The following is a 70,650-nucleotide window of genomic DNA, read 5'->3' on the forward strand; positions in this document are numbered from 1 at the left end:
TATTTGAGTGACTGTCAGGCAAAACTCTGTTGCTGGATAGAAAGAGGTATCTGGCTGGTCCCACTGTGAGAGCTTCTCCTTTCTTGAATTATTTGCCTGCCTTCAAATGCCTTGTGCACACATAATTTTATTTGTATTCTATGCCAAGGCAGATTACAACCTGAAAAACCAAGCATAACATAACAGCAACATAACAAAAGGAGTCACAAACAATAAATAAAACATTTTAAAGTACTGAACTATTTCCACAATATTTAATATATTTAAATATTTAAAATAAAGAAACAATATTTAATATTTAAAATAATATTTAAAATAAAGAAACAAAGGGGAAGAAAAATTAAAAATAGCAACAACAAAAGACCCCAGCCAAAAAGTCTTCAGCAACCTCAGCTTCTGCAGCGGGAGTCAGTCAGGGTCCTGTCCTTCAAGGCAGAGTGGAAAAAGGCTTGCAGGGCAGGGAGCAGGTCTTCTCAGACAAGAGGAATGGGGGCCTGCCTCTCAGTTTAAGAACCACAGCTCTAGAGATAAAGTCACCATGGAGCAGCTGGGAGTAAGAGGATATGTGAGCAGTGGGTAGATCTGGCTCAGATGGCCTAGTTTTTCAAAGCAGCACATCTCCCACATTCTAGTACACAATGTGTCCTAGGCATGTGATAATATTATTTTCTTAAAAATAAAAACAGGACAGCACCTGCTATTGTTCTGCACGTAACAGTTTTGACTTTGTTGGTAGCATTCAAATGGTGTGAAATAATAATAATAATAATAATACCAACAATATCCCTTGTTGCTAGCTTGTAATAGCAAGAGTTTCTGGCATGAAATTAACACTTTCCCATGCCCTCTACTCTAATTTATTTTAAAGCGTAATTTCTCTGCTCTGTTTAGCAGAGTGAGAGGGCACTGACTGGGCACAATAAGGGAACTCTATTCCACAGGGCCCTGTGCCAAGGGGAGGTCCTACGGCAGCAGCACCAAAAAGGAGCCAGTCACGGAGTGGGGTTTGAGTAGTTATTAAATGCAAAGGATGCAGAGATTTAATTGGTCTTAAAGCCTCTTTCTTTGTACCCGTGCAATCTATGCATGTTACGATGCTGGGTTTGGAATTTTAACTTGCCCATTAAAAACTGACTGAGTCAAGGGAGAAATAATGGGGACACTTCACAGGCATGAAATGTTCTAAGGGGAATAGTTCCTGCTAGGTTTTTTTCCACAGCATGTAGTATCTATAGGCGGGGTTCAATCTCGCACTATGACAAACGTTTTGTCTGCATGAGCATTTCAACTTGCCAGATGGAAAATCCCCCTCCCCTCTCCTCCACCCCCACATCCCACCCCCCCACATCCTGTTCTCGGGATTCACCTAACACATCCATCCCCATTTGTAGGGAGGGGGGTTAGACATGAAGGGGGAAGAAAGGGGGGAAAGCATTGCTGTCCAAGTGGAAGTGCTTGCCCAGGACTTCCACTGATGGGTCTTGTTAGCTGCATCCTGCCGTAATTGTTATAAGATGGTAATAGCCAACTTCAATCTGACCACAAGTCTCTCTTCATCGACACAGCCTGGACGTTAACAGAATTAGCACCTGGCCAAACCCTTGTGCCTCAAGAAAAGCTGCACAGCAGGCAGAAATGCCACATCTTAATGGAATTGCAATGATAGAGGATACTGCATCTGTTGGATTTCTACCTGTCACCCAGCTGTTAAACACACAGGGGCTGTGCCGCCAACAAATGTGAGAATGGCAGTAGCCGTCCCACCCACCCACAAATAAGCACACACAGGCTCAGGTATGGTAAATCGAACCCTTAATGTGCAGCCCTAATTTCAGCTGATGAGCACAAAGGTGCCACAATCAATGCAACTCCAGTCTAGCATCTTATCTGGATGCTGTGATCATAGCAGCATATTCTACTTTTCAAACAAGGACTGTTACTAACTCAGAAGAAGGCCACTTCACCAGGATGCAGCCTCCTTAGTATAACATGCCCAAACATGTTCCTTGTTAAAGCACTTCGCTCTGAAAGCTGCTTATCCAGGCACTTTTACTATGAAGGCTCACTTTTTATCCCTGGAAGCCAATTTTCAAAATCTGGCTACCAGCTGATTTAATTGATTTTCCTTGTATTCTGAAATAGAAGATAATGGGGTTCTTTAGCCATGAACCAATGTTGCATTAGATATGGAAAAAGCAGTCTAGATAATAGTTCTGCTGCTTACCTCATCCCAATCCACAGTGGAGAATAGAGTCCTACGCAGTTATAAATTCTGCCCCAACTCCAATGCTGTCTTTAAAAAAATAATAACCCAGAGGCTGCTAGACAAAAAGTATTTAAGGTGACCTTGTGTCATACTTTGCAGAAGGCTGTCTTCTGTTTGAAGGGCTGCCTGACCAAGTCTATTTTAAAGATAAAGAGCAGCTAATAAGGGTCAGCAACGATGATGTTTGTTAGCAGCTGGACAGCAGACTGAGCAGTCACACAGGTCAACACTATGGTGAGATGCGTTTCTATTTAAATTACAGTAATTCTTTCTAAAATTGCATCTCTTCATAGAAATTAGCATATACACTTTATGCAAACCTCTGTCCCCCCAACCCCTGTTTTTTTTCTTTTTGGGCCACTCTGGAAATGATACAATTAACCGTGCCTGGGTTTTCTCAGTGAGGTGAGGGCCTAGCTGCATGGCATGCAGATTTTCAATAAGTGTCTTTTCTACCAGTGCATAGTAGCAGCGAGGAAAGCTCTGCCTGGTAGATTTCTGCCTGTTACACAGCTGATAAAGGTGCAGAAGCCCAGCTCTAAAAGGTGGCAACCTACTAAGTAGACAGCTAAGACTTTTGAAGCAGGTGGCTAACAATGTTGCCTAGCAATGCCCTGCCATGTTAAATATTGATATATGGAGGGGGGGGGAGATGCATGGTTCCCTTTGTTAAAGGTCCTGATTTGGCTCCAGACAGGTTGATAGCAACCTTAGAGTTGTAGCTCAACAGCCCTGAAGTGGAGCGTCTTCACATGTCACTGAAAGTTCATATGACCAAGGTGTAATTTGTGAATGATGATCTCAATACTTTATTATGAAGTTAAAAGAACAGTCCAGTAAGAATAATGAAATAAAATAAACAAAAAGAAGAGAACAAAACAGTACCTTACAAAAAGAATCAAGGGTCACAGCCTTGTATCAAATACAGTGGTACCTCGAGTTAAGAACTTAATTTGTTCCAGGGGTCCATTCTTAACCTGAAACTGTTCTTAACCTGAAGCACCACTTTAGCTAATGGGGCTTCCTGCTGCTGCCGCGCTGCTGGAGCACAATTTCTGTTCTCATCCTGAAGCAAAGTTCTTAACCTGAAGCACTATTTCTGGGTTAGCGGAGTCTGTAACCTGAAGCGTATGAAACCTGAAGCGTATGTAACCCGAGGTACCACTGTAAAGTACATTCTCCAGACAATTAGATGTTACAACAAAAATTGACCTGATACAGGAGAAAATATAAAACAAATGCTACGAATACCAAATGATTGGGACTTTCCATCCTCATGCCTATTATGGCAGGTTTGAATGACTTTCATGGATTTGAATTCAGGAAACTAGATTTTAACTTGGTTTGAGGGTATTGCCATATGTCCCCTTTTTCCAGGGCATGTCCTCTTTTTCATGGGTAGAGTCGTCATAGCGATCCATAGTTAAAAGTAGAAGTCGGCAAATGTGTCCTCTTTTTTGGGCTTCAAAATATGGCAACCCTTGGTAGGCCCAGTGTGACGCCGGGTTCACATTCCAACTCAGTGAAGGTCACTGGGTGACCTTGGGCCTGTCATTCTCTTTCAGCTCAGCCTTCCTCGCATGGTTGTTGTGGGGGATAAAATGGAGGCAGCAGGGGGTGCGTTGATGTTGCCATGGTTTCCTTTGAGAAAAGGCAGGATATAAACCTAAAAACAACTAAGCTAAGCTCCTGCAACAATTTGGTGATGCACAAAGAGAAAAGTGGGTGGATCTACTGTCGCTTTTCAGCCTTCATGCGACTTTGGGGACACCTAGGAATAGAGCTGTTCCACTTCCAGCTGAAGCTAATCTCAAGGCCTCTACCCAACATGAGTAGCTTGTGTGCATGACAGAAAGAGGGAACTTTGAAGCAACAGCGAATTATTTTATTTATTTATTTTGCTTTATTTTTTATTTAACAACAGGAAATTATAAAAGAACACCAAACTGCGGGGAATCCACCCCCCCAGGAGAAATCTGGAATAAAGTGGGAAGGGGGCTACAGCTGGACTTTGGTGCTGATGATGCCATGCAGGGGAGAACCTGGAGATAGAATGAGGTGAACAGTGCCAGCTGGCCGCACCTGCTGCATTGCTTCAGATTAAACAGTTTTTAATTCGCTAGGAGGAAGGAGGGAGGAAAGGTGTGTGAGTTGGTTGGTTGGTTGGTTGGTTGGTTGGTTGGTTGGTTGGTTGGTTGGTTGGCTGGCTGGCTGGCTGATTGATTGGTTGGTTGGTTGGCTGGTTAGTTGGCTGGTTAGTTGGTTGGTTGGTTGGCTGGTTAGTTGGTTGGTTGGTTGGCTGGTTAGTTGGTTGGTTGGTTAGTTGGTTGGCTGATTAGTTGGTTGGTTGGCTGGTTAGTTAGTTGGTTGGTTGCCAGCCGGCCAGCCTAGGGAGTGTGGATGTTCTAAGTGCTCATATTTGCAGAAATTTTCAAGGCATGTCTAAAAATACTTTTGAGTGCTTTTCCACACAGGACTCGGCAGTCTGTGTTAATACTGGGCAGGGAAAACGTACAAAGAGTCGCTTAAGAAACAAAGCGCAACCGAGCAGACACTCTTCCCGGTGTTTTGCATCAGCGTCAGAGAAGACGCGGTCCGTTTACATCTTGCAGCATATCCCCCTGCGCTCCTCGAGTCGGGGCCGCGGCTCTTTGTGCTCGTAGACGTGGATGCCGGCGTACCTTTGCGGAAGAATTTGTCGGCGGCGCGATTCCTTTTCGGGCGTGTGTGCAAGCGAGGATCCAGGCAGTCAACAACGGAGACCAGGAAGGAGGCGCTCTGGAAATTCCTCGGAGGCGGGGAGGAGAGGCGCGAGGCCCCGCCCCTTCACGAGAGGGGGCGGAGTCTTGGAAAGGCTTTATGTAGTCCTGCCGGGAGCTGCTACGCTCAGAGCTACCGAGAGCAGAGGGCGCCTCCGAGCGAAGGAAGGCAGCGAGAGAGAGAGAGAGAGAGAGAGAGAGAGGTGAGCGCTGCTTTCTCCCGTCTGGGAGCCGGAGGGTCTTGGGCAGCTCTCAATGCTGAGTAGGGGGAGGGCGGCATTGTAACGTGCATGAGAAATATTTAAGGTATCGTAAACAGGAACATTTATCCGTGATTGTGATGGAGAAACTGCGTCGTTGTCTCCCACCCTAGCCCCATTTCGGAGGTGGCAGCCCCCTCGCTTCCTCCCTTGATGTCCTTCGATCTCCGCTCCGCCTGGGATTTTTCCCTCTCATCCTTATTTGCGGAGGTCAGCTATGCTGCGGAGGGAGAGAGCGCATCCCGGTTTCTTACTCCCATCCACCTTGTGTAACGCAGAAGATCTCGTATTTTGTCTCCGGGTGGGGAAATATGAGTGGACCAGCCCTGACCCCGTCGGTGGGGGGGGGGATTCTCTTTCGCTCCCCACCCTGCTCTCGTTTCCCAGCGTCCAGGAGTCGTCGCCTTCTCTCTTCATCCCTTGAGCCACCTGTTCTTTCCATCTCTAGCCACTCCCTTAGACAGCCTGGAGAGCTTCGGCGTGGCTTTTCGACTTCACCTCGGAATTCTCCCACCTGCTGACGAGAGGAGATGGCAAGGGGACCCTTAAAATGGGTTCGGTCGGTTTTGCGGGTACGTGCACCTCCCCGAAGTGCGCGATGGCGGTGCCGTCCATCGCAATCGGAGGAGCCTGGCGACTCCTCCGCTCGCTGTCCAAACCCGACGGCATTGTTTGTTCGGATTTGCGTGTTGCTTATGTATGTCACCCTGTTCCTGAAGACTCGGGGGCTACAACCTGAGCGCTTAACGGGAGGGGAGAGGGGCAGTGATGCGCGCTCACTTGCGCGTAACCAGCACTGATCATGCACACCGAAACCAAAAACGTCTCGGGTAGGTACTACGCCTCCTACTAATCAGTTGTTGACAGATGAGCAGACTGACGCTCCCCAAAAGAAGCGCGGAGCGGCCAGTGCGGGTGAGGAAGCGGTACATTGTTTTGCTGGATGACGAGTTACTTTATCTGTGCGCCTTTGCAGGGAGGTGCCTGTGTTTGTCTGTCTGAGTCAGGTAGCGGCTGGAGAGCTGTCGGGGCAGAAGTCTCGGGCCCCGCTCGGCGCAAGGAGCAGGAGGGCCTTGCAAAGCAACCTTTGGAAGCGAGGGTGAACATTTGGAGAGGGCGCGGGGTGGGGCAGAGAGAAGGGAGAGCACCTTAGGACCATGAAAGGATCTGGGCTTCATCGCACCGCTTGGGTAATGGCGATGCCCCACGCAGCCCTTGGCGGAGGGTTGCGGGCCCTTCCTGCGCCTTGCGAGAGGGGGCGCTGTCGAGCCGGCAGCCGGACGGTGACTTTGCACGGCCAGGAGAGCCTGCCGGGGCATGTCCCGGCTTGCAGGAGGCGGCGACTACCGCTCGGCTTTGCGGGGGGGGGGGGGGAGGTAGTCAGGCGGCGGCTGTGACTCAGTGGCAGTCACTCGCTCGCTCCCCGCCGGGGCTGATGTAAGAGGACCAGGCCAAGCCCTGGAGTGTTCCCGGGGCAGCTGCCCGGCGGGGCTGCCTTTCCTATAGTAGGGGGTAAAAAAAGAGAGGAGGCTGCGGGTTTTCGCTTCGCTCGCCGAGCTTGAAGACAGGAAGAGGCGAGGGGGGGGGAGAAGCCCCGCCTGGGTGGAACTTGCAAGACGCGCACGAGCTGATTTTTGACTCTCCGCCCAGCCCGCCGCGATGTTCTGTTCTCTCGGGCCGGGAACTCCTTGTTCCCAAGCCGAGTTTTATTTTTGTGCTTGTTGTGCTCACAGGAGCGTCACTCAGCCCCATTACGCCGCTTTGAAAGAGGCGCGCGCAAACCAGACGCTGCTTCTGCAGGAGGAGGAGGAAGCGGCTGGAAAGAGACCTCGGTGGGGAGGAGGAGAAAAAGAACAAAAAAACCCCCACATCTTTCTCCACCCCCCCCAAAAAAAAACCACGCTTGGGGAGTTCTTTCGTTTACGCGGCTTGAGCAGCCGAAGCCCGCTTTTGCGAACTGCTGTGTGTTCCCAGTCACTTTTCTCCTCCTAAAAAGGCGTTGGGGGGGACCCCCGAAACAGCTTATTGGGGTGGAATTTCCACCCCCCTCGCCTTTTTGAGCCGAAATCTCCAGTTATGAGCTTTTGCCAACTGCTATGTTTCTCACCCCCCCTCTATTTCTCTTTTTTTGGGGGGGGGGTAGGTGGAAGGAAGCGCCTTGAAACCGGTCCCCAATCCGCCGGATGCTCGTTGGAGGGGGCGGCGAGGCGGGGCCGTAGTAAGTTGTCTGGGGGCCGTGTTTGTTTCCCTGCCTGTGGCAGAACTAGGTCTGTGTGGCAAGCGCGATTTCGCAACTTCCCTCCCCCTCCCTCCCTCCCCCACAGCGCGGCACGTGACGCAGCTGCTGTGGTGCCAGATGACGTAATCCCGGGGCGAGCGCCGCGAGCGTCTCGCACACCTCCTGGGCTCCTCCTATTACGATAAGCAAGTCCTGTTTGCTTTGCTCCAGCCTTGGGGGCCGAAGGAGCCCGAGCTCCCTGAGCTCACCCTGTGCCCGGCAGGCGGAGCAGCTGATCGCCAGCGAGACGGGCCACCAAGCGGTCGGGATTGTTTTGCAACTGCGAGAGACGCTCCTCTGAACTACGCGCAGGGTTTTTAAGCTACTGTTTCAACAACAGTGGTGACCTACATTGTGATTGGCTGGCTCTTAACCGGCAACCACCAAAGCATGTTTGCAGGATAAATAGGAAATACTAGAATGCGGCGCTGTGTTTAGTAAGGTGGCCGACTTATGCGCAAGCCCCTCTGAAAGAGAGTGTGTATTGTCTGCAGAAGGTCCCTGGTTCCCTTCCTGGCACCTCCACCTAAGGCTGGGAAGGACTGCTGTCTGAAAAGCTGCTGTCAGAAAGTGGAGACACTGCTGATTTGGGTGGGCTAAATATGGGCCTTCAGCAGCTGTTAGACAGTGATTTTGTAGCTGCAGCCTCTATCCCAAATGCAGAATCGAGCAAACTGCCTAGTCCTTTCCAGCAGCTGTCTAAGGTAGCGCCTGTGCAGATCTTTCTTATTCAGATTTGAAAATAAGGGATCAGCAGCCACACCTGTCCCGGGGACAGTCTACGGGATATCTAACAATCCGAGATAGCAGCGTGAAGCAGTGGGAAACGGCACTAGAATAAGGGAATTTCCCGCAAAAAAAGGGAAGGTTGACAGCTATGGGGTGTGTGTGTGTGTGTGTGTGTGTGTGTATGCATGAACCAATGTGCATAGCATTCAATTTGACAACCCACTGCAAAAGTTCCTCTTTGAACCTTTTGTGGAGGTTTTATTAGAGACGTGGTGGCACTTTTCCATGATGCGATATGCCTGGACTAACTTTGGAAAGGTGTGAAAAAAATATTGCAAGAGGGTTTTGAGAGCCAAAGTAGCCAATATATATAACACAATGACTAGTTCGATATATATCAAAGGATGTCGAGCTGTGGTTGAGGGAAGTCACAATAGAATGAGATAGACACAGAATGGAAAACGGGAATTTTATCAATGTAGTATCTTATACTGTATATTCTGTATACTTTAGAGCATATATTCCATGTTATAATAATTAAATGAAGATTTAAAACTCAATGTGTTTAAGGCTGCTGCAGTTATTGTGGTCACAGAAATAGCCTTGACTCTTCTCTCTCAGCAAGAGGAAGAAGCAGTTCAGAACTTGCATGGCACCATCTTTTACAGGGTGAGCAGCCGAGGGAACTAAAGGTGCCTTGTGGGCACTCTGCTCCAGTGGCCTGAAGTGGCAACTTAACAAGATATCAAGTTGAGGCCTGCCCTCGGCAGCCACACTACCTGCCAGGACTTGTTCTGGTATGCCTAAACCTCTCAATGATGTCATTCAGCATAGCTGTTTATAAAGAGAGCATGAAGGCTGCTGCTATTTTTAACCTCTTTGCCTCTTCCCAAGCCTGAACACTGGAGGAAAGGCAGCCTTGCAAACACATTGGCCAGTGTAGGTGGTGTTGGTGGTCTGGAAATATACTCTCTACACAAAACACAGTCCACGTAAGCATCCTGGTAACCCAAACCTTATAAACCCAAATGTGTGTATGCACAGTAAACCTTAGAGGTGACTTCACGGAAGACTCTTAAATTGATCTACAGTGTGATGTCAAGATGGGTCATTATTTGGCTGCATTCTGTCTCTCACTAATGCCATTCAGCACTAGAGAAAATGTGTAATGATGGCGTGGGAGGGCCTTGTATTGATGGAAACTCTGTCTCCCTTGATGGCCTTGAGATCAGCTTTGTCTGCAATATGGATGGATGAAAGGGGGGGAGGGCAAAGGTCAAAATGCTAAGATTATGTGGGCCAAAGGCATCAGATTTGATGAAGCCAGGAACCCCAACTCAACTGTACAGATCTGTGTGTATGTGTGTGTGTTGAATCCTGAACAGTCCGTGATGCCCAAGTCCATTAGCAGCTGGTGACTTAACATTTTATTGTAAATTGTAGCTAGTTCTACACTGCATATGCACAGCAGGTGGTGTTTGGCCACATTCAGTGCTAAAAGTACATGAACAGTGCAATCTTTCATGCACGTTAACATGAGAGAAAGTCACACTGCATTCAATACAGCTTGCTCCCCAGCTTTTCAAGGCTGGAGATCTAAAACAATTCTTGGCAACAAAAAACACCCATTTCATAGAAGAACTGGTAATGCTCAGAAGCCTCTCCCAAACAGGCAAAACATCTACACCCTCCCTCTCAAAATAAAGCACAGAAAAAAGGAGGCAACTTTCCCAACCCCACTCAATTAAAAAGACCCCAACACATTTTAGAGTGGGGGTGAGGGCTTGGGTCTGAAGGTGCTGTAGTGCCCAGTGCCATGTTGAGGACCGTAGCCCTAGGAAGTGTCTTTAGGATTGCAGCTTTTGCAATACAGTATACTGTACTGAACTCGAGGTCTTCCGGTGCAGCCACATGCTTTTTAAAAGAGGTACTTGGACATCCTAGGACTGTACCAAGACAACTGAGGGTGTATTTTCTATATAAAGATTGGGTTCTGACTCTGTCCTTCTGAATCGTCCAGATTTGGGCAAATGTGGACTATTCCTTCAGGGTGCTCCTATGCTCCTTTATTAGGTCTCATATCAGTATAGCCGTACCTTGGTTTACGAACTTGATCCATTCCGGAAATCTGTTCTTAAACCAAGGCGTGCTTTCCCATAGCAGCGGGGGACTCAATTTACAAAGGACACATTCAACATGTTCTGCTTGCAAGGCAAAGTTCACAAACCAAAACACCTACTTCTGGGTTTGCAGCGTTCTTTTATCCAAGTTGTTCATAAACTAAGCTGTTCTTAAACCAAGGTACCACTGTATTGAAAAGCATAACTAACAACCAACACAATCAAGATTCTGTACAGAAACTATCATTTCGACTGAGTGTGTACAAACTGACAAAACAGATACTTTTATGCAACGCAGTTCACCTGCATCCAATTGTCTGGAGGGGATCAATAAATAGTGCAAAGATCTGATGTGGAAGATTCTGCTTCACGTTAGGCCAACCATAAAACTGCAAGTGCTGTTCATGGAAAACATGGGACTGCCTCCTTGAGTGTGTTCAATGTGCCCAATGATAACTGCTGTGGCAATGCTTTCCTAATTTAACAAGAGTTGTCTGATGGATGACTGCATGGAAATAATTATGTGGGAGAAAGGGAGTACTAAAAATGGAACACCGCCAACTAGATCTTGGCTTGCAACCCCTTTTTAATCTCCAAGGAGCTCTACTACATGTAGCTATTGGGTAGCTTTCTTCTTGGTTGAAGGCTGTGGTTCAAAGGGTAGGGATGATGAGGCTTGTGTGTACAGTGCAAAGAGCAGCTTTCTTGGTGACGTTGGCAGTTACTCAGAGGAATCCTTAGCAGTTTCAAACGTCATCTGAATGATGTTCTCCTGGCTGAGAATTTCCCTACAGATTCCATCCCTAGTTTTATGTTGCTCAGTTCTTTCAAAGGTAAGGACTGTTAAAACCGTTGGGCCCAACCTGTTGGTTTATATATTCAATTGTTGGTTTATATATTCAATTTATTTGCTACTTCTTAATGTCAACTGAAATCTCCCAACAAAAAGGAATCGAATACAATACAAATTCCTTATTCAAAAGTAAACAATATTCCTAATCACACCACCATCATAATTCTTCATTTGGAGTTTTGAAACCAAATATATATCTAAACAATGTACATAAGTAAAGTGACTAAGAATGCCTAATTAACAGTTAAAAATTCATAACTGTTAACCAAAAAAGCTTGATACAGTCATGGCTTCAGCCCTGGAGGTGTACTTTATTGTCTCTCAAGACACCTCTGATGCCAGCAGTAACAGTCACCTATACATTCACTCTACACAGGAACTATTCTAAACACTCAACCACCACATACACAATCACACATGCACCACTTCACTCAGTCCGCTCGATTCTCACTTCATTAAAAATTGCCGTGGTCCTTTTATATATGTACTGCATTTTTCACAAGTAAATCTGTGCTCGAAGAAGTCTATGGAAAATATAGTAACACAGTAACAGTACATAATAAGACATATACTTGATTAGGCCTTGCTGCTGGTCTTGCCGCCATGAGGAGGTGTGGCTGGTCAGTGACTTGGGACAGGGTCTCTTCTGTATTGGAACCAAGCTACAACATTTCCTCCCCTGGAGGCTCATCTTGCTTCCACCTTGAAGGCCTTTCATTGTGATGTCAATGCTGATATTTTTGCCAAGCTTTTGAACTAGTAAAATTAGCTTTGCCATGGCACTTAATTTTTTTTTTATCAATTTATTTTACTTGCTGAATTGATAAGTTTTATTGTTAATTTATAGCAGTTATAAGTTGCCTGTTGTAACTTTCCTTAAAACTTTCGCTTGTATTTCTCCTAGCTCGAAACATGCCTCTGTCTAAGGGCAACCTCCTTCGGTCTCCCTGCAGCAGGAAGCTTTGCAGAAACCTCTTTGGACCAGTTGATCATGACCAGCTTCAAAAGGACTTCCAGTCCTTGATGAAGGCCCAGCTGGAGGAGGCTCAGCAGAAGTGGAACTTTGACTTTGAATCGGAAACTCCACTTGAAGGGGACTATAAATGGGAAAAGGTCTCGCATCTAAACAGGTTGCCTTCTCAAGATCTGCTGAGCCCCACAAAGGAGAACAGTTGTGCCGGTGAAAAGAGCTTGAGCTCCTCCCCAGTGCTTCTCAAGATGCACACAAAGACAGACAGGCCAACGCAAATGGGCTTTGAGGCTCGCAAGTCTTCCAAGCGAAAGCAGACAACTATCAAAGGTAAGGAGCTACCAGCTTTGTTTGTCTTCCGTGTTTACATTTGCAGAGAGGAGGGTAGAATTACCGGTAATGGCCAAAGCTGCCCTGGACGTGGATTTCACTTTTGTGAAATTGCATTTGTTTCAAATTCACCAGTTGAATTCTGAACCTGAGCTCAAAACTGGAATTTGATTTGGGGAATTTTGATTGTCTTGTCATCAGTTTAAGAGGAAGTTTTCTTATACGCCCCCCCCTTAAAAAAATAAAATTATATTTTAAACCAAACCTTCATCCTGAAGGTTCCCAGGATGCAGTCGAACATTTAAAATAAAATTGAACACATAGCTATAGAAGTTTAAACCGAACAGTCACGTTTAGTAACTATCTCTTAAAACTTCAATAGCAAAGAATCCAGCAGAATGCAACCAGTAGTCATATTGGTGGTCTTCAGCTGACAAGTGAAAAACCAATAACAGGACATGGAAATATCTGCTAGGAGGGAATTCCACAGCTAAGCTGCCATGATTGAGAGCATTGCACTAACCAAACAAAGCATTGTTGTTGACGAGATCACCAGCACAGTCTGTCCTGCAAATCTTAAACCAGGCTTCCTCAACCTCGGCCCTCCAGATGTTTTGAGACTACAATTCCCACCATCCCTGACCACTGGTCCTGCTAGCTAGGGATCATGGGAGTTGTAGGCCAAAAACATCTGGAGGGCCGAGCTTGAGGAAGCCTGTCTTAAACCATGGGCTGGCAAGGCCACTCCTTCATGTACATGACTCTCAAGTTGTAAAGTGCGACCTTGAAGTAAGCTCACTTGAATACCATGGAACTTCTGGGTAAACATTCATAGAATTGCGCAGTTACGGTTGTGTTGGGAACTCCAGGATCTTGGCTGGTGATTGCCTTGCAGTCTCTGAGCAGACTGCTCTTGGGCATGAATGAATATCTCCCAGGCAGTCACACGGACACTCCCTTGGCTGGTATGTTCAATTTGTCCTTCCGCTCTTTTCCAGACTTCTACAGCTCCAAGCGGAGAACTGTCCCCTGCAAGTCAGACCCATGATAACTACACTGCAAGCAAAATGCATCCACGCAGTCTCTGGGCTAAAGGAGCTGACCTGCCTTCACCGCTATTAGCTGGAATGGCCGACTTGGACACGACACTCAGTGCAGGCAGCAGACTTGACTGTTTGAAGGAGCAGCTAGTTAGAGTAATGACTTCTGCTCTGAGGCTCTTACTTTACATAAAAACTATGTAGCGGACTAGTGTAACACTTCAGAAGGATGTAGAGTTATTTTCCTTATTTATGATGGCACTGGAGCTTTATGTGCAATGGAATATATTGTAAAGCCTTATCCTAAAATAGACTTAAGTTGCTGGGGGAGATGCTTAAGCATGATGGCAAGAGGGAAGGATCAGTGCAAGTACTGCTTGTGGCTGAGACCTTTCACACACCTGTCTCAGGTATGAGTCACTTTGCAGGTGCAAGGTCTGAAGGATTGTATTTTCCTAGGTCTGTGATCTTGCTCTCTCTCTCTCTGTTGTTTTTTGTCCTGCTAGGTTTAAAGGAATATGGTGAGGGGGGGGACAAAAAAGACTTCCAATCCAGAAAGCTAATCCATTCATTTTACAAAGATGAAGATCTTCCTACTGTGGGCAGTAGTATCACAGATCAGTACCATTACTGTTGCAGGAAGGATTCCATTATCAGACAATACTGGATAGTGTGTGAGCACTGTAACTTCCTTCCCTTTCCTAAAACTATCGAATAATACTGTTGACTCAAGTCATGCAAATAACACTAGCCTTAGGGGGGAAATGTAGCCAGCGGGAACCAGAAGTTTGAGCTCAGAAATATTACTCTACTTCTGCCATGCGGCCTGTAGGCACATCTTGCCAGCATAGCGACTCATCCATCCTTCGACAGCATACAGCCTTTGGTATGGTACTAATTGGTGAGAATATTGTGGGATTTGGGTTCCCAGTGAGTGCTAGTGAGGCTTGATAAGACATGCCCATGGAGTTTCCATTGCCTCTGGAAACATGGTTCACTTGTGACATCTCTCTCTAGCATGAAATAATGATAAAGGATTTAGCTTGTGTTTGCTTTCCATGCTTTCTGCAGCTACCTGTGATCTTGCCAGCTTTCCTTTACCCTTTTAAAATTGGAAAGTAAATTGCTTAAAGCTTAAGCACATCTACTTGGTGCAAGAAAATTAAACTCACAGCTGTTCCTGTCTGAATTTGGGACTGATATTTCGGTCTTATTTGCATCTTATTGTCAAAAGCACCACCTGTTAATATTGGGTGCAGTGTTTAACACTGGAATCTGAAATGTAGCCTTTTGCCATGTGCAAGTCAAATCAGACTTTCATGTGAATCATCACTATGTTCCAAGTCAAATCTAACTTTGCCTTTATTGTTCTACCCCTTTGCCAACGGGTTCTTTACTGCTGTGCTGCTGGAATAGCACCCGCTGCTGAAATCTTGAATCTTTCATCGCGGTGTGCTTTTTGGGAGCTATTGCTTTATTCCAGAGGCTGGAGCTGGGTTGGAACACTTGGACCTCCTGAGGATCTCATTTTAGTTAAACGAAGGGTGTGTCCCATTTAACTGCATCTGCTTTGCAAGAGCGGTGGGGAAATCCCTACATCCGTGGGAAAGGATTAATGCTAGCACATTACTGACGGGCACAATTTTGCCTTTGACAGACAACGCAGGAGCATATTCGTGCTTTGTTCGGCACCTTCATCTTTTTTCCTCCAAGAAAAAGTTGGGTGGGGGGAGATGTCAAGCACTTGGCCTAGTGGGTTGTTTGTTGTTATAGGCCTGGGATGGAGGGGGGGGGGAAATGTAGCAGCTGAAATTGGGAGTACTATCAGCCATACTGTATTAGGCTAGTTACAAACAACAACTGTGGCTTGTGAGCAAGATGTTGGAAGAAGACCTATCTTACCCAGAAGCACAGCTTCAGGCACTTCCTTAAGAAAGTATGTTTGCCTGTGGATTTTTGACCTTTCTAGAGTTGCCATGGACAGGCCTGGCCACTTCGGACCACTGCACTTCTACATTCAGGGTAATGCGTAATGCTAGGACTCTCGGCACTAATCCATTTGTTTGTGAATATAATGCTGCTGAACTGACTTAACTATAGACCTTAAAATAAAAGCTGTTTCATAATGGAGCAACACTTTTGTCTGATTTAATTGCACGTGGGATTGATCAAGCTTGAATTTTCTGGGTGGTGAGGGCTCTTTCCTTGGGGGTTGGTTAGTTTTTTTAATGGAGATAATAGACAAATGGAAAGACACTATTCCTCCTACTAGTTGTGTAAGGCAAAGTGGGACAAAACCATGGCAAAGGGCTGCCATACCACCATCAAGAAACACTGCAGAGGATGCCATAGGTGGCAGAGGTCAAATTTGATTGCCGAATGCATGCCGTGACTGTTAATCCATGCATCGTCTATCAAATATGAGCAGGAGAACTTAGTGGTATTACTATGCCAGCTGTCAGTCAGTTTCTTCTTTCCATCCTTAGATTACTAATCTCTTGCATGCTGAAGCATCATGGTAATAGTATTTGCTCTCTAATGGTTGGGTTGTTGCAGTGCCTTATAGAATATCCACAGGCATTCTAATTTCAAAGACCGAAAACCATGTTTGCAAAAATATTTTAAGTTCATGAAAGTGAAAGTTTTGGTGGTGAATTCCACAATAGGTCTAAGAACTTAATGTAAGGGCAAAAAGATAAGGAAGTTAAAACAGATCCTAGAGCTTACAGGAAACTAAAAGACCAAGAGTCAGATACAATGGTAAAAGTGTTTGATGGGCAGGCTCTGAATAGGCAGTAGGCTGAAAAATGGGAGCCTTAAGGAAACCCAGAACAGAAGGTGGAGAGTAAAGAAAGGAGTGAGTTTAGAGAAAAGCCCATACAATTTTATAGATGCAGAAATTATTTCCAATACTACACATCTGAAATCACCTGCCTGGCTGGATGTGGGAAATAAGAGTGCTAAGAGGTACAGTGGCTCTCCCCTACCAATCTTTCTGAAATTTGGCAGAATGTATCCTCTTAGGAAGAGTCACCATGGCTGCTATTTGCATCCCATTCTGGGCAGTCTTAATTTACTCTGGAAGGCCTCTTTTGCCTGAAAATTTCATTCACTTAGGTGAAAAGGGGAAAAGGTTAAGTTAAAACCTTGGGTTAAGTACTTAATTCGTTCCGGAGGTCCATTCTTAACCTGAAACTGTTCTTAACCTGAAGCACCACTTTACCTAATGGGGCCTCTCTGTTCTCATCCTGAAGCAAAGTTCTTAACCTGAGGTACTATTTCTGCGTTAGCGGAGTCTGTAACCTGAAGCGTATGTAACCTGAGGTACCACTGTAGTTGTTTTTATATTAAAAAAGAGTGAAACAGCTTTGAATTTAACAGTTCAGAATTGGACATGAATTACAAATTGGAATGATACAGTACAGATCCAAAAGAAACTGGGTTGCTTCCAAACACTACAAATAAAAGACCAAATTTTGCGGTGGCGGCACACCACTATTACCGGTAATTGGTTTTTATTCATATGTCCTTCAAGTGATTAAAAAGCAGCTGTGAGTTGATATTTCAAAATATTCAAAGACATATCTAAGAAGCACTTTGCACACACAAAAGAGCAATTGTATTGGATAAACAAAACAATGTGTTTTTGGCAGTACACTGGCAGTACACTTACACAGGATGAAATATAAACTACTATAATCTTGTGGGGGTTGGGTTCAGAAAAGAGGCAACTGTTCTTAGAAATGTGATCCTGAAAATACATAGCAGATCCTCTTCCTTTGTAGGATGTTACTTGGAATACAGACAACTATTTGCTTTTTTTAAAAAAAGCCAGTTAACAATGGCTAATCAATATACAGATAATCTCAGCAGAATTTGGCAGAAAAGAAAGTGGGTAATTAACTAGCTAGATATATTTACATACTTGCTTAATGGAATGGCAGTGGCTTTTTATAGTCGCCTCTGACTAACCTAGACTGAAGACCAAAAAACCCTTTGCTGCCTGTTTGTATTCTAGGTAGCCACAATAATCTTGCTACCACAATCACATTTCTATTTGCAAACCGTTCCATAAACAATTTTTACTGCAGGCTGACCTTTGAGCTTGTTCCACATTTGTGAAATGGCTCAATGTAGGCCGTACTATTGGTCTCCCATTCAACAGCAAAACATTTGCTGATGCTTTATATTCCCGGAAATATGGCTTCTCCCAAGTAAAAGTGAAAACCAACTGTGTTTTGTGCAGCCAATTTTAATCTTGCATTAAATGTCCCAAGGCAACCAATGCCTTTCCCAGAGATCTGTAGGACAAACAGTTAAAATAACGTGAGTGGCTGTAGCATGCTGTTCTGGCTGAGCCCACAACAGAAAGATGGGTTGAGCAAGAAGGAAAGTGACAACACAAATGTCTCAGTTATGCTGGTGAAATCGGCCACCTTCTCCCTCCTCTGTGGTTGTGCCAACTTCCGCCTGCAAAATAAAGGAGCCGTCTTATTTAAGAGGAGGTGTCCTGCTCTTTGCAGCGAGTGAGAACCCTGTAGATGCTGGCGAATGGTAAGTGCTTTTTATGGTCTGGCTCATGTTTTAGGGGGTGACATTGTGAGTCAACGTATTAGTTAAAGAACAAACACATGGAGGCTTTTCTTTATTTTGGAGTTAGATTTTATTTTAACGGTGGAAATACTGAGTGCTAGGAGCTTCCACAAAGAAGCCTCTAAAGGCCATTAGGTCCAGTTGTGACCAACTCTGGGGTTGTGACGCTCATCTCACTTTATTGGCCGAGGGAGCTTCCGGGTCATGCTTCCAGCATGACTAAGCCACTTCTGGCGAACCAGAGCAGCGCACGGAAACGCCGTTTACCTTCCCGCCAGAGTGGTACCTATTTATCTACTTGCACTTTGACGTGCTTTCAAACAGCTAGGTTGGCAGGAGCAGGGACCAAGCAATAGGAGTTCACCCTGTTGCGGGGATTCAAACCACCAACCTTCAGATTGGCAAGTCCTTGGCTCTGTGGTTTAACCCACAGCTCCACCTGTATCCCTAAGAAGCCTCTAACAAGCAGCAATTCAGCAAACACAGTTTTCCTTTGGTATTGCATTTCCATGTGCTGAATTTCTGCCTGCTGTGCAGCTGTTAAAAGCACAGATCCCCTAATTAAAAGTCAGTGGGGTGGAATAGTGGTTGGAGTGAGGACTGGAAGCCTGTGGTCCTCCAGATGTTGTTGGACAACACCTCCCAATACCTGTGACTGTTGGCCATGTTGGCTAGGACTTATGCAATTTGGGGTCCCTGCACCTGTATTGGTGTGACAGAGTAGGATGAGACCCAGGCTCATCTCAGCTAAGAAGCTTTTGCTTGGGTGACCTTGGGCTAGTCGCCATCTCTCAGCCTAACCTACTTTGCAGGATTGTGAGAATAAAATGGTGCACAAAAAGACAAATGCAAGCCACCCGGAGCTCCTTGGAGGAAGCGTGGAATATAAGTACAACAAAGAAAGAAAGAAAGAAAGAAAGAAAGAAAGAAAGAAAGAAAGAAAGAAAGGGAAAGGGAGAGTTGATAGCCCTAATGACTGTTTAAAGCACATTCAGCACACATTTAGTGCGTATGACTTACCCCAAACATTCCTGGTAGCTGGAGCCATAGAACTACAATTCCCTTATTTATTTTTATTTTTTTACAGATGGGTTTCCCAAATTTGGGTCTTCAGTTCTTTTTGAACTACAATTCCCATCATCCCTGACCACTGGTCCTGCTAGCTAGGGATGATGGGAATTGTGGTCCAGAAACATCTAGAGACCCAAGTTTGAGAAACCCTGCTTGTCAACCAAAAAGGCTTCCATAGTGACTTACATACAAACTAGGGTTATTGGGTGAAAGCCATGTGCTTTAAATGTATGGTATAGATCTGCTCATACAGCGAGTTTGAATCAAAATCCAGGTTCCTTTGGAAAATCTCTTACGCATCATTGCCTGGGCCCTTGCAAGCAACACCAGGACTGTACACTGTAGTGTGACTCTCCAGCACCTTTTTTTTTTGTATTGTAAACAAAACAAGAACAACCCTGAAGAGTGATGTAAATTGTTTTCCACTTTTGACATTTTAAAAAATGCAAACAGCACCTCTTACAGCAGATTACTCAATCACACTTATGCTACAATCCTGCACCCTCTTAACTGTGTGACTACTTCTGAGTAGGCATGTAAATGCATATACTCTAGAGCAGACTCAAAGAGCTGCTTTTTGCCAGACTTAGTTGACTGTCATGACAGTCCAAATCAACTGAAATTTCATCCTTTGCCAGCAGCACAAGCAAAATGTGGGAACTTATTTAAAGGTGTTAGGTGTCTGGAAAATCACCACATGCGCTGGCTGTGTGAATCCATACTGATTGTTTGCACAACCATTGTCTCTAATGTAAGCTGACTTTTTGTAGTTTGCCAAAGCTTTACTGCAGGCTCTCTGTTGGTCAATTGCAGATTTAGAACCTACCAAGGAGAACCAACCAGTTATGAGGTTGCATGGATATGGAGCACTAGCGGGGCTTGAGTTGCCTTGACTTTAAAAAAAGCTTTCTGAGTTTGTACCAGTTGCATCATCTATCCATGCCTATTGCTAATGGAACCTTAGTCTTATGTAAGGGTGTTGTGAAGATTAATGTCCTGCTTGAAAAATAGGTTGGGCAGGCTCTTGGGCTATATTATTAAGAACACATGTACAAATTTACCAAGAAAAGTTCTTATTTCATATACTGTACATGACATCTGGCAACCCTAGCTGCAAAAGCCCAATGAAGTCACCAAACATATAGAATCAAAAGCATGAAACTATCCTGCAACTGGAAACTATATAATGACCCTTGTGGAATAAACCTCCAACTCAACATTTAGTTATATCATGTGTCAACTTTGAACCATGAGCTGCTTTTTGGAGGGACCTGGCCTTAGTTTTGGTCACCCAGAAAACCCACAGAAGTACTATTTATTGGTATATTGTATTTCCCCTGAAACTTTGTGTCCAAAGTGGTTTATAGGATGGACAATTTAAATACAGTAACCATAATTATAATATATTGCAATTACCAATTCAACAACTGCAGTTCATTTAAAGGAGCATAAAACATACCAACCGGTCAGTGAACAATATCCAATACTAATAATATCAGAGTTATGCTCATATTAAGCCATTCATTCAAAAGTTAATACAAGTCTAACCAGGGGCGGAGGAAGGGGTGTGTGGTAGGGGCGGGTCTACCTGGGTGTCACCACTGAGGGGGGTGACAAAATGCCGGGCGGCACCACCCCAGGGGCCTGATCCACTTGCTCCACCGCTGAGTCTAACCATACAAGTCTAACCTCCCCCATAAAGTAGCAGAAAAAGAGGAAATGGTTTTTAAAAATTGCAAGACACTTCAGACAGCGCACTCTAGATCATAGTTATCATTTGAGAGTTGGACTTCCACATTCAGTTTCACATACCCTGAAAAGGCTCCAGTTGAAACTAGTTGACCAACTTTTGTTGCTGTGTGTTGCCAAGTCTGCCAAGTCTGCTTGGTCCCCACTGCACTGTTCAACCTGGGAAATTCTATTGACTCACCGCCAGCGATATAGGCAAGCAGTTCTCGATCCTCTTTGAGAGTAAGTACTTCTTCTTTCTGCGAACATGTCTAATTACAAATGCTAGAAAGTTGTGGGCTCCTGTACCATAATTTCTATAATTAGATACAAGTACAGTTAGCATGATGGTTTCAAAGGAAGGCTGATTAAGACAGGGGTCGGCAAAGTTTTTGTGGCATGGGCCATTCACGGTCCTGCAGACACTGCAGTGGGCCAGAGTGTGTGTGCACGCATGCGCGCATGCATGCATATGCAAATGCCATTTCCAGCGCTTCTACCAGCATGGAGGAGGCTTCCTGCAGCCAATGGGAAGCTGGCCAGCATCGCGGAAGGCAGTCCCCGCTCTGCTCCGTGCTGGTTTAGCGTGGTGCATGGGAGCCAAGTGAGCGGGCAGCGGGGGTCCACGGGCCAGTTAAATGACCCCCATGGGCTGCTTGTGGCCCATGGGCCTTAGATTGCCGACCCCTGGATTAAGATCTAAAACATGGGTAGGCAAACTAAGGCCCAGGGGCCGCATCTGGCCCAATTGCCTTCTAAATCCGGCCCGCAGACTGTGCAAACGTATTTTTACATGAGTAGGATGTGTGCTTTTATTTAAAATGTATCTCTGGTTATTTGTGGGGCATAGGAATTCGTTCACCCCCCCCCCAAAAAAAAATAGTCCGGCCCCTCACAAGGTCTGAGGGACAGTGGACCGGCTCCCTGCTGAAAAAGTTTGCTGACCCCTGAATTTTTAAATGATTCAGATAATAACTTTTAAAAAGGGAGCCAATCAGTGCTCTTTTTTCTAAAATATTGTTTAGTGGTATTCTCATTTTCCCACTCATATTGAAATACTGCCCCTCAATGAGGCCATACTTCGATTCACAAAATGTTCAGGGGTATGCGTCCCCCTGCGTCCCCCCAGAAAAAAAGCAGTGGGGCCAATACAGTGGTACCTTGGGTTACATACGCTTCAGGTTACTTACGCTTCAGGTTACAGACTCCGCTAACCCAGAAATAGTACCTCAGGTTAAGAACCTTGCTTCAGGATAAGAACAGAAATCGTGCTCTGGCGGCACGGCAGCAGCAGGAGGCCCCATTAGCTAAAGTGATGCTTCAGGTTAAGAACAGTTTCAGGTTAAGTACGGACCTCCGGAACGAATTAAGTACTTAACCTGAGGTACCACTGTATTGTAACAAGCTTTTGAGTTTCACAAGACTTTTCTCGACTGCTGAACTTTCTCGATTCTAAAGCTTATTATGCCGATCTACCATTGGCCTATTAAAAAGGTGTTGCTTGAATCCCAAGGGATCACAAAACCTTGCGAGGTTTCATGGATGATGAGAATAGGGGTATGTTTGAATAATCTCTATTCTCCAATCAAGGATCGTTTGGTGAACACCACTGTCTCCTCTGTTTTATATTAGTGAAGACTGTTCACCTCCTGTGTGTTCATTTACCCAGCAATAATCTGTCCTCCATGCACTTAAGAGCCAGCAGTGTGTTTACTGTTTTGGTTTCAGATACACATAATTGTTTCAGAAAACAATTGCTTCTGGTTTCAAAAAAAACCACAACTGTTTCATAAATGGTATGTTATCCACAAACCTCAGTAGCCATTGCATGTGATATGGCAGGTTTTGTGCTCTGTGGTGCCTCAGAATGCGTGCACATAGATGTACCTTTGTGTGCACTGAAGACAATGTGCATCCATTTCTGACTCAGATGTTCTACTTCTGGAGAGATGGGGCTGGGAGCTGAGCCCTAAAGCATGATGACATCAGTAACTGAAGCTAACCACATTTTAACTTGAAAACAAGTAGCACCCATCCTTGGCAAACAGGGAGGATTGGAGCGAATGCAAGTCCAAAACAGCCATAAACTAGAGACGTAGCACAACATATGTGGCAGCTGTCACCAGGTATATCCTGTCACTTCCTTTCCTGATCTAGATAAGAATTCTTGGTGCAGAAGTTAAGATTGCAATGTTGGCGCATGCACTGGATGATGTTGATATCCACTGGCAAGCTGGGAGCCAAAGTATGTTTAGCCCAATGGTGGCTAATGTAGTGTCCTCCTGATATTTTGGACTACAATCCCCACCATCCCTAGCCAACATGCCCAATGGTCAGGGGTGATGGGGGTTGCCATCCACAGCATCTTGAGGAAACCATGTTGGATACTTTTGATTTACAACAACGAAGGAAATGGCGGAAGAGGTCTCTTTGGATACAGGGCAGAGGCAGAGCCAGGATTAGCGGAGGCTTGTAAAAAAACCCACTTGCCTGTCGCAAATAATTGCTTCCCAACTGCAAACAGCCTGGGAAATATTTATAAATTACCGTAATAAGCTCACTGACATGTGGTCTGTTTATGCATTGTATTCTCTGACTGGCAGTAACAGTAGCTGGTCTGCCTCAATGAGAGATCTTTCCTGCTCTCCTTTTAATTTGACCTTTGACCTTCTGCATGCAAAGTTAAGAGCTACAGCCCCTCCATAAAAAAGGTAAAGAGACAGACCCCTGACCATTAGGTCCAGTCATGACCGACTCTGGTGCTGCGGCGCTCATCTCGCTTTATTGGCCCAGGGAACCAGCGTTTGTCTGCAGACAGCTTTCGGGTCATGTGGCCAGCATGACTAAGCCATTTCTGGCAAACCAGAGCAGCACATGGAAATGCCGTTTACCTTCCCACCAGAGCGGTACCTATTTATCTACTTGCACTTTGAGGTGCTTTCGAACTGCTAGGTGGGCAGGAGCAGGGACCAAGCGACGGGAGCTCACCCCGTTGCGGGGATTCAAACCGCTGACCTTCTGATCGGCAAGTCCTAGGCTCTGTGGTTTAACCCACAGCGCCACCCGCGTCCCTCACAGCCCCTCCATATCTGAGAGTTATTTTTCTTTTCTTTTAGGCCCTCAATGTGCCATAAACAGCTCACCTAAATATATAATACAGTGGTACCTCAGGTTAAGTATTTAATTCATTCTGGAGGTCTGTTCTTAACCTGAAACTGTTCTTAACCTGAAGCACCACTTTAGTTAATGGGGCCTCCTGCTGCTGATGCGCCGCCGGAGCCCGATTTCTGTTCTTATCCTGAAGCAAAGTTCTTAACCTGAAGCACTATTTCTGGGTTAGCGGAGTGTGTAACCTGAAGTGTACGTAACCTGAGGTACCACTGTAAAGTCAGGGAGAGCTGATGTCGTCCTAGGTAGGCAGAACCTGGGCAATCTTAACTGACCAGGGAAATGTTCTGCTTTGCAACTCACCTGGGGCAATAGTGCATATACTTCATGCGTTCTGCTCCTAACCTCAGCAGCTCCTGATGCTTGCTTGCAAAGTGGGTTTAGTGTAGGCATGCAGATCCATGAGCAGGCAAATGAATCACTGCTTTACAGCTGGCACAACCGCCAGCCTTCGCGGGTTCAAGATAACTAGGAGGAGAACCTTTCTGCATCACACGTCATAAAGTGCCGTGTGTCTCTAGCGTGCCAAATTATGAGGCAGTGGAGGATATGAAAAAGGATGATGCCCCCGCTCCCTTTCCTTCCTCTTTCCAAAGAACTGAATGTAAATCTCTGGGAGGGCCATGGATAAGCAGAGGATGCCTGGCAGAAAGTTTGGGTCGAGCCGCCGGAAGCAAGCAAGAGGGACCTGGGGAAGCACACGGGTATCTTCCATCTCAGAGGAAGAACCATGCCTTTCTGAACTCATGGAAAAAGTTCGGAACCTCTCCCAGGGACATGGAAAAAAGGAAGGTTTCATCACACGAGCTGATATGCAGGTAAATTGGTGGTGCATGTATGTCATGTGCTTTTGAGGGCCAGATATTTTTCTTGCTGGAAGCTTCAGACATGCTGCCTCTTGACAGTGGAAGTAGAATACCTTAATGATGGTTGAGAAAAGGCCTGGCAAAAACCCTGATCTCAACTTTGCCTTATCATGGATCATTCTGTGTGACCATAAAACAAATAATTATCATCTTAACATTATTTAGGTGTCTATGACCCTGCATGTAGAATGAAATGCTACGACTCTTTTCCACTCAATGTTATGATGTTGGGTCTGCTAATCAGACCTTTTTATTGTCCCAGGCACTGCTAATGCCAATAAGAGCCTGTAGACAGGAGATCCAATATACTTTTGTTTATTCAACTGAATAAAGCGCACAAACATCTCCAAAGAAAGGGAAGGAAAATGCCGGCCACGAGGACTCTTGCGCCAGGCTTTTAAAACATTGATTTCCCCCCCCTCTCCTACTTTCTCCCTCCTCCTTTCTTCCATCTGCTTTCTGATTGGTTAAGACTTACAGCTTATAGATTTCCCAGAAGGCCCATTTCATGTCTTACTCCTTGGCATGTGAAGGAGGGGAGCACACACATCACATGTGCATTTAGATTAGCCTTAGCCCCCCCTCCCCGGGTTTGTCTTCTAATATTCATGAGATCCTAATAGGCTCCAGAACATGTGCAGAGTCCCCAAAGTAGCACCTGCTATTTCTTTTTGTTATCTTGGATTGTAAATCTTTCACTCTTAGGCGCCTCTTGGCTATATCTACAGGCCTTGAGCAATAAAATGCCTCCTTAACACATTCCAAGCAAGAGCTGATAAGAGGTAATTAACGAGTACCTAACAAATAGACAAAGGAAGAGATTCAACTTAAAAAGACCAGGTTAATGGACTGCAAACTTTATTTATTTATTTATTTATTTATTTATTTATTTATTTATTTATTACTTTGTTTATTTTTTAGCATAACACTTAATAGGTTCTCCAGCAGGGAAACAGACACAGCAAGCACAGTTTTATACAGCTGGTTATTTTATATAAAAACAGGACCACCAATCATTTCTGACCCCGCAATGACACTGAGGGCACCTTTTTGGCAGACCGAACTGTTTACTATCTGTCTGAGAGCAAAGGGACTGATACCAGGGCCTTAACTTCACATTTGTATTGTTTTCAGAAATTGGAGGCAGACTTTCCTTGGAGCACCAAAGAGCTGGAGCTTGTGTTTGATGGCCTGGATACTGACAGCAAGGGCTACTTAACCACAGAAGAGTTCACTGAGGGGCTTAGTATGCATTGCTTTAGTGTGTTTATGTTACACTGATGGGGTTGATAATGTGCAATGTTTGTCTGCAATCCTTGGCAGGAAGCCCCCATTTGCAGGGAAGTGCAGAAGTTTGGAGCAATGGTTGCTGTGCCACCCCGACTGAGGATGGTTGCTTCTCATGCTTGCAAAGTATTGCAGCAGCATCCACATTATTATTATTATTATTTTATTAGTAGTGGTCACTCTGTTCCAAAAGTGATTCAAAGCGAGTTACAGAAACAAAGATGGAAAATAAGTGTAAAAACACCCTAAAATGCTCACCGATAAAAGAGCGAGTCCAACTCAACCCAACCCACTGAAAAGATAAGCAGAAGATTAACATCCAAAAAGCATGGGTCAGTGAAAATATCTGGTGTCCAAAAAAAGATAGGGATGGCATCAAGCATGCCTTCCTGGGAGAGAGCATCCACAAACAGGAGCCACCACGGAGAAGGCCTGTTCTTGTGTTGCCAACCTCTGCACCTCCCTTGTGGGAGGCATAAAAAATGCCAGCCTGTATCTGCTGCTTCCGTCGCCTATTTAATCCAGATTTACCCTTTCCGGGTAAAATAATTCAACCAGGAAAAGGAAAACGCCCACTGTTGCCTGCCAATGACCTGTCCACAATATTAAGCCCCTGTCTGGAAGCCTCTTGATTCTGACGGTCTGTCTAGATCAACACGAGGATCAGCAGAGTGCTTGTGGCAGTTGCTCTGGTTCAGCATGTCTCGTCGTAGGTAGTTATTTGGTCCTAGGGGCCAAATACTGCTTTGAAACTGTTCTGTATTGCACCATGTCTATCCAGAGGTGTGATTTTCATTGTCTATGTGGCAGGGTATTTTTTGAGCTCACAGACAGTGGCAAGAGCGCACCGGAAGAGAAAGATGCCTTCCATAAAGGCTCCTACCCACCTGTCTCTGGAGGAAGCTGATACAGAGGAGCAAATGTGCTTTAAGGCCTTCCTAAACCAACTGGGAGCTGACAACATCTTTGAAGAGTAAGTGCATGCAAACCTTATGCTAGTTTTATACTGAATCTCACAACACAGGATCCAGGCAGAGGAGGAATAGGGAATAGGTGAAAGAGTTTTGGTGTTGAATTCTGCACTTAAGCTTGAGTTACTATATGGGTTGTGGAAGTGGAAAGTCTGCAGGAAGATGCTCTGGATCTTGAAGATCATGTTTCAACACCCTGAGTTAAGGAAGTAGCTCTTGGGGCTTGAAAGGTGGGATTAGTCCTACCGGTAAAGGGAGGCAACCACCTCAAGTGCTGTGATAAAAGTGCTGTGGGTACAAGCACAAAATGGCTGCCATGGGAAGAAGAAGAAGAAGAAGAAGAAGAAGAAGAAGAAGAAGAAGAAGAAGAAGAAGAAGAAGAAGAAGAAGAAGAAGAAGAAGAAGGAGAAGAAGAAGAAGAAGAGGTAGTGATGGTACTTGATACCAGTAGGTACACTCACAAAAAGGCAACAGTAATAGTTAATATGGCCTAGACACTTTCCTATTTTATCCACTAACTAGTTATTTTCAAAGTGACATGCATGGCGATAAGAGGTATTTCAGCTTTCGCAATAGCTGCTTTACAGCCCCGTTGCCTTATGGATCCACATGCCTGTTCTTAGGAAGAAACAAAACTGCTCTCAGATCCTAAGAACAGTTGAGACAGGCTGTCCCGATTGAGAGGTCTCCTGAGGATTCAGGTGGATCAACAGAATATTCGCTGGGAAATGAGACAATCTTCTCTCTTGCAGCCAGTCAGAAATCTGGAAGATTTGGGTGCAGCTCCGACAGGATGAACCACATCTGCTGGGAAACCTGAAAGAATTCTTGGCTAAAATGACACACTTGATCAAAGAATCGAGGGGCGCAAAAGAGACACTGCAGTTAATGCTGAAAACGTAGGTCACTGGATGTACGAGTGAAGCGCGGAAACTGCTTTCGTAAGTGCAGCTTTCCGGAATGGGTAGAAAGACTCCAGGAAAAGGGAATTTGGAACCCAAAGGGTAGAAAAGGTTGGAGTGTTTGCATTTGTAGAGAGAATAGGGGGGCATACATAGCTCAACAGAAGAGGCCGTGGCTTTCCTTCAGAAAAGTGTTCCCCAACCTGGTGCTCTTCAGGTGTTTTGCAGTGTAGCTCCCATCAGCCAGCAAAGCCTCGCTGGATGGGTCTGATGGACGTTATAGTGCAGGGGTAGGCAAACTAAGGTCCGTGGGCCGGATGCAGCCCAATCATCTTCTCAATCCGGCCCACGGACAGTCCAGGAATCAGTGTGTTTTTACATTAGTAGAATGTGTCCTTTTAATTAAATGCATCTCTGGGTTATTTGTGGGGCCTGCCTGGTGTTTTTATATGAGTAGAATGTGTGCTTTTATTTAAAATGCATCTCTGTGGGGCATAGGAATTCGTTCACCCCCCCCCCAAATATAGTCTGGCCCACCACATGGTCTGAGGGACGGTGGACTGGCCCATGGCTGAAAAAGGATGCTGAGCCCTGTATCTGTATCTGAAGGGTACTAGGTTGGGAAAGGCTGTTGTGGAAAGCCACAGGCAGACCTAGTGGACAGTTAGGTTGGTCCCAGCCGAAGGCACAGGCTGGGGGCGGCACAAAAATTGTGCCTTGGTGCCTCAGTGGGGAATCTGGCCACTGGCATGGACCTTTGCAGCAGCCCTCACCAGTCAGCCATCAGTGTTGACAGTTTGTGCAGTGGGGCTCCCCATGAGGGCAGCTCTACTTGGCCGTGTGGCTGCTGTTCCCCGCCCTCTGCTCACCTGGCTAGCCCTGAGAGTGGCCTTTCAGCAGATGTGGTGACTGAAAAATGTCAGGCGAGGCTTTTAATTTACCACTGCTGATTCGCTTTCCCCTGGCTTCTTTCCCACCTTGACCAGCGCATGCACCCCTGCATGTTTACCTCAGAGAGCAAGGGCCATTGACTTAAGCGCGGCTTACTTCCGAGTAGAGTGTGCACTGGGCACAACCTTTCTTCTGATGCCTTGTCAGAAGTAACGACAAAGCAAGCAAGGTATTGTCAGAAGGTCCTGCCTCAGGCTTGCCAGATTTAGGCTGCTATCATGTGTACCCACTTTCCTGGGAGTAAGCCACATTAAACTTGGCAGGATTTACTTTTGAGTGTACATTTAGAGGATTGTGCTGTTAAACACCCAGTTTAAGAATCATTTGTATTGATTGAATTATGTCAATCTTTCTCTGGAGCTGGGCAGGAGGTGCTGATACATCTCCTTGCCAATGGAGCCCAGGTACGGTTCTGGTCACAGGTTCAATTCCTGTCATCTCCTTTTAAAGAATCAAAGTGCAAGTAGATAAATAGGTACCACTCTGGCGGAAAGGTAAACGGCGTTTCCGTGCGCTGCTCTTGTTCGCCAGAATCGGCTTAGTCATGCTGGCCACATGACCCGGAAGTTGTACGCCGGCTCCCTTGGCCAATAAAGCGAGATGAGCGCCACTACCCCAGAGTCGGTCATTTGTTGTTGTTGTTTAGTCGTTTAGTCGTGTCCGACTCTTCGTGACCCCATGGACCAGAGAAACGCCAGGCACCTCTGTCCTCTACTGCCTCCCGCAGTTTGGTCAAACTCATGCTGGTAGCCTCGAAAACACTATCCAACCATCTCGTCCTTTTGGTCAGGGGTCCCTTTACCTTTACCTTAATCTCAGCATAATTTTCCAGTCCTGGCCTGACACGGAGCCATGTTGAGATCAGCAAATGAAGGGGCTCTCTTAAGGCACATGGGTAGGCACTGTGGTTCTTCCCAGATCTTGCAGGCTTTGACTCCCATCCTCCAAGAACGTGGGCCAGTCTGGCTGGTGCTGATGTGAGCTGTAGCCCATAGCGTTTGGAGGGTAACCATGTTACCCACCTTTAAACAACTCTGCAGTAAAGCCTTCTTGTTTGCTCCTCTGCACTAGACGAGTGGCTGATCACAACAAGGAGGTGCAGCAGTTATATGAGGAGTTGGAACAGCAAATAGACAAGGAGACAAGACGGCTGCAGCTTGAGGTTGGTGCATAACTGGATCATGTGTAATTCCTCAGATTTATGAGAAGGGATGTGTTGAGTTTTCCTTTTAAGTTCCTGCCCTCTCCCAAAAGCTCAGGGTGGATCACACCATTTAAATCACCATTTAAATCCTCGTTAACAACACATGATGGTGTTGTTCTAGTGCTGCACAATGACCCCAGGGGCAGATGCCTCATCATAAGACAGTCAGCAGGAGAGAGAGCTGTGAAAAAGGACTCTGGTCCAAAACATGGAGAAGGAATAAGGCTGCAATCCTATGCGGAAGTAAGCCCTGTCAAACTGAATGGGGCTTGCTTCTGAGTAGACGTGTAAAGGACTGTACTGTAATCGTCTTTCTTTCTAGAAAGCATGTTCTCAGAACCCTTGTGCAGGCAGAGGAGAACAATTCTAATATAGCCAGCACCACCTGCAATTAAGGGATGGAAGGACCTGTCAATTCCAGTTCTCACACTTTCTCATTATTATTTTTTTGAGTCTTAAATTCAGGTTGCCACATTTTGCAACAACCTGTGCTTAAAAAAAGAACCCTCATGAAAATTCACCAGCAGTTTAGAACAAAGATCATAGATGCCTGCCTGATTTCTTATGGGAGGGGGCCCACTGCACTGAAGACATGGCTCCTTGTTGACATGAATTGTTCTTTGTTTACATGGGGAACTAAGACGATACTCTTAGGCAGTGCTTCACCCCCCCCCCAAAAAAAATAGGTGCTGGGACTCACCTTGAAGTTGTTACAGTAAGTGCCACACTTTTTTAGCTACAAAAAAAGAAGAAGAGGTGCCCATACTGTGTACTCTTGAGTACCCCTAGGAAAAAAGCACTGCTCTCAGGTCTTTGGCAAACATCTCCCTCCCCAAATATATTTAATATTTGCTTGTAGCTGTCTTTCTTAAGGTGACTATTCTCCGTTATGAAAATTTCACTTGTAGGATTTTTTAAAAAAGGATATTATAACACTTATAATGCCAGGGGCCTTCAGAGTTCCTGATTTCTTATAAAAGGGCAAAAATATTAATGTTTGACTATACACAGTGTGGTTTGGCTTGATGTCATTGCACAATGGGAAATTCAAAAAACCAACCAGCCATATAACACTTCACACAAGGCACAAAAATGTCACGCTATTTGTTCCATCTGTGAATGCAGAAATTGCATGCATATTGTAGTCAGGGTAGGTTTCATTCCCTCCCCCCCCCCCGCATTAATGTATAATATATAGAATCTAGGTACTAGCAGCAAACTCATTATCCAAATATGGATCTTTATGTAGAAAAACCACCAGCATCCACTCTGAAGAGGGAGATATCAGAAGGCTTAGGAGAATCCCAAAGTTTGGATAAGTACAAAAAATATGTAGAATAAAATTCAGGGCAGGGGGGACCCCAAAACAGCTCAGTGGGGATTGAACGTGCCTTGTGGGCACAGAATGCTGACCAGGGGAATGGTGTGGAAAGGGAATGGAGTATCCTGAAAAAGGGTATGGTTGTCTGGAAGCATGAACAAGAGTAAACCATGCTGCAACTATTGGTTGCATGCTCCACTTGTGCTTTGACTCAAATGCAAATAGGCTTCATGTGTGAACATTCCCTGGGAAGCTATAGCTTTACCACCTTTGTTTATTGCAGAGTAAAACCCAAAGCCAATTCCTCAGCGTGGAGATGAAAGAACTGTTGGATGCCAGGGAAAGGGAAATACAGCATTTCCTCGATGTTCAAAAAGAGGTAAAGTTATCCATGTGACATGAGGAAACAGCACCATCTACTGGAAGCATCTCCTCGGGCTAAAACAAAACCATCATCCACATGTAGGGTTGCCATATGTCCTCTTTTCCCAAGACACGTCCTCTTTTTCATGATGAGAATCTCCATAGCTTCAAGGTAAAAGTTGAAGTCAGCAAACGTGTCCCCTTTTTTGCTCTTCAAAATATGGCAACGCTACACACACAGCTGCTTGCAGTGTGGCTGAATATTTCAGATATAGTCAACATGATTCGCCAACATCATGACCTCCTGGTATTGTTGGACTACCAATCCCATCAAAGAATGGAAACTGTAGTCCAGCCACATCTGGGGACACTGCATTGCTTCCATTACTCAGGGACCATGGCCTTGTTTCACTGAAAAATCTCTCACACCATTGTCCAGTAGCGATGTATGGAAGTGAGAGCTGGACCATAAAGAAGGCTGATCGCCGAAGATTTGATGGTTTTGAATTATGGTGCTGGAGGAGATTCTTGAGAGTCCCATGGACTGCAAGAAGATCAAACCTATCCATTTTGAAGGAAATCAGCCCTGAGTGCTCACTGGAAGGACAGATCCTGAAGCTGAGGCTCCAATACTTTGGCCACCTCATGAGAAGAGAAGACTCCCTGGAAAAGACCCGGATGTTGGGAAAGATTGAGGGCACAAGGAGAAGGGGATGACAGAGGACAAGATGGTTGGACAGTGTTCTCGAAGTTACCAGCATGAGTTTGACTAAACTGCAGGGGGCAGTGAAAGACAGGAGTGCCTGGCGTGCTCTGGTCCATGGGGTCATGAAGAGTCGGACACGACTAAACAACAAAATTGTCCAGGCACAATAGGGTGTGATGTTTGATACCCTGAGATAAGGCACTCCAGGAAGAAGAATCCTGTTTCACAGAACTACCATTCATAGCATCTTTAACAAACTACAGTTCCCAAGGATTCTCCTTTCTGGAAGGGAGAGGAAATGTGCTTTCAATGTATGATGTGAATGCAGCACTTGTTAGCCTCTAGCCCGGGTCAAAATGGCTTCAGTCTCCAGTGTGTGAGAGAGAAAGACAGAGAATGTGAATCAAATGCAAGGCAGATATTTTTAGCTGTTTCATTACTTTTCTACTGACCACCTGAAAAGAGTTTGAGAACCTCATGTCTAAGAGGCTTGCCCATTTTACTTGCAGAAGGGTCTAGCCCATGCAGAAAATAGAAATGTAATAAAGTAAATAAAATGAAATGTCAACCTCACATTTCCTGCAAGGTTCTTCCCCCATTTTTATCCTCACAAGAAGAACCCCATGAATGTAAGTTAGACTGAGAGACTGTGACTCTCTGAGCTTTGATGGGATGAGGTTTTGAATCCTGTTCTTCTAGGTCCAGCACCTTAACCACCACACTGCTGGTTTTCTTTTACGGCATTGAACACTTTCTATATTCCTTTCTCAGCTTGAGACACAGTTTCTCAGTCTTAGAGAAAAGCAGCACGTGGCCAGTACCCAAACCCAGGAGCTCAAAGAAACCAACATGGCCCTTGAGGTCCAGCTACAAAAAACCCTCAATCAGCTTCAAAAGACCCAAAGGCAACTGGATTTCATGAGGGGTAGAGTATCTCAGTTACACAAAGAAGAGAGGTGAGTCCTAACCACCACAGTGTCACCTTTTTTGGGGGGTGGGGAAGATACACTGTAGAGAACCCCCTTTGTAGCCTAACTTGTGGCAGCTATTTCATTTGAAGGCTTTCCAAGTTTCAACGAACTAGCTTTGACCTGGTGGAAAAGAGAGTGGCACCCCAGATACTCTTGCACAGGGAACTAAGTGTTGCATCATCAGTACACCTACGGCCCCTGACATCTGTTCATTCACTCCATTAATCAGATGTGATGAAGAGGTAAAAGCAGAATAGCTCAGCAGACTGGACTATTTGCTGCCCCTTGGAAAGGTTGATGGTGATTAGGCTATTTTGGACATTGCTTCTGGCAGGGATACCTCTTCCTGAGGTACACCTCTCAAAAGATGTCACTTTTCCAAAAAAGCTACAGCATAAATTGAGTGGAGCAGTTCCACTGTTCCTCACAGCCCCCTTGAGATAATATGCACTTGCACTGTCCCACTTCCTGTTGGCACCATTCCATTTCCTGTTTGCATCCCGCCATCCTTAATGTATGCCGTTACATGCATTGCGGCACTATTGCTGCTACTAGGCTTGTGCCCCTGCAGAAGCAACACATTTTAGTATACAGTGGTACCTCGGGTTACATATGCTTCAGGTTACATACGCTTCAGGTTACGGACTCCACTAACTCAGAAATAGTACCTTGGGTTAAGAACTTTGCTTCAGGATGAGAACAGAAATCACGCAGCGGCTGCGCAGCGGCAGTGGGAGGCCCCATTAGCTAAAGTGGTGCTTCAGGTTAAGAACAGTTTCAGGTTAAGAACAGACCTCCAGAACGAATTAAGTTCTTAACCTGAGGTACCACTGTACAGGGATAGTGACAATGTATCCCTTCTTTCCTTGGCAGTGGCAGATCACCAGAGGAAGTCTCTGTCAAGACTGCTCAAAGTCAACAGGTATTTCTTAATTGTTCACCTTGCATCCTTTGTCACTCAGAACTGCCCCCACCCATGGGGTGCCACCATAATTAGCAGCCTAAGTGTTGCCCTAGAAAGGCTTTCTAGCTATGAGTACTGTATATTAATGCATCCGACATAGTGGTTTCAACCAGCAGATAGGATTATGGGAGAATCTAAGCTCTCATGGGCCCTGGGGATAGTATCTAGCACTCTACATGTATAGTAGTACCATTAGAGAAATCCAGTTACATTAAATCAGGCTTCCCCAAGCATCTCTTAACCAATGTACATTTTTTCTTCTGAACCGAAATTGGAGGCACACTTCACTCAAACTATCCAAAATGATTAATGCAACACAATCCTTGTGCATATTTACTTGGGAAGTAAGGCCCCTTAAGTTCAAGGGTGTGTGTAGAAGATTGCAGCCTTAGATTGCGCTCCTATGCACACTTACCTGGGAATAAGGCCCACTGAAGTCAGTGGGGCTTCTATTTGAGTCTTTTATATCATAATTAATTTTATTAAATTTATATACCACTTGATTGTAGAAAAACCCCTCAAAGTGGTGTGTAGACATGCATAGGGATTTACAGAGGGAAAAGAGACCAATTTTCATTAGAGGCTATCTCCCATATTTCTGCATGAGTCAGTGTTCTGGACATGCCTTCTGTGCACTGCAGATAGAGGCGAAATCAGAGCAGTGACTTGTGATGAGATGCAAAAGGCAGCCTCTCCTAAGTGTGAGCAATTCAGTTGCATGTCTGCATCAGGACTGATCCAGTCTCCCCCCCTCTCTCTCACACACGTGTGATTAGAAATAGGCAAGGCCAGTGCAGTAGATCATGCAGAGATTCAACAGGCACCCTCCCCCATAAGTGGATACTGAAATTGGTAGTAAGTGATCCTTATTTCTTTTTCTGCCTTTATCCCATTGTGATTCTTCTAAGGGTCATCTGAGTGCAAATGAGATGAGCTCCTCTGAATTGGTAGGAAGATTTGGATACAATCCGAGTGAGGATACACTGGACAGCTCTGCTCAGAAGTAAGTACCAAATACTCCTTTAATACATTTAAGTGAGGAATGCTAGTGGCAGAAGTCTTCGTTGAAGCTGGGTCCATGCTCTGGCACTGAAGCAGTTACGTTACTTCTGTCTGCAGCCCTGATATTCTCATGACCTTTCACATACGCCGCACCCAGAAAGCCAAATGCATGTTTGAAAAGTACCCTGGGGCCAAACAGATTAGATTAGATCAGATTTAATATTTGTATGCAGCTTTGCCAGTGACAAAGCTGATCTCAAAGTGGTTCAAGAACAATAAACAGAGCTTCCCACACTGACATTCCATCATTAGACAATTATTATTAATAATTAATAATTAATACATAAATAATGATAATGTCCCACCTTATTACCAAGACATTGCCATTAAAGGGTTGCCAACCCCAAGGCGAACCTAGTACATTCATTTGTTTTGTCTGCCTAGCTCTTGAATAATGCCTCAGAATTAACTCTGGCAGACTTTTTAGCTCTCCCCCATAAAACCAAAATACTGCTTATCAGTGGATTGTAAGGAAGAGCCGTGGAAACAGACAGAGTTTAGAGTACGGTTGATCTTGAAGATTCTCACATTCTTTAGTGGTTTAATAAATGCCCTGTTACCTCATTTTTGTGGAATGACTCTTAGTTTACCAACATGTTTCTCTTTGGCCTTTTGATATACATTACTGCTTTCATCCCTCACTGTGTTTATAAGAAGAAACATGCATGTTAGAAACAGATATGCTCAGTCTTTACTCTGCGAAAGCAACAAACATAAGAGCCCAGAAGACTTGCTGGTGGTTGAGTTAGCATTTCATAGGCCCATGAGATCTTGATGTTCTCCAGCAGGAACTGTGCACTTCTAAGGCCTTGTTTCTTATTTTCCTTATCTTGTACCAAATGAGTGCTGCTCTATCCATCATTTCCCCATAGGGCACCTGGTGGTGTGGCATCAATGGCCAAAGCCGGCTCAGAATCTAGAACTACTAGAGTGATCTCCATTGAAGAGGATCCTTGGGTAGACTCCGTTGTAGAACCAGAAAAATATTTCCCACAGGAAGTCGTGGGCCAAAGCTCTTTGCTCAGAGAGCTGAATGATGCCATAGCAGCAGTAAACAAGGTGTCTGAATCATCAAACAATCCACAAATAGACAACTTTGGTTTTCAGTTCTTGGGCCAAATTAGAGAGAATGGAAATTCTCAGCAAAGAAAAATGCAGGAAAAAATAACTCCATATGATGCTAGCTCCAGAAACCGCGATCTGCAGAAGAGAAGTGCTAAGACTCTTTCTGGACGAGCTTCATGGCAAAGAGATACTCTACTTCAAGAAAGACTAACTTGTGCTCCGGAGGTGAAGAATGCAAACATCTCTGAGCCAAGAAGGGAAGTCAAAACTCTAGAGTCAAAGCAGAGAGGATGTATTCTTGTTCCTGAAGTGCAGTCTTCTGTTTATAAAGAATTGACAAGTCCAGCCGGTGACTATAAAAAAGACTCGATGCAAGGAAAGACTCTCATTTTAGAACAGGCTATCCAACTTCCCAAGCAAGTTTTAAAGTGCAGTGGTATCAGCTGGACTCAATGGCCACCTGCAGATTCTGAGCAGAGAGTGGTAAAGCAATCTCCAGAAATTAAAACATCAGAGAAAAAGATACCTGAGACTCAACACCCATCAGTGGAAGATACGCCACCTGCTCTTTCCTCACCCAGAATAGCCCTACCAAAGTTGGATGAAGGATGTGAGCCAGAGATCTCCGTTTTCCAAAACCACCAGTTAGAGAATATGCTCCAACCAGAAATGCAAACACAAACCACAGAGGGTCTAGAAGTAACATTATCAGAAGACAAAAGAGAAGGATGCATGGATTTGCCAGGGTGTAGGAAGAACCAAGAGGTCAGGGTAGAAATGGATGAGGAAACAAATGTCAAAGCAGAAGCTGCAGACTATCCAGTGGATGTGGATGCAAAAGCAGCTTCTAAAGACACCACAGCTGTTTTCTTTTGTCCAGACCACATGTATAATGTGCTCTTTGTTGGAGACTCTAATGTTGGCAAAACGTCTTTTTTGCACCGACTGCAAGATGATTCCTTCGATGCAAATATGACAGCGACTGTAGGTATGAATCAATCTTTCACCCGCAGGTAAAAAGAGACACTGTGTCGTCTCTCCCATAGGAGACAACTCCTAGGGGCCAATATATTTGAGGGAGCCAGGACCCCCCAAATTGATGGGGATTGCCATTCAAATGGTGTGTGTGCACTGCATCATGCGATCAATTATGCGGGACGGGGCTTACCTGCCCCCCATATTTTATTCAAGTTGGTACCCCCACCCCTAGGCTAGACGTGTTATTATTTCTAAGGTTCCTAGCCCCATGGGGTGTGTTGTCTCTGTTCTAATCTCAGTGAGCATTTGTGTGTGGAGATAAACCTCCTCTTCCCATGCACTGTGTTTGAACCAAGAATTGGGCTCCCCGGTGCCCATCTCTAATTAAGAAAAAATAAGATAGCTAGTTGCCTGCCATGTATTTATACTCCAGTTTGGCCTATATTTTTGTATGATTAGGCCACTCTTGGACCTGCTTTCCATAAGGAGTGGCAGTGACCCTGAGCTCTATATACAATATAACACTCCAATATTAGAGATTGACCTGCATTTTTCTTATTGTTGGCATTATTTTGCTTGAAGTTATACTTTTGAAAATAATATCACCAGAGATATTCCATTATTTTCCATAATTGAGCATGGTTTTCTTAAAAGAAAACATTCACTTGAAGGAAAGAGCATGGTTTTAGAATGAGAGGAACCAAGTGGGAGTTGAGCGACCGATTCTATTGTAAGTCTGTCGCAGGCATCTGCATAACCAAAAGCAAATTGGAAGACATAATTTGTTTTCCTGCCCTATTTGGGGCTGGGGAACACCACCCAGGTCACTGTTTGTCTGCCTATGCAAGGTAATTGGTCCTAGGGCGCATTTTAAAGGCATGCAATGTCATCGCTTTGCTTAAGCTAAGTAGGTATCGGTCCAGTCAGTGTCTAGATGGGTGATTGCCTGGGAACAAAACACCCACCAACTTGGGTTCTGTGAAGACAGGTGAGATATAAATGTAACAGAATTGAAACAAATAAATTGTTCAAAGGAATTTTTTAAACTCTTCCTGTGTTAAAACAACTACCCCAAAACCCTTGCTAAGCTGGCAAATACACTGAGCCATACCAAAAATCAGCTCCAGCTTTTTCAACAGCCCTTGGGCAAGATGTCCTTGGTGGGCTCTCTTCCCTGAGTTAGTCTACCTCCTTAGCTGTCCCATCTCCCTCTGGGCTCACATTTGCACAACCACCCAGATAGAGAATGCAAAGCCAACGGAAGGATGCTGCTCTGCCTCCTGACACTTGTCGCTTCATGCATGCTCAGAGAGGGGAGCGACAGGAAGGACTAGAAGTAGCAGGGCTAGTAGGAGGCTCTGGGGTGACAGTGATCCCCCTGCAAGGGTCTTGGCCTTGGCAGATGCCCAGCTACGCCTACTCCTGATGCCTGACCTCCTCTGTCCCACCCCAGGCCCCATCAGTAAGTTAAATTTATCCACATGGCCACAAGGGGTCCCAATCCCAATGTAATTTGAGCCATGTAGAAATTCAAAGGACCGCAGCAGGAAGAGTATTTTTTATCTATAGGGCATTTCCAGCTCGTTTCCTTCTAGTGTGGCCTTTCGGTTTGAATGTTCTCCTTTTTTTATTTGTATGAAGGTTAGTCAACTCTAAAATGGAAGGAAGTCAAATCCATTACTCCGTGTCAGGTTTTACACCTGCAAAATTCAGATAATAAAACTGAACAAGTTTCTCAGTGTTCTGCTACCTTTGCTTTTATTAATCTCCCCAAAATTCAGGGATGGAAGTGCTAGAGCCCTGCTGAGTTTTATTCTTATCAGTACAGTTCCAGCTTGAGCTTTTCAGCTCTTTGAAGTGGTTGGAGATGTGAAGTGAACTTGATTGTAAATGGCTCCAATGTATCCCTTAGGAATGGACTATCGGATCAAAAACCTCTTTGTGGATAACAAGTGCTTTGCTTTACGCCTGTGGGACACAGCCGGCCAAGAAAGGTAGGGTAAGGTGCTGCATCTAGAAAAAGAAAGAAAGAAATTATAAAAATGTTGCAGAAAAAGTACACATTTCTCCCCAAAACAGATACCACAGTATCACCAAGCAGTTCTTCCGGAAGGCTGATGGAGTTGTATTGATGTATGACATCACCTCAGAACATAGCTTTGCAGAGGTGCGGTACTGGATGAATTGTATCCAGGTAAGGAGAGCAACTCTCTTCCGTTATTGGTTGGCTTTTGTTTTTCCTGCTTTAGCTCTTGGTGATTGGGTGATTGCATTGTTGAGTTTGGACAATGCAGTCCTGTGTGTGTTTAATGAGAGGTAAGTCTCACTGCGCGGGTGGCACTGCGGGTTAAACCACAGAGCCTAGGGCTTGCTGATCAGAAGGTCAGTGGTTCAAATCCCCGTGACGGGGTGAGCTCCCATTGCTCAGTCCCTGCTCCTGCCAACCTAGCAGTTGGAAAGCACAAAGTCCAAGTAGATAAATAGGTACCGCTCCGGCGGGAAGGTAAACGGCGTTTCCGTGCGCTGCTCTGGTTCGCCAGAAGCAGCTTAGTTATGCTGATCACATGACCCGGAAGCTGTACGCCGGCTCCCTCGGCTAGTAAAGCGAGATGAACGCCGCAACCCCAGAGTCGGCTACGACTGGACCTAATGTTATGTTTTCTTTCAGTAAAGGTGCTGAGGATTGCAGTCTTATCCACCTCTCTGTGGTGTTATTCCCATGCCATGGGCTTAGCCAAGGGGGGGCAAGGAGGGGCAGCTGCCCTCCCAAATCAATAAAAATACATAAAAATACATAGCTATCTGAGGTTCTGCCCCCCCACCAACAAAAGGCCTGCCTCCCTTAACAAAAGGCCTGCCTCCCAAAAAACACCAAAAATCCTGGTTACACCCATGTCCCGTGTGGCTACAACTGCGGACCTGATTAACAACAGTACATGCTGAGTCGTCATGAGATACATTTGCTGACTCGTTCTTGTCATGGAAGTTGCAAACTAGAAAAATCCGTACTGCATTTTTTAGTATATATGCTAGAAAGTGCATGATTGGTAATTAAAATAGCAAAGTGTCCATGATCATTAGAACTAATAGATGCTGGAAAAGTACAGATGCTGGAACATACATAAGTGCTTCTGCTTGGCTGGAATGTCTCACTGAACTGCAACAATGTCTTTTTTTTGCTTGTGTGGATGAAGGATGGAGAGTTTTGTGTGTGTAGAAACTTTTGTCTTTTGCATGGTTGGAATGTACCCTGCTATACAAAGGTAAGAGTCAGATCTGTTGCTATGCCCACTCTTGCCTCTGGCCACACCCACCACGGCCATGCGGTCCCCAGAAGGTTACTCAGAAGGTTACTCAGAAGGAAGTGTGGCCTTTGGGTTGAAAAGGGTTTCCCATCCCTGGGACAGAATGTTGAACTAGAATGCCTTAAATCAAATCCTGGGCAAGAAAATTCTTCCACCCATAAAATGGGGGCCATTCCTGGTCAGCCTGAGCTTCACAAGACTGTTATGAAGTTTTCCTTATTTGATTTTTTTAGTCACTTTTCTACCACAGAGTGACCCAAAATGATTTAACGTTAAAACCAATTGAAAACATCTAATATATTTTTTTAGCACACATGTTTTTAAACAGACGCAACAGATCGGGACTTACTGATCTCACTAAAAGAGGCCACAATTCCACCCTTAAAATTAAGAGCCAAGAGGTGGTTAAAGAGAAGAGTCTTTGCCTGGCACCTAAAGAAAAAGACAGCACTGAATAGAGCATTCCACAAGTAGGGGCCACCACTGAAAAGGCCCAAGCTCATTTGCTACCCCCCAAACCTCTTGTATAGGGGGTAGATGAAAAAGGGCTCAGATGATAACTGGGTTTATGCCAGGATGTGGGGAGAGGCAATCCTTGAGACCCGAGCAGCATTAGGCTTTATTGGTCAAAACCAGCACTTTGTATTGATCCTGGAAACAAATTGGTAGACTGTGCAGTCCTTCTAGAATTCATGCTATATGTTTAGACTGTCTGCCCCATAATTCTATGCCACAGAATTCTATACCATCTGCAGTTTCCAAACCACTGTTTAATGAAATATGGGAAAGATTCTGCCTATTCTAAGAGATATGGCAACTCAGGTATCTAAAATATGGATGCAAAAATGAGTTGAGAGAAGAGGACCTCTCATATTTTCAACGCACTTTGGTTTCCTTAATTGTCAGGAACTCGGAATAATTATTTTGCAGCCTATCCTATTTGTAGAGCCTGTAGAAATGCAGTAGATGGTCCTTTATTGCTGTCATTTTGGTTTCAGCTCATATTTGAAGCAGCATGTGCGTTTCTTCACAGGAAGGAGCAGAAGATGGAGTTGTCATCCTTCTGCTTGGTAACAAAACAGACTGTGCTGCAGAAAGAAGAGTCTCTTCAGAGGATGGTGCATACTTGGCCAAGGTCTACCCTTAAGATTTCCTCTTATCTTTGTAATTCCTTCTCCCCTGAGTTTGGCAAACCAAAACGAAGTCAGAAAAAATTAAAAGTAATATAATGTAGTGCTGCTTTTGAGGTTGATTGATTTAGGCCAGAGGCATAGGAAAAAAATCAAATGCACATATATGACTCATGCGTTCACCTATGGCTTGGAAGTGACCACAAAATCATAATGCTCTCTTCCTCTGATTGCTTTTCTCCCTTCTCCTAACTAAATCCAATTGTGCTTAACGACATCAGGATGTAGGAAGAGCCCTGGGGGATCAGGCCCCAAGCCTGTGTAGTCCAGCTTCCTCTTTCCAACATTAATCAACCAGGCGCCTGTAGGAAACCTACAAGGATATTAGCTTAGTAGAACTGTGCAGCTTGTGATCCTCAGCAACTTAGTTGCAAGGATCACATGGATTCTTGATTACCAGTTGTAGCAAACAAAAACAACATTTTGAGGGCAAAAACCACCACACAGTTAAGAAACAAACTAACATGCATGGATTTTTACTGGGTGGGTGGAGTTGCCATTAAGATGGTGGTCAGGAGTCTTGGGACCTCATCAAGAGATTGATGCTCTGGTATAGGTGAACACGTGGGGTTTGCAGGGCTCATTCCGTGTTTTTCTCCATAGGCAATGGTATGGAGGGACAGAGACAGGCTGCCTTTTACATCTTTTTTAGGGACACAGGTGGCTCTGTGGTCTAAATCACTGAGCCCCTTGGGCTTGCCGATCAGAAGGTCGGTGGTTTGAATCTGCTCAATGGGGTGAGCTCCCCTTGCTTTGTCCCGGCTTCTGTCAATCTAGCAGTTCGAAAACATACCAGTGCAAGTAGATAAATAGGCACTGCTGTGGCGGGAAGGTAAATGGCATTTCCGTGTGCTCTGGTACTCATCAGGGTGTCCCGTTGCACCAGAAGCGGTTTAGTCATGACCCAGAAAGCTGTCTGACAAACGCCGATTCCCTCGGCCTAAAAGTGAGTTGAGTGTCACACCCCATAGTCGCCTTGAACTTAGCTGTCCACAGGTCCTTTACCTTTACCTTATATCTTTTAAACCATGCACCTTTGTCTGAGTCTTGACTCTTTTATGAAGAGGTAGGATAACTTTGATGGAGAAGTACATTGGACTAGTATTTTGCACTTCATGGGCATGGATCCTTCCCACTCCCCCTGACAGCTCACTCAACATAAGCCTTTGCCCAAATGTCATGAATAATTTGCTCTGTCTGTGGATATGCAGTAGCAAAATTTGCCAAGATAATTTGGTCAAAGATGAGATGTCAGGGGTAGGGTGGTTCTCTACAGCAGGAATAGAGTCACGTTTGATCATGTTCATGGTAAAAATGTGTAGCTACGAGGTCAGGTGGTGGAGCTGAAAGTTGTTGTTTCCCCAATTAGGCATAATGTTTTTCAACTTCCACTGCTTTAAAGGATGTGCATTTGTTTGTTTTGCTCTCATATTTTTTTTTGCCAGGAGTATGGGCTCTCATTTAATGAATGCAGCGCTGCCTTAGGTCAGAATGTGACTGAATCCATGGTCAAATTGGTAAGGTGGGTAACTGGTGGCTCTTCAGTAAATAGCATGGACTTAGTGTGGCATGGGAGCTGCAGCAGATGGTGTGGTGGGGCTGTGTCATTCACCAGAGTTGATTCAGCATACTGGGACTCGGAGGAGGAGGGGTGCACAGTGAGGATGGCATGGTGCAAACCTGCTGGCAGGAGTGCCAGATTGGCTCCACTAGTGTGTTTGCACCATGCCAAACATGCTGCCATCATGCCTCTTCCTCCTTCCATCCTGGTACAGTCCAGAGACTCAGGCAAACGGAGGTACACTGCTGGATGGGAGTTGTTTTGTTTGCCACGAACAGCAGCACAGACAATAACCAATGTAGTCACACAGTCATTATGACAGCAATAGATGAGAACCTCTTGAGGGGGAAATGTGTTTTCCCAGGTACCAAATATAGAGCATCAAACATTCTACAAAGGGATGATGCAATAAATTATTATGCAGAAGTTTTTCTTCCGAATAGGAATTTTGTAACACAGGAAATAGCCCATCCATATTTCAGTAAACTGTTTTTAAGGATTGCCTGAATGTGACTGAAATTGTACCTATGTTCACACAGAACACTAAACCTGGGTTTAGAGGTACATGGGTGACTCAGCTTCCACAAGCCCAAACATTGGCCTTACAGTGAAGCGTTAGGAATGTAGGCTGTTAAACCTTTTGCACACCCCATTTAGTCCACTTGCAAAGTGCTCTTCTCATTCTACCCCTCTTCCAGTGAACAGACCACACACTGTTAAGTAAATTTTAAATGCTTTATGAACAAAACATTCCAAAGGTCAGATTCATGCATTTATGCAAGCAGCAGTAGGAGAACAAAGGCAGAATACTCTTGGGTAGAAAATACAAATACGGTGTTCCAGATATGAACTGTAAGCCTGGAGCTTGCTTAGACAAATCTTCCTTAGCTAGTGACATGGTGCAGAGAGAGAGGGAACAGGAAGAGAAGGCTTCACTTCCTCCTTCATTGGAGAAGAGGGGGTGTAACTTAGCAGAGTCTAGGAAACCAAATCTGTGGTCTTTACCCCTTCTTGACCAACTAGCACTCATGCAGTTATGTTTGACTGCAATTTCCCACAAAACCATGCTTTAGCATTGTGTGGACACAGTGTGAGAGCTTCTGAAAATCCTCTAGACTTGAGCAAAATACTTAACATGTTTCCCTCTATGTTTATCATGTCAGGTTGCTGAAAATTAATGAAGATAAGTTCAAGCAGGAGATTTTGGAGCTTCCAGCGCCATCTGGAAAGAAAAGAGGATGCTGCTCATAACCAAAAGGCAAAAGATGAGATGTTTAAAGCTAATGGCTTTCAACAGATCCTTATACAGATCCTTATGGCTGTTATGTGGTTAGACATGTTTTGTTCCCCCTTGAGTCTGGTGCTCAGTCCACCTTATATAGCATGGGAACCTTGCCAATTCACATTGGCCAGATTTTACATTGGTGTCCCAAGGCAGCTTTCAAACCTTATATCCCTCCAGATCTGTTCTTTGCTCTGTAAACTTTCTTGACAACAGGCCAGAGAAGAATCTCTAGTTCATTCCAGTAATTTCCCCCCCCCCCCAATACCAAGCTAGTTGCTATAAGCAATTATCTCCTGAAAGATGTGCCTTATTATGCCAATAATCAACAAACATACTGTATTCTGATTCTGAACAAATTAGTTGTTTGCTCCTTCTCTTTTCATCCTTATATAACTCTGTAAGCTTTGCATATTAATACACTTTCAATTCCTACGCTGTCATGGTTGGTAAATTCTTTCTCAATGTTTTGTGTAGCATGATTTTGCTGTTAACAGAGGGGTGGTACTTGGAGTAAAGCCTTAGAAGCTGATCTGAGGGCACAGGCAGGTTCATATAGGACAAAGCACTCACTAAAGCACATGGTCCTCAACAGTTTTACAAATATTTTAAAATAATAAGAATAATCAGTATAGATTCACTTTTAGAAAAAATGTAAGTATGTGGTATTCAAGTTAAACAAGAACACTTGCAAAGCTATAATGTTTTCAGCTAGAAAACTGTAATGCAGAGCTTTTCAAACTGTGTGTAGCAACACGTTAATGTGTTGGCTGCAGTGTGTAGGTGTGTTGCGCGAACACTCTTATAAAGGGTTAGTTTAACCTCTGGTTTGCTAGCAAAACTGAATTACTGTGTCGCAAAATGATGCATGTCTAAAAAGTGTGTCACCAACATTAAAAGTTTGGAAAGCTCTACTGTAATGTTATACGTTTCCAAGCACAATTCAAAGTGTTGGTGTTGACCTTTAAAGCCCTAAACCAGTGTTTCCCAACCGGTGTTCCGCGGCACACTAGTGTGCCGCGAGACGTTGCCTGGTGTGCTGTGGGAGGGAGGCGGGCGAGTCGGGCGGCGAGAGGCCTTAGGCGCCCTGCAGAAAGGCGTCCTCTTTGTGGGTGGGTTCTCCCCCCTCCCTGCATCGTATTTAGTTGGGGATTCTGGAGAGGGGGGCGAGGGCGCGCTGGCCCCGAGCGGAACAGACGCGCCATCGTCCCCACCTCCCTCTCCTCAGTAGCTCCGAGCCGACTGACTGAGGGTGGGACGCGGCCAGCGGCGTCCTCTCTCTCTCTCTCTCTCTCTCTCTCTCTCTCTCTCTCTCTCTCTCCGCCTCCCAGCACCGCTTTTCCCGAGGCGGGCGCGCGCCTAAGGCTGAATGGGAGCAGCCTGGAGGCTTGGCGGCCTCTCAGCGGCTCATGACGGGCGTCCCCGAGGCGGGAGGTGCTGAGCAGGGGCTCTGCGAGAGGGCGTGAGGGATGCGTGGTGGTGCCTGCGCGCGCGTGACTTAAGAGGGCGACCTGCTCCCTCTCCTCTCTCCCCTCCCTCCCCTCATGGGCACGGAGTCCCCGGCACAGCTTGGCGCTACTACAGCTACAGCTGCTGCTGCTCCTGCTTGGATGAAGGCGGCTGCTTCTTCCTAACGCCCAGCCTCTGAGGGACCGCAGTCTCCCGCCCTTTTTTTTTTTTTTGGCGGGATGCTGAGGTAAAGGATCCCCTCGCGTGCGGGCGGGCATCTCTTTGGGCAGGGCGCGTGTGGAGGCTTAAGGTGGGGAGTGTGGAGGGGTTGCCGCTTGCGAGGGGAGGGTTCATATTGTATTGGGCTGCGGTGTGGGCGACATGGCTCTCCAATGGCCAGCCCGCGGAGGAACATTGAGTTGGAGCATTTCGAGGAGAGGGACAAAAGGCGCACTGAATAAAGTATTTTATAATTTTTCATATTTCTGTTTACTTACTATTTCATAATAAAGTAATTATAAAATACTTTCTTTGTGTTTATTTGATTCCTATTAAAGAGAGTTACTTTATATATAGTCAATATAGGCACAGAGTTAATTTTTTAAACATTTTCTAATGGTGGTGTGCCTCGAGATTTTTTTCATGAAACAAGTGTGCCTTTGCCCAAAAAAGGTTGGGAAACACTGCCCTAAACGGCCTGGGCCCAGTATACCTGAAGGAGTGTCTACACCCCTATCGTTCTGCCCGGACGCTGAGGTCCAGTGCCAAGGGCCTTCTGCCGGTTCCCTCACTGCGAGAAGCAAAGCTACAGGGAACCAGGCAGAGGGCCTTCTCAGTAGTGGCGCCCGCCCTGTGGAATGCCCTCCCATTAGATGTCAAAGAGATAAACAACTATCTGACACTTAGAAGACATATGAAGGCAGCCCTGTTCAGGGAAGTTTTTAATGTGTGACATTTTAATGTATTTTTAATCTTTGTTGGAAGCCGCCCAGAGTGGCTGGGGAAACCCAGCCAGATGGGGAGGGGTACAAATAATAAATGGTTGTTGTCAGATCCCCTGCTCCTTTTTACCACCCTTTGTTTTTCCAACATCCATGTATAGCTGGGGTGCTACACATAGACAAAAAAGGTTTCTTGTAAATGCTATTTCAGTCATGCACAGAAGGCGGCGCTTTTCTTGCTTCTAGCTACCCTTTTCCAAAGGGATATAGCAGAAGGTGACTGTCTTACAATTGCTTGATTTTCTCCGTAAGATGGCAGCAAACACAATTTAAAATTCACCATTGATTGTATTAACAAGGTTGGGTCAATCTGAATTTCTTCCAATTTGAATTTCTTGAAATCTGTAAACAACTTAAAAATCAACAACGGTGAAATTAGTTTTCTAATGAAAACAGCTGTTTATAAGCAAATTCCACAAGTATGAAGAAAATCCACATGCTAATCATAAATCAGCCTGTAAACAAGAACAAAACACTGTGTTCAGTGTCTGTTCAGAGATAATGACAATAATTGGAGCATAAATAGTGCCAAGTATGCTGCATTTTAAATATTGTTTTGCTTATAATAATAACTTCTCTCTCGATTCTGCTACAGCTTTGGACTTGCGTTTGCAGGCTCAAAGATTAAAATATCATACCATCTGACAGGAAACATCAGCTTAAAAAATATTCAGCTTTGTGGCTCTAAAATATTTTTTGATGACAAGGGTGCTATTTTTGTGGTCATCATATTCCCAACCGGGAAGTGAAAATTCTGCAGAAATCTGGCCCTCAAATGAATACAAAGGGAAATGAATAATAAAGTAATTAAAAGAAATGTGAGGGGGCAGCCTTGGACCCTCCGTTGGAAAAATCCCTGGGATGGATTTTTTTTTAAAGTCTCCTGGCATGCACCCCCCAACCCTAAGGCCAGGATAAAGATGTTAGGGCAGGGGTAGCAAACATGGTGTCCTCCAGATGTTGTTAGACTCGAGCTCCCATCAGCCTATTTAACAATCAAGGATAATGTGAGTTAGTACAATAGTATCTGGAGGGCACCACATTGGCAATCCTTGTTAGAGGCTTGAACAGGTCACTAAACTCTTCATCCCCTCCCTGCCAACTCAATCACTTTTTCTTTTTCCAAACTCTCCCCCCTTCAACTAGAGCAAAGGAACTTCAGAGGGAGTATGCAGTGTGAAACATGCTATCACAGAAAACAGAGGAGCTTTAGCATATTGTGTCAACTGGCCTAACAATTCTTGTGTTATCAACTGTTCGATGGTTTAACTGGTTAATTGTATAATTATTATCACTGTACTCCCCTCCCCCCCGCATTTCATTTCCCTTTGACCTCACTGTTTATAATTCCTCCCACCCCACCCCGTAGATGCAAGTCAAAATAACAATTTAAGCTTCCAATAAAATGGAATGTATGCAAATGTATGCTATTGTGTTAAGTCTTTAAGATGCCACAAGCCCTATGGAAATCTCAAGATTCTGTACAGCATAGGAACATAAGAACATAAGAGTCAATGGCCCAACTTGTCCAGCATCCTGTTCTCACAGTTACCAACTAGATGCCTGTGGCAAACCAGCAAGCAGAATTTGAGCAGAAGAGCACTCATCCGTTGCGTGGCTTCCAGCAACTGATATTTGGAAGCATTGCTGCTGCCTGACCATGAAAGCAGAGCATAGCCATTATGGCTAGTAGCCATTGATGGCTCCATGACTTTGTCTAATTGTCTTTTAAAGCCATCCAGGTTAGTGGCCATCACTGTCTCCTGGGAGAGCAAGTTCCATAGTTTGACTATGCACTGTGTGAAGAAGTACTTGAAACCACAGGTACTTGGGTTTTTATTTTATTTTTACACACATATCTATTTCTGTTTACTTAGGGATTCCAAGGAGTATATAGAAATCCTACCTTCTTTTTGGGTGCCCCCGTTTTCTTTGCAAATAGACATGCACTCAAGCGCCTAATGGAGGGAATGAGGATGATGGTTCTTAGCTATAGCCTACTTTCCTGAAATGACTGAATGAATGTTGAGGCAATTGCCAGGGAACCTGTTTGAAAATGTCATCTACCAACCCTGCTACACTATGAGTCCAGGGCTGGCAATGAAGACAGCAGTTCTGTGGCTCTTACTACTTGGAAGTAAGCCCCACTGAATTCAGCAGACTTAACCTCCACATACAGTACAGTGGTACCTTGGGTTAAGTACTTAATTCGTTCTGGAGGTCCGTTCTTAACCTGAAACTGTTCTTAACCTGAAGCACCACTTTAGCTAATGGGGCCTCCCGCTGCCACCGCGCTGCCGGAGCACTATTTCTGTTCTCATCCTGAAGCAAAGTTCTTAACCTGAGGCACTATTTCTGGGTTAGCGGAGTCTGTAACCTGAAGCATATGTAACCTGAAGCGTATGTAACCCGAGGTACCACTGTATTTTGCATTAGGTTTGGTCTCACAGAAGCCATCCTGGACGACATTCTTGTCAAGAAGACTAGTGCAAGCCTATTTGTGTCTGCTCAGAACTAAGCCCCCGCCCCCCCATGAGTTCAATGTAACTTCCTCCCAGATATCTACCTATCCATCTGGGACGAAGCCCCTTCATTCACACCCTAGACCCGTGCTTCCCAACGTGGGGCACACGCCCCACAGGGGGGCAATTTGATTTTTAAGGGGGCCAATTCGAGAATGAGTTATTAACAGTTAATGGTCTTTTAGGCTTCCTCCAATGAATAGGAGTTCACTTTTTGAATAATAAGAATTATATGTCAGAGGAGGGGGTGGGAATAAGGATTTTAGAGATGCTTAGAACGGAACCACTGCCCTAGACAGATGATGCCAGCCAGCATCCCGCTGCCAGTCACTGTGGAGCAAAACGGGCTCGGCGGGTTCTGACTCAGCTGAGTCCGCTTCCTCGGGCCGCAAGCCCCGCTGACCGCCAGGGTGCGGCCTTCCTCACGAGTAAAAGCCCACGTGACGGGGCTGCACCGCACAGCCGGAGGGCCGCTGACCACCAGCTGGCGACCATGGGCGGTGGCTTCTTGAACCGCGGCGAGCTAGAGCCCCTGTCCGGGGAGTTGGCGCGGCCGTGCAGGCGCCGCCGGGCGAGGCGAAAGTGCTGCGGGGAATCTGCGGCCTCGCTCCCGTTCCGCAGCCCGGAAGCAGGAAGCGGCAGGCCCAGCCCTCCTCCTCGCCTGCACGGGGAGCGTCGCTCCCATGCTCGCTGCGCTCCGCCTCTCCAGTCTGGTGGGAGCCACCCGGGCGGCGGTTCATGGGGTGAGGAGGCGCGTGGGCGAGGGAGGGCCGCTTTCAAGTGAAGGCGGGAGAAGCCTCTGGGTCGGGGTGGGGTCTCTTGGCCGCTTGATGGGGATGGGGGGGGGGTCCTCGTCGGGAGCCTGGGCATGACAGGGGAGAAGGGCAGCCCCAAAGGACTGTCCCAGGCCAGCTGCCCTCTTCGGAGGAGACCGGGGTGTGTGTGTGTGGGGGGGGGCAAAGGCCTCCATGCTCCTGTCAGTGGCCGGTGCTTCCCTCGCGCCCCACAGCTTGGAATGTCAGTGGCGGTCAGTGGGAGAGAAAAAAAGGGGTATTTTAAGGGGTAGCAGTAAGTTCCATAAATTGTGGTCCAGCGCTCCCTTAAGTGGGTTCTAACATGTATGGTGTTTCCCAATTAGCTAAGTATTTTGGATCCCCTGTTTTTCGAAAGCCAAGTCACAGAACCCCTCCTTTTGTAAATATTGATAACTCCAGGGTAGTTTTTGTTATATGAATGGTGCCACGGACCCCCTGGGTGGGTTACACGGATTCCCTGGGGTCTGCCGACTAGCAACTGGGAAGAACCACTGCCTAGCGGAAATCTGGAAGCTTGTGTTGGACATAAATAGGCCTGTGCTTTTGTCATTTGTGCATGTCGAGGATCATATTTCTTGCAGCTGGTGTTTACAATCTCACCAGTGTTACATAATCCCTGAAGGCGTATAGGGTTAGAATCTCAGGTATGTTGTTGATTTCATACAGGTGAATGAATGAATGCTAGAATGAGTTCCTGTGTCATTTATGCTGAGTCTTGTGAATGTTGGCAGTTTCATGAGACTTTTACAGTAAGTGATGAGGCTTTACCTCTTCATGCATATGCACATAAAGTAAAACAGGGCTGCATTATAGATTTGCAAAGTCAACCATGGAATGTAAATGCCCCATTTCAATTCAGACTCTGGAGTAGTGTCTCTAAGGCTTCAATCCTGGAAGCCAAACAGCGTGCCTTACTTCTGAGTAAACATGCATAGAAGTGTGCTGTTAAAACAAAACTGTTCTAACCTTTATGGGGTATTCTTACTTCTGAGTTATCTCTTTAAGTCTGAATTATCCCTTGGCTACAAAAATGTGAGACCAGAACAAATCTGAAGGTCATATTGCCCATCCCTCTCCATTGATGCAGCTCCTTATTCATTTAACAACGGTAGAGGTTAAAACGTGGTACATTAAAGAAGTTGACAGAAAGCAGTGTGTACATCTAGTGACTGAAATCTAGGTGGCTCAAGGGAGCCACAGATGATCTATAGTTTTCCTTTCTTTGCTACAGAGGGAATCTTAGGTTCTCAAACCAGTCTCACCTGGGAAAAGTTTGTTGCCCAAATCTAGATTCTAACTAGGCCCGTTGATGCAATCCTGTAAAACAGATTTAATATCTAGTTGAAAACATACTAACTGATGTATATGATGTATATACTACCTTATGTAAGACAATTATGTGAACATATATTTTAAAAATCACTTTGTAAAGCATTATCTGGAGGAAATTGACTTATAGCATGCCTGGATAGCTCAGGTGATTATAATGCCAAAGTTGCAGGTTCGATCCCTGTATGGGACAACTGCATTGCAGGGGGTTGGACTAGATGACCCTCAGGTTCCCTTCCTACGATTCTATAATTCTATGCCAGTTTCCTCATCTCCAACAAATTCAGAGGTTGATTTGACCCCAGCCCCTTGTTCCCGATGTAGATCTTTATTCTCCCATTGTTTCTGATGTAGATCTTCACTCACTCTTTCTTCCTTGGGGAGGGACACACACACACCATTTTGTGGTTTGCCTTAGGTGCCAAAATGTATTGGGCTGGCCCTGCATCTGCACACACTTCCTATTTTGGGGAGGAATTGTGCTGGGTGCTTTGTTCCCAGGGCTGGAACACTGAATCCAACACAGGATCAGGAATCGGGTCTGACTGTGTATGAAGATCAGAGCTGCTGTTGCCGCTTGTTTGTTGTGGAGTGTTGGATCTTACAAGGAAGTCAGAATTCTAAAGCACATCTTTTGCTGGGAAAATGCTATAAAAACAATAGTAATACAGCTATAAACCCGTTGCGTCCTCCTGTTGATACATAGCTCATTTTGGACTCTCTCTCTCTACTTAGAAATTAAGCATTTCTCCCGCCAGTACATGATTGCATAGAGTCATCATACAGCAAGACCTTGAGGGGTACTTCAGGAATGGCTTGACCCTCTACATATTTTCTCCTTTCAGTATCCTCTTGTCACATTTTTAGTTGTACGTGGGTGGGTTGGCCTTGATACTAAATTGTTGAGAGTTTCATAAATAACAGAGTACCCTTGCTGTAAAGAAATCGTGAATGAAAGGTTTGATAACTGAATGGTAGTTTTGTGCTAAAACAGATGTTTAACAAATGCTAAACTATAAGAAGGCTCAAAAGTTTACCTGTAAGTCTGCTTGTGTATGTTGTTCTTGCTCTCCCTTGACCAGAAATAGGTTTTGTGAGTCAGATCCTCATTTGTAAAAAGTGGACCTTTTGTGAAATAGCTTTTGTGCTGCCTTGAGAAAATAAAACTCCATTGTGTATACCATATTTACTCAAGTCTATTACGCCAGTGAATCTAACACACACCTGAATTTTCGCAATGTAATTTGGCCAAAAAAGGTGAGCATTAGATTTGAGTAAATACAGTGGTTTCTGTCTGTGAATGTATCTAATCCAGCATTCGCTATGGCATCCCATGTTTTCTTGGAAATTCACAAGCAGGGCATGAAGGCAACCACTTCCTATTAGGTGATATTCGTAGTTGTAGGACAAAGAGCCTAGCATGTTTGTAATGCCACAAGATTTTGTGGATTACAGTCCACTTCCTTAGATGTCTATGAAAGCTTTTACCATAATATGTTTGTGTACAGTTGCATCTAACTAAGACATTGCATGAGGAAAACAGTGAAACAGCTTCCACTGGTTTAATAGAAGTTCCTCTCCTTCTCCTACCCCCAGCTCCATCAGCTCTGGAGGGTTGGAGAACCCCCACCGTAGATGGAGGAGGGGGGGAGGAAAGAGCGAAGTTATATTGCATGAGTGACATTATTCCACTCGCACAGTGACTTCATCCCTCTCTGTGCCAATTCGTGCATTTTCAATGTAAACAACAATGATACTTTTATAGTAGTCATTATGTGTTTTACTTAGATGAGCAAACTAGCCCTATTTTAGAATGTTTAAAATCAAGGATCTGGGTGGAGTTTAATGAGCTATGTTAATGAGACCTCACAGCCAGCTTTGCAATTTTAACACAAAGAAACCTTGCTTAGATTAGGAATTTGCTGTCCTCTCCTATGATCTTCTTTGAGGCACTGGGATATCTTGTTTCTTAATGTTTTGAATTTTCCTTAATAGGATTTTTCACCAGAGGACATGGAGCTTTCTGCCAGCGAACTCAGCATTTATGATAAACTCTCGGAGACCATTGACTTAGTGAGGCAGACTGGTTATCAGTGTGGTATGTCTGAAAAGGCCATTGAGAAATTCATCAGGCAACTCTTGGAAAAAAATGAGCCCCAAAGGGGACCCCCACGCTACCCTCTTTTGATGGTACTCTATAAGGTAAAGCATTTGTGGATGATCTTGTATGTGTGCATGTCCTTATACAAAGTGGACCACAGTTTAAGGTCAACCTAATGGAGTGAAACCTAACGGCCAGAATATATCAAGCGAGATAAAGGCTTGAATCACTGCAATGCCTTTCATTACCATGCCTGGTGTCTGGCAGGAATGTTAGAAAGAACTGGCACACAGGGTCAAACTTTTGGTGCCTGGATGCCTGACCTAGTTTCGTTGCTGAAAGTTTGGCTGCATATTTTGGCCACTACTGTATTATTAAATGCACAGGGACCACATTATGCTACTGATGTATAGGCAAGAGCATGCACTGAGCAATAATGCACTGCACGTAACATCCCCTCATTGATAACCATATTCACTAGAGTATTTGAGCCTACATTCCTGCAACAGCTTTTGTCAGCAGGCAGTGACACTAAAGCAGGGATGGGGAAGGCCAATGGTCAGGGCTGATGGGAGCTGGAGTCCATCCACATCTGGAGGGCCCCAGGTTCCCCATCCTCGCTCTGTAACTTCATGTTGCAAGCTTTGGTGTCAAAGTGATGTAGCTCAGCAGATCATAACCTACATGATTACCTGAAAGGGACAGTTCTCACTCTGAACAAGTGCCTGTGACTAATCTAATGCTTGTCTTCTCTTGCAGGGCCTGGTTATGCTGGGGTTAGTTTTACTAACTGCGTACTTTATGATCCAGCCGCATACACTTTCGCCACCCGAAACGACGCTCTCCAGAACCTATGCATGGGGCTCCCTCATTAGTCATATCCGACTGCTGCCTTTACCAATTACCAAGAAGTATATGCTGGAGAGTAAGAGAGTTATTTGCATATTTACTTAACCATAACATTTGGGGTGCGTTGGTGGTAGCACACATGATGATATGCTAAGACAATACATGCTAGGGAAAAATATTCAGTAATGATGCCCCTACTTTTCATTGCAAAATAATACTGCTTTTTACAGGGAGCAAAATGAGTACTACCAAGGTCTATATGAGGTCTGCCTGGAGTAATCACTAATTAACTAATCAACATGCTCAAAGGCTTTGTTTTTGTGTTTACAACAAAGCTTAGCAAATTGCCTCCAGTGGGCATGTTCTGAGACATTACACTCTGCAGCATGGCAACCTGCTAGCATTTTTTTTTAATGTTCTAAAACTGGTTCCAAACCAGTCACAAATGAGGATAGGCAGAGCCTAACGTTGTGAAGGAAAGTTTAGAAAGCACAGGGAAGTTTGCTTATTGTTGGGAGAGCGGTTTAGTTTGTTCTGGATTTTTTGAGAGTGAAAACAAACCAGTTACCATTGGCCCCTTATTTAACAAACTCGTGCTTCATGAAATTGGCGCAGGATTGCACATACACACAGATTGTACAAGATAATGTGTTGCAAAAGGGAGGTTCTGGGAAGCCAAATCGGACAAGGTGAGGTTTTTCTCTGCTGCTATTAAGTCTCCTCCTAGCTTGAGCAGCTTGCCCCAGAGTGGAGTTTCCAGATTTTTGTTTTTCCTGGATGGCCTCTGGCTGCACAACTAACAGGTGCAGCTTTTCCTGGCATGCTTTACTTATCACACAGCTTTACATTTTTTGGAGGGCTGCCAGGAACAAAAATACTTTGGTAAATTTGTCCGCAGTTTAAACTGGACTCAGAAGGCTTGTATTCATTTTTTTAGCAGTTGCATCAGACTTTCACCCTTTACTGCCTCTCAGGATGCAGAGTTCCTGGCTTTACACCTCCTCTATCAAGCACATATCCACAAACGATATCACCAGTTATCATTTTTTGCTATTCTAATACATTTAAAAATGTTAAAATCTTTAAGAATTGTTGTATGTTTTCCTACTTGGCTAAATATTTAAATCACCCATTTAGTTGCGTTTGGAGTATTTCAACAATGTCCAAGCATATAGGAAGAGCCTGATCAGGATGCTGCTAATGGTAAAGTGACCATTAACTCTGGTATTACCTGTAAAAACTGCTTGCAACGTAATTCTGAGTCTTTCCACTAGCGCCCTAAAACATTCAAAGCAGCATTTGTACAGGATTACTCTGCGCTTAAGGTGGTGCTTTGAGTTCTGCATGGAACTTTGGTTCAAAGTTCAGGACCGGTAAATCTGATTTCAGCAGGTAGGCTATGAAAGGTAGTGGTGCAAATCTCTTCTGTTTATTTTTTGCGGTAGTGATTGAAATGTACACGTCAGGAAATGTAGCAATCTCGGTCTTTGTCAACAGAAATGAGGAAGCCCCTCCAAGGAAACTCGGAATGAGACTAGTGTTTTGTAGCTGAACTTAGTATTCAGCTGCTGCAGGAAGGTTTCAGAGCAGTTAACTCTGAGATAATAAACCACCAAGACATAGCATAAACCAGACATGGGTGCGGGCAGAACTGTCTAAATTGCAGAAAGGCTATCACAACTGTGCTGCCTTCTCGGGCAGATTTGTTTAAAAACCTTATCATGTCTAAATGTGTTGCTTTTTTTTGTTTTGTTAGCACTCAGTTGAAGGAAATTTTATTTCTGGGAAGCTTGGCACACAAATGGTTGTTTTTCCTTTGTGACAGTTGAGAATAAACAAGGGGTGGGTAAGGCAGAAGATAGATTGGAATGTATTACTATTACTACTACTACTACTACTACTACTACTACTATTTATTACCTGTCCTTCACCCTAGGGTCCCAGAGTGGGTTGCAATTAAAATATAACATTAATATTAAAACACATTATCACACAATATTAAAAACCAGTTTAAAATGGGTAGTTTTCTAGCTGATTGGCAGTGGATCAACAAAGACTATCTCCAAAATTATTTATTTTTAGCCATAGCAATAACAAAACAACCCCTTCCACCTAAATTAGGTTGTTGAAATAAGGAAAAGTTACCTGAATTTCTATGTGTGGAAGGATCATGAGCAGAGATCAGTACTGGTATTGAAACCAGTTCCTCAGCTCAGAATGCATATGTTGGCAAAAACCCATTCCTGCAGAAATAAACGAAATCACATCCTATTTTTGTAATTGGTCCCTAAATCTATTGAAGATGATTTCCTGAAATCTCACACTCCATTTAAAAAGGGTGTGTGTGTGTTTAACCTTTCCCCTTCCAATCATGTCTCCTTCAAAATCATACGGTCCAGCTGCTTCTACCTTTGCATAGATCAGGATGCATATTTGCAAGACTAAATAAGCATATGGAATCCCTTGGGTGGGGAGTTTTGACTGAAAAAAGGCCTAGCAGGGAAAGGCTAAGTACTCCCTATGCTGCTGCTGTGTTTGAAATTGTAGCCTCCCAATAGTACTTTTCATCAAAACAAACATAGAACATTGGTGTTTGGATACACACAATTTATATGTGATATGCAGTCTGCCACTCTCAAGTTTTAATCCTGGGCATAATCACTTCTAGGTAAGCTCTGATTTTGTACAATGAGACTTATACCCTAATAGGCATGCATAGGATTACAGACTGAATTGTTTCATGACTATTCTTACATGTACATAAGAGAGAGGATCCTTTTTTTGCTTAGATTTTCATACTGGGCTTCTACAGGTTAAAGCAATGGCTTTTCTAGCTCCCAATTATAATAGCTTATCTGATACTATTTGCATTCTATCAAAAGCAAATTGAAGGAATGCCATGGAACCTTGCCACCTCATTCTATTAAGTATCTCAAGGCCTCAAAGGAAGATGAGGGCTTTAAGTGTAGTGCAGCGGTACCTCAGGTTAAGTACTTAATTCGTTCCGGAGGCCCGTTCTTAACCTGAAACTGTTCTTAACCTGAAGCACCACTTTAGCTAATGGGCCCTCCTGCTGCCATCGCGCTGCTGCTGCACGATTTCTGTTCTCATCCTGAAGCAAAGTTCTTAACCCTCAGGTGCTATTTCTGGATTAGCAGAGTCTGTAACCTGAAGCATATGTAACCTGAAGCGTATGTAACCTGAGGTACCACTGTAATTGGATGGGTCTCCTGACATATTTTTAAAGGAAAGACTGATGGACTGTGTAGTCGCAGCTGTTCACTGCTCTCTGATTCTTTCTAGCTTGGGAACTGTCATAGTTTCAGGAATCCTACATTCTGCAAAATCTCCCATCTTAAATTTAGCTCACTGCCGTGCCCTTGCATTAGTTGGTTGATTAGGTCCAGCCATGTAAGTCACTTCCTGCAACTCTTAAGCTGGGAAATGATAAAAGGGAGTAAAGGCTGCTGCCATATCAACGTGTGTTTCATAATGTACAATGCAAAGAGCAAATGTAACTAAGCAGCTTTGGTGGGATGGAGAAGAATCCTGTTTAGAGGCTGACTCAAGCTAGATGTCAAGCATCTTTGAAGAGCTGCTGTTTATATTTTCTGTTGCAATATCACATCAGTACATAATGAAAATGATTAGACATTAAAGGAATTGCTTTGGTAGCTTGAATTAGCTGGCAAATGAAAAGAGGAGGGAGCTCTTTGAAGAGAATCGCTCTTGTTTGCGAAGGCTATTGACAGCGATGGAAAACTTCATCACTGTTGCAGTGCCCTGAAAGAGGAAAGTGTAGTGGGCACTTTATATTTCCTTTGCCTGGACTGATATGGTCACTGGAACTCAACGTTCTAGAAACCCTTTCTCCCCCACTTCCAAGAGACTAGATCTATCCTTCAATCACAGATTTAAATAATGAACTATATAATAATGTACTGGGTGAAACCCAAGATACGCAGGGCTATTTGGAGACATGATTACTCTTAGCGCTAGGATGTGGTCCAGTGGGAAGCCCTCCATTTGTTCTTGGCACAGAGAAGTATCTTTAAAATGATGGTAGTATGGAGCTAGGCCAACATTCATTCGTCCCACATTTCTAAATTCCTTTGACATACCAAATCCAAGACTAGAAATGATTATGTTCTTTGCCAGGCATTTCTGCTTCTCTGAAATTGTTTGTAAAAACAGGTCAGACTCTTGGGCTCAGTTTTGGCTGTTTGCAGAGGTGCATGATGTAAAGTGGTGGGCGAAATTCCAGCAGGTCACTTTTAAGCTGGCATATGAGCCACAACTGCCTTGTTAGTAATGAACTGCAACTGAGGTCTGAAATAATATGATTGGAAGAAGCAGTGAGGAGTCTTTCTACATTTCAGAACCCTTGAGCACTACCTCCAAGCCGTAAATTATGAACAAGGGTGCGGTTAGCAAAAATGGTTCATTTGGGAAGATTTGCAGCAACAATATCTATCTTTTTGGCTCTCCAGCTTAGCGTGAGACATGCTTGACTTCCATCCAACATTCAGGGCCCTCTCAGGCTAAATCATGTCTTGGATAGTTTCAGTTGAGTCTGCTATAGAGCATGCACAAAGATTTCCTTTGCAGATTAGTGTTCTTTCCCACCAGAAAATACTGATGCCTCTAGAATGTTGTCCGTTAACGTCAGCCCAGCTGCAGCATCCTTACACCATTATGAACTGAACTGTAACTGATGCCCCAGGGCTCTGAATCTCATTGTAAACATCTCATTTTATTATAATCTGAGGCCTAATAACAGGCACATGTGTTGGTACACATTTTTTAAGGTCCAGGCTGGCTTTGTACAGATGGGTGGTGCAAGTTCTTTTTAAACAATGACTTTATCTTGGCTATTCAGTAGTTGAACTGTTTGTTTGACATTTATTATAGCAAACCAGCTCCATGTTATTTTGGGAATCTGGAAAGTGGAAAACTCTTTTGCATTTTTTTGCATTTAGGCTAGCATGATATATATATATATATCTGGCCACAAAAGATGGGTTTGTTGTGGGGGTGAACTGTTGGGGTTCACCCAGTGGCAAATAAGGTTTGCCATTCAAAGCTTAGTGTTGAGCACATTCTAAGAGAGCTAGCTATTTTTTTAAAAATTCTTGAGCACTGCATTGTATAACGTGTTAAATTATTCTTTCAAGTTCACTAGACGTGCAGAATTGGGTATTTTAACGTACTGCTATTTGAAAACCTGTTTCCAACTCTTAGATATAGAAACTAGCTATGAAAATGTTTGCTTTTATTCCTTGGTAACCCAAAGCAATTGAAAGAGGTATTAACATGATTTCCCAGGGGATCAAGGAATGGGGCTTCTATTCCATCTCCATTCCTACCACTGTCTCCCACAGCATAGAAGTGTGCAGGATACCCTTGTCTTTGCATTCTTTGCATTCTTTTCTTTGAAAACATTGGGATTGAGGGGAGGCCAAAGAAAGTGCAGATTTAGGAGATGGAGTAAATGAAATAAGTAGTAATTCATTTATTTTGGACAAAAGGTTGATATTTGAATGTGAGGGCACGTAGTCCTGGTGGTAATTCCACCTTGGTGGTGTTCAGCTTTGCAAAGTTGTGAAGAAGCAGTTTCTTCCTTGCTTCAGGATTGGTATGCTTATTATGTAAAACATGGTAGAGTGATGTGTCCCCTTCTTTCTCCCTCTCTCCATGCATTTACTGAGCATGTGCATTTCATAAAAAAATCAGTTTTGACATCTGGTTTCCACTGAACCATGACTGTTGTTCCAGCTGGGGTAATCTGAGGATGACAACACTAGAACTCTTGTGGCTTGAAATTTGAGGTTTTTTTAAATTGTGCATTTCTTTTTAATTCAATTCAAATGTTTGAGTTTTTCTGTTCATGCTGAAGCCCAGTTTCCAAGTTTTTATCTCCAATCTTAAACGCTAAAACTTCCCCCACAAAAAATGGAAGTTATGATTTTGAAGTCACTGTTGAATACACATAGCACAAGACGCTTTGAATCCTTGCCACAAAATTGACTTTGGTAATTAATGGCTATAACACTTAATATCCCTGTAAGGTGGTCATAACAGGAGCACCTTTCAGCTCTTTCTGCTGAGTCATGATATTCTTAGAACCTCTGGTGACAGATAGAAATAAGAGAGGAGGATGACAGATGAGGTCTCCCCCTTTCAGTTATACTGTGACTGTGGCTAAGCTAGAAACTGGGAGGTGGGGGACAGACCTGTATCAGTTCAGTGCTTCAAAGCGCAATCCGCTATTAATTGGAGGTTAAGTACAATTAAGCTTACTCCAAGAGAAGTGTGCATAGGATTGTTTTCTTAACCTCCCCAGTCTTTTACTCTCAAATGTGAAGGACTCGTACTATCCAGGTCTCTGCAAGTTAGTTTTGGTGACTTTCAGATGCAAAATTGAGTCTCGCTATGTTTCCCCCCCCAATGTCTAAATGAAGTCAGAGCTTGTGCTGCTACTTTTAAATGAATCAAAATAATGGTTTGCTTTCCCTGACTAAACCTATTATTAGTTTTATTCCAATATACATATTTATCCTTGCAGAAAAAAACAAGTCTGTTGCAATGAGTAGCTTTATATTTTACCGCCACTGTTTCTCTCTTTCCTTGTAGAGTGCTAAGTTGTAAGACAGAGCAGCAATAGCAACGAGGGTAGCAATTGTGAGTATTGTATGGCCATGTTTTGAGATTGAGGATGTCTGCTAAGCAGGGAAAAATCACTTCTGCTTGGAGTAATCTTGGCTGCTGCAGAGCATGGTGCAACTGGTGGGGTTTTTTTTGGCTAGTGCAGGTTATTAATGGTTTATGCTCTAAAGGATCTTAGCTTCATTTTGAATGTGTGCACCTGCATAAATCCAAAGGAGGCAGCCACATTGCCTGTAGTGATCTCATCTGTTAGTGGAGATTTTTACTCTTCCTGAATCAAATAAATAATTTGGCACAGGATAGCCCAGTACAGGCATGACACTTCTACCTAGTCATGCCAAGAAATGGTGCAGCCTGTTACCAAAGCTATGCAGGGCGGATGCATGTTACAGATTTTGCGGGTTGGATAATCAAAGTGTGAGCCAACCCTTGGAGACCATGTGGCGTTGCTGAGCTTACTCAGCTCCTGATGTGCAAAAACGTTCTAAACGTGATGTTACTTGAGTTTATTTGTAGTATGATTTAGCCTATATGGCATGAAAGATAAATATTTTTTTTAAAAAATGAATGTATGATATCAGTGTAACCACACACGCTATTCACCTAAGATTTATGGACAAAATGTCTAGTTCTGGTTTGTCTGTCCAGTTTCTATATAATTCTGGGGAAAGTTCTTCACACGCTTGAGGATCAAAAGGCCAACTTTAGATACACACAGTGGGCTGTACATGCCAGAGAATTTTTTGAACATTTTGAAACATAGCCACTTTTGCTATATCTCAAACTGCTTTTGAAACTCTCTTTAAATTTCGAAAGCAATTTGGCATGTATCACAGGGCGCTGTTATTTGCGTATTGTTGGTCTAAAATCCCCTTTGGGGACTAGCTTGTCTGGGCTAGTTGGTTGGTTTTCAGATATTTACATCCCACACATAGGCGGACCCCTGTGGTGGGTAGAAAAGAATATTTAAAACACAACAATAAGGGAGCAGCACCTTCAGACCAGCACAGCTTAAAACCACATAGACAGCCAAAAACAAAACCAGTGACAAGAGCCAACTTGGAAATAGGAAGGGGTGGAGGGGACAACAATTCCAGCTCTGTGTGCCAAAGGCACATTGAAATGAAACAGTCAACTAGGCCTTGAAATGTCAACCAAAGAAGCCTCCCAGGACAGAAAGTTCCCCTTCCTGGGGACAATAACTATAAAGTCTCTGACTTGCATACCCAGCAGCTGCACGTCTGTCAGTGGTGGTGGAGCAGTATCTCCATTGAAGACCTAAGCACGTAAGAGATGACGATCCTTTAAATAAACAAAGACAATGACAAACATTTTGGAGCTTGAAAACGGACTGGATGCTCCAAAAAGCCACCACCAACAAATTTATTTATATCCCTCCTTTTCCCCTGACGGTGCTTAAGATTTGATAAATTTAAACTAGCTACATATATAAAATCTATTAAAACCATACCAATAATTACAAAACAGCACAGCGCCAGCCCTTTAATTAAAAGCAGTCTGTTCCCAGTCAGAACATGTTTGGGCTAGTTGGTTAGTCCTTACTTTTGAGTGTTTTGCAGTTAACCAGCCAACCTAGGAGGTGTGATAGGTCCATCTTCTCCAGGAAAGGGCCCAGCCAGTGGCCAGTTGTGAGTTCTCTGGATCTAGACTGTTGTGTCTTAACTTCCCGACTCCCTTAGCTCTTTGGGGTCCATCTTTCCTATCAAATTAGCTTCTTAGCATGCCAAAAGTTGTTACTGCGTGTGAAGTGATTTGAAGTGACTGAAAGATTAAAATGGTGATTATATGGATTAAAAAAAAAAGTGCCTGGTGGTTTGTATGGATAGCCAAGAGAAACAGTTGGTAATGATACAGTACTCTGACCTCAGGTCTGAGTGACAGGCTGACTCCCATATGAAGTTGCTGAGCCTCTAAGGAGAGATGCAGAAACTGCTCCTGTCTACACTTCTGGTCAGTAGGGGGAAAACAGCAACACAATTGTGATGCTCAGTGCAGTAGTGAGAAGAACCAGGGAGGAGCGAAGTGTCTGTGAGCTCCTCTCCAAGAGCATGTACATTTATGCTGAGCTAGGGTTTGGCTTAATGTGACGTGTGAACCTGGCCAAAGTGGGACTCTGCTGTCTAATGAGGATCAAAATATCCTCTTTGGTGTTTTGGCACAGAAATATACTGCTTAGTAACAGCACAACACAATCTTCCTCCTTTAGTGGATTTTAAATGATGTGGGTCTCCGTATTCCCTGCCAGATAAATGCAGAATTGCGTTATTTCAGCTTCGCTATCTCTTTGTCATGGCAACAGCAGCTCATTTTTAATAACTTCTATGTTAGTCGAAACAAAATAAAAAAATTCCTTCCAGTAGCATCTTAGAGACCAACTAAGTTTGTTATTAGTGTGAGCTTTCATGTGCATGCACGCTTCTATGTTAGTCTCAGCTTTGCAAAGCTCTTGTGTGTGCCTGGTGTCTTTAAACTGGCAGGCGAAAATATACACATCACTGCAAGTTACATGAATTAAGTGTTGGAAATAGCCTGCCTATTTTTAAGAGTTGAGAAGGAGAGCCTTCCCAGATATGTGGTATCTTAAGCTGCTTGTTTCAAGGATCTATGTTGCATTCTTGGTGGGGATGCGATCCTACTGGTGAGATCCTGTATGCATATTTGTAGGCCCACTGCTTGTACAGTCATACCTCGGGTTGAAGTCGCTTCAGCTTAAGACTTTTTGGGTTGTGCTCTGCGGCGACCCGGAAGTAACGGGGGACCGTTACTTACGGGTTTCACCACTCACACATGCGCAGACACTCAAAATGATGTCACGCGCGTGCGTGGAAGCAGCAGATCGCAACCCGCAGACGTGGGTTGCGTTCGCTTCAGGATCGGAAAGGATCCCGTTCACATCCAGAGGTACCACTGTAGTTGCAAACGGGATTGCTCTCAGAATTCAGACTTGTGAAAGTAGGGACTGGTGGGGGGACACATCTAGAACTGGGTGCTGGCCCTGGAATCAAGCACAAATGCTCTTGAAACCTTAACCGACATGTTTTAACTACAGCATTCCAGCTTGAATATTCTTTTTTGAGAATTTAGAAACTGGCTATGCTACAAACGGATCGAGGCCTGCTACACTTAAAGGTCAAATACACCTTGAGTGTGCCCACAGACAGACTGATAATCTCAAAGGAATGCAGAGGAGTATAACTGAAGGTAGTAGAGGAGAGAAGACTACTACGTCAAGCTCCAGTTCAGTCCTCTTCTACACTCCTGTGTTTGCATTGCCTCTGCTCTTTGCTCAGTCTGTTATTCTTCCATGTCACCCTTCAGTCTCTCTCCAAATCCAGGCTAGCCTGCTGCCCTCCCTCCCTTTTCCCACTGCACTTTTTATGCAAGTCACACACTTTCTGGTGTACAAAGGAACACCCTCAACAATAAATCTCAGATTGATTAAACAAATTTTTTTAAGCCCACTTGGAATACTTGAGTGGGTTATTCATGGCAAACAAAAACCTCCTGAATCATGCAATTGAGAATGCAAATACCCAGAATTGGCTGCAAAGATAAATTGGGCTCTGTTTGGTAGATGTGATTAATGCACAGCCGTACAGATTGCTCTGTGCTTCTATATCTTGCGATGCTAAACATCTCAGTCTTTCAAACTGGGTAAACCTCCTGAAATGGCTTCAGAGACTTTAAAGGCATCAGAAGCATTTTAACGGTCCTCCTTTTCCATGAATTTTGTATTGTCTTCTGTTAGGATGTACTGAAGGAAATCAAAGGAAGCATTGTTGATTGCTTGTTACAGAAGTTGATCCTTAAGATCAGGAGTGGGGATCCCCAGGCCTAGGGCCAATGCAGCAGCTCCCTGCCTCTCTGTCTATTGGGAAGCCATCCCTCTGGCTAATAATATTACCGACCCTGATTTGTGTCTTTCCTGAGTGCATTTGCTTGGCTAGAATGTGCCCTTGAACTCTGATAATGCTTTTAGGATAGAGAGGAGTGTGCAAGTGTGTGTAGAACCTAGCCTATTGTACAAAAGAAAAATTCAAATTAATTGCTCTGTCCCTTTTTACCTCTGGCCGCACCCACCAATACCATGTGGCCCCCTGAAGGGCTATCATTTGCAACCTCTTTTTCTTGATTCTTTCTGCCCCATTGGGCAGAGATTTTCTGTAATTTAGCCTCTGTGCAGTTGGGAGGTGCACATTGAAGCAGTTGTTCTTGCTTACTAAAACATCAAGAATTTGTATGCGTGCTTAAGAATACAATGTCGTTATCAAGTATCTTTTTAAGAAGGCTCTGATGCAAGTTTTCCAGTAACAAACAAGTCATATTGTGATCTTTCTAGAACACATCCCAGAGGTAACACATGAAACACAGCATTCAGTCAGATACTGCAAGCTTTCCTGTGATCCTTGGATGAAGGGTGGTACAGAAATTTGATAAATAATGATGATAATGAACAAGCCATAAAGAATTAACCACTGTGGTTTCTTCTGTCTCTTGAGAGAATCCCTTTCTCAAAAGTGTAATGATGAAAAAACTCCCCTATTTTCTTCTCCTGAGATGTCATTCTGTGTAACATGATTACAGTTACCTATATGCAAAAGGAGGGGAGAGACCCTGGTGGGAAATAAGCCACCATCTCTTCATTTCCCCCCAATAAGGGGTCATATGCTAACCATCACTTCCAAGCTACAACAACAAAAAGTCTAACCAATAAAAGACAAAGCCTTACTTATCTTGTTGTATTATACGGTATTGTAAAATGACCATTTAAGCTAAGTCTCTCTAATCAAAGGAGATTGATTGAAATCCTTAAATAAGAGACACGGGGAATGATTAATGGACTTCAATGTCTGTACACTAATGCGCAAAGCATGGGAAATAAACAAGATGAGCTTGAGCTCTTGGTACAGCAAACTAAATATGACATAATAGGCATCACTGAAACCTGGTGGGATAAGTCCCACGATTAGAATGTAATAATGGAGGGATACAATCTATTTCAGAGAAACAGACCAGACAAGAAAGGAGGAGGAGTGGCGTTATATGTCAGGGATGTGTATACCTGTGAAGAGATCCAAGATTTAGAACCTCAAAGCCAAAGTGAGAGCATTTGGGTCAAAATTAAGGGAGAGAAGAATAATAGTGACCTCATTGTGGGAGTTTACTATAGATCCCCAAGCCAAACGGAGGACATAGATGATGCCTTCTTGGAACAGATGGCCAAGCATGCAAAAGGAAGGGAGATAGTAGTAATGGGGGACTTCAATTACCCGGATATTTGTTGGATGTCAGACTCAGCCAAGAGCATAAGGTCAAACAGATTCCTCACTGGCCTTGCAGACAACTTCATTGTCCAGAAAGTGGGAGAAGCAACAAGAGGAACATCCATTTTAGATCTGTTCCTAACCAATGTTGATGACCTGGTTAGTGGGGTAGAAGTGGAAGGATCATTAAGCGCAAGTGATCATGCTCTTCTGAAGTTTACTATACAGCGGAAAGGAGCAGCCAAGCATACTAGGACTCAATTTCTTGACTTTAAGCAAGCCGACTTCATAAAACTTAGGGAAGTGCTGGGTGAGATCCCATGGACAGTAATACTAAAAGGAAAGGGAGTTCATGATGGCTGGGAGTTTGTTAAGAGGGAGATAGTAAAAGCACAACTTCAGGCAATACCAATGAGACGGAAACATGGAAGGTGCCTAAAGAAGCCAGGGTGACTATCTAAAGAACTTTTAACTGAGTTAAGATTAAAAAAGGATGTGTACAAAAAATGGAAAAGGGGGGAAACCACCAAAGAGGAATTCAAACAAATAGCCAGCACGTGTAGACACAAAGTCAGAAAAGCTAAAGCACAGAATGAACTCAGGCTTGCTAGAGAGGTTAAAAGCAACAAAAAAGGCTTCTATGGGTGTTCGTAGCAAAAGGAAGAACAAAGAAACAGTGGGGTCACTCAGAGGAGAAGATGGTGAAATGCAAACAGGGGACACAGAAAGGGCTGAACTCCTCAATGCCTTCTTTGCCTCAGTCTTCTCTGATAAAGAAAACAATGCCCGACCTGAAGAATTTGGAGCAAATGATTCAGCAGAGGAAACACAGCCCAGAATAACTAAGGAAGATAGTACAAGAATACTTGGCTAGTTTAGATGTATTCAAGTCTCCAGGGCCAGATCAACTGCATCCAAGAGTATTAAAAGAACTGGCAGATGTGATCTCAGAACCACTGGCAGTCATCTTTGAGAATTCCTGGAGAACAGGTGAAGTCCCGGCAGACTGGAGGAGGGCAAATGTTGTCCCTATTTTCAAAAAGCGGAAAAGAGAGGACCCAAATAATTACCGCCCAGTCAGTCTGACATCAATACCAGGTAAGATTCTGGAGCAGATCATTAAGCAAACAGTCTGTGAGCACCTAGAAAGGAATGCTGTGATCACCAATAGTCAGCATGGATTTCTGAAAAATAAGTCATGTCAGACTAACCTGATCTCGTTTTTTGACTGAATTACAACCCTGGTAGATGAAGGGAACGCAGTGGATGTAGCCTACCTTGATTTCACAAGGCATTTGACAAGGTGCCCATGATATTCTTGTAAAGAAGCTGGTAAAATGCGGTCTTGACTATGCTACCACTCAGTGGATTTGTAACTGGCTGACTGACCAAACCCAAAGGGTGCTCATCAATGGTTCCTCTTCATCCTGGAGAAGAGTGACTAGTGGGGTGCCACAGGGTTCTGCCTTGGGCCCGGTCTTATTCAACATCTTTATCAACGACTTGGATGATGGACTCAAGGGCATCCTGATCAAATTTGCAGATGACACCAAACTGGGAGGGGTGGCTAACACCCCAGAGGACAGGATCACACTTCAAAACGACCTTGACAGACTAGAGAACTGGGCCCAAACAAACAAGATGAATTTTAACAGGGAGAAATGTAAAGTATTGCACTTGGGCAAAAAAAAAAATGAGAGGCACAAATACAAGATGGGTGACACCTGGCTTGAGAGCAGTACATGTGAAAAGGATCTAGGAGTCTTGGTTGATCACAAACTTGACATGAGCCAACAGTGTGACGCGGCAGCTAAAAAAGCCAATGCAATTCTGGGCTGCATCAATAGGAGTATAGCATCTAGATCAAGGGAAGTAATAGTGCCACTGTATTCTGTTCTGGTCAGACCTCACCTGGAGTACTGTGTCCAGTTCTGGGCACCACAGTTCAAGAAGGACACTGACAAACTGGAACGTGTCCAGAGGAGGGCAACCAAAATGGTCAAAGGCCTGGAAACGATGCCTTATGAGGAACGGCTAAGGGAGCTGGGCATGTTTAGCCTGGAGAAGAGGAGGTTAAGGGGTGATATGATAGCCATGTTCAAATATATAAAAGGATGTCACCTAGAGGAGGGAGAAAGGTTGTTTTCTGCTGCTCCAGAGAAGCGGACACGGAGCAATGGATCCAAACTACAAGAAAGAAGATTCCACCTAAACATTAGGAAGAACTTCCTGACAGTAAGAGCTGTTTGACAGTGGAATTTGCTGCCAAGGAGTGTGGTGGAGTCTCCTTCTTTGGAGGTCTTTAAGCAGAGGCTTGACAACCATATGTCAGGAGTGCTGTGATGGTGTTTCCTGCTTGGCGGGGGGTTGGACTCGATGGCCCTTGTGGTCTCTTCCAACTCTATGATTCTATGATTCTATTATACGATTCCCCAAAGGGAGTGCTGAAATTTGATTTCCATTGAGGCCAGGCAAATTGCTTATGCTCTGTTTTTCCTATTAAAATTAGAAACAGAATGCCTGATCCTCAAATATAATTTGCCCGTAACTTAAATCACACGCTCCTGTTACATAAGAATGCTAGACGAGCCCTGTTGGATCAGACCAAAGGCCCATCTTCCCAGTGTCCTTTTCCCCACAGTGGCGAGCCAGATGCCTATGGGAAGCCTGCTGGCAGGACCATATCGTGACAGTCCTTTCTCTGCTTGTGATTCCCAGCAACTGGTGGTACTTAGAGGCATATAGCCTTGGATACTGGAGGTAGTACACAGCCATCATAGCTAGTGGTCAATGATAGCCTTATTTGCTGTGAATTTGTCTAAGCACCTTTTAAGCTATCAGTTTGGTAGCCTTTACTGTATCTTCTGGTAGTGAATTCCAGAGTCTGAACTATGTGCTTTGTGAATAAGTTCTTCCTCCTGTCTATCCTGATTCTTCCATCCTTCAGCTTCACTAGATTACTCCAGCTTCTAGTGTGATGAGAGAGAGGGAGAAAGAAAGAAAGGCTTTTCTCTATCTACTTCCTTCACAACATGCATACTTTTATGTTGTATGATATCACCCCCTTACTTGCATTTTTCTAAACTAAAAAAGTCCAAATGTTGGATGATAATTCTGGTTGCCCTTTTCTGAAACTTTTCCAGCCCTGTGATAAAAGTATTTTAGATGCCTCACACCATAGGTTTGTCAATATTGCAATGCTCTCAATTTTTTTTTTATTTGCAGTCCTTTTAACATGGAGTTTGCTTTTTTCACAGCTGCCATTTTCACTGAGGTTTCATTTCTGGTCAGATCAGACCCTATTGGCATATATGTGAAGACAGGGATTAATTGCACTAGTGTGCAACAATTACACTTGCTTACATTTGCCATTTTAATGCCCGTTCACCCAGTTGGAAAATATCATTTTGGATCTGCTCACAATTCCTTTTTGTTTGTGCTACCCTGAACAATTTGGTGTCACCAGCAAACTTGGCCACCTCACTGCTCACCCCTAACTTTAGGTTGTTTATGAAGAAG

The 70,650-nt window shown here is 44.3% G+C and overlaps 3 protein-coding genes across 13 annotated transcripts in view; all 3 read left to right on the plus strand.

Moving 5' to 3' along the window:
• The first annotated feature begins 5,820 nt into the window (after positions 1 to 5,820).
• CDKN1A (cyclin dependent kinase inhibitor 1A) lies at positions 5,821 to 15,735 on the plus strand. 4 transcript variants are annotated; one of them, XM_081916552.1, is made up of 3 exons: positions 5,821 to 5,857; positions 12,170 to 12,565; positions 13,564 to 15,735. In XM_081916552.1, the coding sequence occupies exons 1-3, from the start codon at positions 5,836 to 5,838 to the stop codon at positions 13,611 to 13,613; spliced, it is 468 nt and encodes a 155-aa protein (XP_081772678.1). In that variant the 5' UTR covers positions 5,821 to 5,835; the 3' UTR covers positions 13,614 to 15,735. The 4 variants fall into 4 exon arrangements, with proteins under 4 accessions (XP_081772678.1, XP_081772677.1, XP_081772680.1 ...); XM_081916551.1 differs by lacking the exon at positions 5,821 to 5,857 and adding an exon at positions 6,045 to 6,115; XM_081916554.1 differs by lacking the exon at positions 5,821 to 5,857 and adding an exon at positions 6,099 to 6,200.
• A 1,582-nt stretch (positions 15,736 to 17,317) lies between these two features.
• Positions 17,318 to 48,290, plus strand: RAB44 (RAB44, member RAS oncogene family). Of its 5 annotated transcripts, XR_014169534.1 has the most exons (18): positions 21,046 to 21,240; positions 24,762 to 24,983; positions 26,166 to 26,277; positions 27,129 to 27,291; positions 28,042 to 28,188; positions 30,214 to 30,304; positions 31,951 to 32,046; positions 33,508 to 33,692; positions 34,581 to 34,629; positions 35,580 to 35,674; positions 36,606 to 37,786; positions 39,689 to 39,770; positions 39,856 to 39,970; positions 42,115 to 42,216; positions 43,717 to 43,793; positions 44,996 to 45,109; positions 45,230 to 46,070; positions 47,236 to 48,290. XR_014169534.1 is itself a non-coding variant. In XM_081916121.1 (16 exons), exons 2-16 carry the CDS (start codon positions 24,789 to 24,791, stop codon positions 45,081 to 45,083), a joined length of 2,778 nt encoding a protein of 925 aa, XP_081772247.1. In that variant the 5' UTR covers positions 21,046 to 21,240; positions 24,762 to 24,788; the 3' UTR covers positions 45,084 to 46,086. The 5 variants fall into 5 exon arrangements, 1 of the variants encoding a protein (XP_081772247.1); XR_014169532.1 differs by lacking the exon at positions 21,046 to 21,240 and adding an exon at positions 17,318 to 18,159 and having other exon boundaries at positions 44,996 to 46,070; XR_014169533.1 differs by having other exon boundaries at positions 44,996 to 46,070.
• Positions 48,291 to 50,527: 2,237 nt separating this feature from the next.
• Positions 50,528 to 70,650, plus strand: part of LOC309372738 (bombesin receptor-activated protein C6orf89 homolog) — a 30,567-nt gene continuing 10,444 nt past the window's right edge. For 2 of the 4 annotated variants that reach the window (XR_014169652.1, XM_081916557.1), the window contains exons 1-3: positions 50,528 to 50,829; positions 54,226 to 54,432; positions 55,091 to 55,256. Coding sequence is in view for 3 of the 4 variants with exons in the window: in XM_081916557.1 (XP_081772683.1) it covers positions 50,770 to 50,829; positions 54,226 to 54,432; positions 55,091 to 55,256 (433 nt within the window). In the remaining variant the exon portion in view is untranslated. Of the gene's footprint in view, positions 50,830 to 51,170; positions 51,546 to 52,746; positions 53,108 to 54,225; positions 54,433 to 55,090; positions 55,257 to 70,650 lie in introns of those variants that run through there. The other 2 variants (XM_081916558.1, XM_081916559.1) reach the window with 2 other exon arrangements.

Source organism: Podarcis melisellensis, assembly GCF_964234715.1.
Source record: "Podarcis melisellensis genome assembly, chromosome: 6".
NCBI classification, from domain to species: domain Eukaryota; kingdom Metazoa; phylum Chordata; class Lepidosauria; order Squamata; family Lacertidae; genus Podarcis; species Podarcis melisellensis.

Bases quoted from the DNA above. Each gene is read 5' to 3' on its own strand.
- CDKN1A (XM_081916551.1), top strand. From the start codon at position 6,088: ATGCACACCGAAACCAAAAACGTCTCGG. The intron at 6,116-12,169 runs GTAGGTACTACG...TATTTCTCCTAG, and splicing joins CGAAACCAAAAACGTCTCGG to CTCGAAACATGCCTCTGTCT. The intron at 12,566-13,563 runs GTAAGGAGCTAC...GCTCTTTTCCAG, and splicing joins AAAGCAGACAACTATCAAAG to ACTTCTACAGCTCCAAGCGG.
- RAB44 (XM_081916121.1), top strand. From the start codon at position 24,789: ATGGATAAGCAGAGGATGCCTGGCAGAAAGTTTGGGTCGAGCCGCCGG. The intron at 28,189-30,213 runs GTAGGTCACTGG...CCTCTGCACTAG, and splicing joins CTGCAGTTAATGCTGAAAAC to ACGAGTGGCTGATCACAACA. The intron at 32,047-33,507 runs GTAAAGTTATCC...TTCCTTTCTCAG, and splicing joins TCCTCGATGTTCAAAAAGAG to CTTGAGACACAGTTTCTCAG.